The sequence below is a fragment of the Ascaphus truei genome, chromosome 5 (assembly GCF_040206685.1).
Source record: "Ascaphus truei isolate aAscTru1 chromosome 5, aAscTru1.hap1, whole genome shotgun sequence".
Taxonomy (NCBI): Eukaryota; Metazoa; Chordata; class Amphibia; order Anura; family Ascaphidae; genus Ascaphus; species Ascaphus truei.
Window position 1 is genome coordinate 279626171 of NC_134487.1, and position 71120 is coordinate 279697290.

Sequence of the window (71120 nt, forward strand, 5' to 3'; positions counted from 1 at the left end):
CGGCAATACGGAAGGAGAAGGAGGGCGGCAGCAAGGGGGCGGCACGCCACATGTAAAAGTGCCAAGGGGTGGCGGATCTTAAAATCCGCCGCTGCACCCAGGTCATGGTTTTTTTTTAGCAAGTCAAAGATATTTCAGATTTCTCTTCACATGTAAAGAACGTATATGAGACTGTTGCAGGGTACATGCAACTACACACGCGGGTTTCTTGACAAGGCTTATTTATTTAGCCTTAAAAGATATACAACACACAAAAACAAAAATAGCTTTTCATCAGCAAACAAAAGAAAAATGTTTTTTTCTTCAGCAGACAAGACAAAACAGTTTCTCTTTAGCAGACAGTGTAAAAATAAGGCAGCTACCCTTTTCTATGCAGGAGACAGACAGTTCATATTCATGTACTTTGCTAACAGACCTTGTATCAGTAATCTCTTCAGTAGCTTACTCCTCTCTCCTCAACAGCCTGCACCATGTGTCTACAGCCTGGGGTTTTAACACACCTTGATTAGGCAGCTGGGATCCAACTAATTGTCCTGAGGTTCCCAGCTGAAGTTAACCTAGTCAGTACTGCACTGCAGACTAGACATAGGACTGCCAGGCATATAGCTGGTGGCTTTTATTTACCCTGTCACAGAGACATACAGTGGTTGAGGAATAAAGCAGAGACATACTTAAAAAAAAAAAACAATGTATATTTGTCTTCGACTGTTGCTCTATTGGATTGTACATTGTATTCATTCTGCATCCCCCTCCCCTTTTTCTTTTTTTTCTGTACCCCCATAATTCAGGGTAAAATTTTATGAATGCACATCAAGTGGAAAAACCGCTCAACTTAATTACCGTACAAATAAATTGTGTGAAGCTGGGGCATGTAGGAATAACATATATCAAATATGTGAAAAAGGAGGGTTCAAACCCAGGCAACTCCCCAAGTACCCTACTTACTGCACTCCGTATATAACCACCTTATTGGTGCGGTGTAAATACCCAAATTGTAGGTGACCATATGGCATCAATCACGATTAGCAACTGCTCCCATCACTGTGGAAGGACAGATGCTACTAAAAGATATATTGGGCTAGAAAATAATAAATCTTTATATAAAGCTACCAATGAGTGGAACTACAGATCAGAACCAACTCTAACACCACTCTAGCCCCTGTCACTAGTTTTAAATATCTGGGCATATGGTTTGACTCCCATTTAACATTTGAGTTGCACATTGATACCCTGACATCCAAAACCTATGCCAAAGTGGGTGTACTTTATAGAAACAAATCCTCCCTTAGGCTCGTAATATACTGTGTGCGGCCGCGCGCGCGCCTGTGCGAATGCACGTGCCGCACACTTTTTGTGTGTATAGAGTCCGTGCTGCCGGGAGCAACATGCTGGGAAGGTAGTGTGTATGTGTGTGTATAGATTGTGTGAGAGAATAATTAACTACAAATATGATTTACCTGTGGGCCCCTCACGCCCCAGTTCAACACTGCCAGCTGCTGCCAGTCTGCATATGTGATGGTGTATTTGCGTTCTATATGTATTTTGTCAGATTTATATGAGGGATTTCCAACTAATTTGGGTAGGGAGTTATATTTATCCAAAGTAAAGAAGAAGAAAAAAAACTGTGAAACTGTTGCCAATGATGTATCCTAAGGTAACATCCCTGTATACCTTTCCTTCCTAAAAATATACTTGTCTAACTTTTCATAAAGATATGAACGTGCCATCATAGTCTCCATGGGACATGCATTCCACTTTTACTGCCCACTGCTGCTGGTAAAGTCTCCTTTCCTGTAATCTCTTAGGTTTCCTCTGTTATTTGTACATGCCATTCCCACTTGGTTTGCAACTAAAACGGTATGCATTTGACTACCCCTCCCCCCTTTCTATTTTTAGATCACATAATATTGTATAAACATTTCTAAAACAAAGTAAAAATAGATATTTCTCCAATACTTCTAAAAGACAGGGATATATTGGAAATAACCACAGTGCCACTACTACTTAGGGCTATTTGGACTTCTGCCAACAACTACATATCTAAGTAGTGCACCAAGGGGGGATATTTGCAATAACAAAAGGGTGTATGTATCAAGGCAAAAGGGGTGCATTTCTGTTGCAAACAGATCTGCACCATATGTATGGCAGAAAGATGTCCTGGTGAAATCAATAGCAATGATTCATCTTTACAGTACATCTGGTGAAGTTTGAATTCCCCCAGAAATGCACACTTTTGCCTGTATACATATGCCCCTAAGCGTCTCTGAAACTTGAAATCACAGCGATACAGATAGACATACATACACATAGATATGCATACATACATAGACATAGACAACGTATAGACAGACATAGATATATGCCCAGGATATACTTGAAAACGAGAGGTAACTCTCAATGTATTACTTTCTGGTTAAGATACATAATAATAATATCTTTATTTCATATAGCACTTTTCTCCCAATGGGACTCAAAGCACTTCACAATTACAGTATAGTGCTTGGTACTTTTGCACACACACACACACACACACACACACACACACACATACATATATATATATATATATAAATAAAAGATCTTCAGTATTAGGTGATACCTTTTTTATTTGGACTAACAATGTATGTCATAGAACAAGCTTTCGAGAGTTCTCCTCACTTCGTCAGGTCGCCAATACTGATTAATAAAGGAATATATAGCTAAAACAGTGTTTGGGTGAGCAGGGGAAAAAAAAAACAGAGATACAGAGATGTACTGTAGATAAGATATGGTAATAAAACAGTGACAAGGAACAGCATAGAGGGGGAAGGGGATGCTGGGGGGGGGGGGGGGGGTGGATAAGAGAGGCAAGCACGATAATTCCAAACAATTGTGATAGTGTGTGAGAAACCCCATATCCGCATTTAGGGCCTCATGCAGTAAGCGACGATTATGTGAAATCGGCAAGCTTATCGATTAGTCATGTTATTGGCGTTTTTCCCTCTCCGTATGCAGTAAGTGCCGAATACATTCAAAATCAACCAGAAAACAAATCCGCCCACTCTCACGATGATGAGCCGATCACACACAGGTGTATCGGCGTGCGTGGCGGGGTGCTGTTAGGTTGCACAATCACAAATCTTGCTGAATCAGGCGAAACAAGCATGTTTTTGATTGCGCGCCATATTTAAAGGCAACGTGTACTGCTAATCATTCTCTGTGTTGTTGGGAGTGAGAGAGAGAGAGAGACGCACAGAGCTGGACGATTGAAGATTTGCATATTGACTGAGAGACTTGTTGTGTATTGGGTGAGCTTTGTCCTTTGTTGTTTTGTTTACATCTTTGTCTTGTTTTATATGTGGAAGTGGGTCGTGTGATTGCCTGTACATTTCTTGTCTGTTTTTTGTGAGTGCTGGAAGTATGCCCGCAAAGCGTGGGAAGAGTGATGCTGGTGGGAGTGGGAGTGCTACTCGTGGGAGTACGCGTCGGAGTGAACGTACTGTTCAGGGGAGTGATGTTGCTGGTGCACCGAGTGGTGTTGCTGGGAGTGGGAGTGCTGTTGCTGGGAGTGGGAGTGCTGTTGCTGGGAGTGGGAGTGCTGTTGCTGGGAGTGGGAGTGCTGTTGCTGGGAGTGGGAGTGCTGTTGCTGGGAGTGTGAGTGCTGGTGCTGGGAGTGGGAGTGCTGTTGCTGTGAGTGGGAGTGCTGGTGCTGGGAGTGCTGGTGCTAGGAGTGTGAGTGCTGGTGCTAGGAGTGTGAGTGCTGGTGCTAGGAGTGGGAGTGCTGGTGCTAGGAGTGGGAGTGCTGGTGCTGGGAGTGCTGCTGGTGGCGCAGTTGCTGATGGGGTGTCTGGTGGTGGCGTGCTTGCTGGTGGCCAGCTTTTGGAGGCTCTTCCATTGGAAGAAGGAGAGTCCAGTCAGCACCAGCCAAGCTCTGACCCTAAACCTGCTCGGAAAAAACGTGTGGAGAAGCCACGTAATCCTCGCTTCAATGACCAGGAAAATAGGGCTCTTGTCACTGGCATTCTGGAGCACTATGACAGTCTCTATGGACATTTAGTAGGTAAGTGTAACTTTACATTTATTATTCAAATACATGTGATCCTAGGTCATCTGAGTTTTGTTCATATGCAAATATGGGTACACAATATCTTTCTATGTTCATTAGTGTGGAAACACAGCTTTTTATCATGCCTTACAAGGACAAATAAACACAGCCGGTCAATTTGCCAGAACTGCATACAATATGAATGCAACCTTGCTTACATGTATAGGTTTAGTAGTGAATGCTCATGTGCTGCACATATTACACATAAAACAGCATGTTTGCTATCTCTTGGAACAGCTAGCAGTGTAGGAAACTGGTGCTTATATTATTATTAATTTACCTCATATCTTTTATATGTTTTTCAAGGGCGGACAAGTGCAGCAAGCAAAAAAGAAATGTGGGACACAATAGTCATTGGTGTCAATGCCTGTGGGAATAGTGTCAGGGACAAGTATCATTGTCGGAAAAGATTTGATGATATTAGGTCCAAATTGAAAAAGAAAATACAAGACCAACGCGTGCATGCTACTGGCACTGGAGGTGGGCCCACACCACAACGTCTCATATTGACTCCATTGGAGGAGCTGCTTCGGCCAAAATTACTTACCGTCGTCGTGGAAGGCTTGGCTGGTGACCGTGACATTGGAATTTATCCGTCACAATTTCCAGCAGGTGATAAATATTACTGTACTAGGCGTGTCGTTGCTTACAGTTATTTTGCATATTTACACTGCTTTTTATACTGTCTTCACAATATAAGCATACCTGCATCTATATATGTATATGTCTGATTCTGTATATATATATCTCAAAATAGACATATATGTAGTAGTCCTACTAAAAGCAGTAACTAATATAGCACGTGCCATTGCGTGCTCATTTACATGTGAATTCCCAAAATGCATAGCTGCAGTGGAAGCAATTGATGGTGGGCGAAGATGGGGAACAACAGGGTAGTACACGTGTAACACATGTTCATGAGAAATTATTAGTAGCTACAGGTACAGAACAGAAATATGTATCATATTATTGTGTATTTTATTGATTTTACTCCGACAAACATGACATTACTGCCTATTTTAAGCATGCATCAAAGAAATTGCATGTAACGGCCTACAAACATCACTGGCACTAACACATCTATAGTTGCTTATGAAAAGGTCCATTTTTGCTTTATGTCATATACAGACAGCATAATGAGGCACACGTATCATATGTTATGTCATTGTTTTCATAACTTAAACACTGCAGATGACTACTTAGCTCATCTACCATTGTGTTAAAGCAGCTGCAATTAATATCTCATCACAGCATACACTTCAACAGAGGGGGTGGGGTTCAGCACACACACTAATTACAGCCTCATTTCACGGTCAACTTAGTTCACACCATTTGCACCTGTTTCAAGTCATTGAAAGGTGTGGCTGATTAGGCTTTTTGGGGAAGGGAATACCTTTCTTACAACCTGAATAGCACAACTGAAGTTAATCACACTCATTTGAAAGCTTAACTCTAGCTACTAAATGCCCCAACAACTCATTACTTATCAAAGCGTACGTCACACATTAGTTCACTCATATCTATAGTTGAACTACTATGAAAGACACATTATCACACACTGCATGTGTTGTCTTGTTGAGTCACAGCCACATTCAGGTGTGCCACATCTTCGATTAATGTACCACACATATCCTCTACCAAAAACAACACTTTTTGCAATATGACCACCTTCATGATAACCATTGTGAATGGTCATCTCATGATAGTTATGTACATTATGATACTGATATCACTACACAACATATGATTTTTATGTACTCATTTAATCTATTTATCCTCACGCATTACTGCAGAAACATAGTATGTTGTATGTTAGGGAACTCAAAAATTCTAAGTACACAGGCATGTACAGTGTTATTACAACTATTTATGTTCACTTTCACACACATTTTCGGTTAAGGAACTGATGTTGTTAGTTAATCATAAATACAGAACATACAATAAGTGTTTGTTCAATATTTACACATGTAAATGTAAAACTTATGTTATTGTTATATATAGTTGCCCCTGGAGGACATGTGTCACCTGAGATGGAACAAGTGTCTTCACCTGGGTCAGCCAGCTCAACACTACTAGAAGGTGAGTGTATCATTTGCTGGCCATATAATATGTGCTCTTCTATATGTTATGTTGTCATGTGCATTATTTGTTTTGCACATCTTCTTTAAATAGGATTACTTAGTGTCAGTGAAAATTAAGTGTAAGGCAACATGTATTGTGTTAGTGATGTTAATTATCATGTAGGACTTCTGAGTTTAGAGCAACTTTTCATTCATTCATATTTCATACTGAGTCCAAACATTATTCGTAAGTCAAGGTAGTTTTTAATGAGGTTATAAAACGTATGCTAACATGTTAGGTGTTACTTAGGACACAGTACAATTACATAGTAACACAGCATACATTAACATGCCATTTAATAATGTGTACATTTCTTTTTAGAACATCATGGTGATGAGGATGATGAGTATGATGAGGATGACGCCACAGAAGAGACTGAAATACAATCATGTGACCATGAAGAGGTGCCAATAGAAACTGTTGTACCGCCAAATCGTCCATCAACTTCCACATACGATGCAATTGTAGCTTCAGAGGGAAAAATAGTGGACGCAGAAAATCGTCGCCATTCAGACATGATGACAGTGCTGGAAAGGATGATTGGACTGCAGGAAGAAACAGTATCACAATTGGCACATCTCCACAGAGTCTTCATTGAAGTGCCTAAACAGTTGCAAAAAATCAACACCTCATTCGAAGCATTAGTTGTTCAGCAAACACAAGCTAATTACTGGAGAATGACTAATGTACCACAATTCAACACCTCCCAGCCAGGATCTGTTCATGCAGGTCAGTTTTCACCACATTCATCTGATATTCATTCACCAGGCCCAAATGTTACCGGTCAAGTAGCAGACATTGCTGTGCAGGTTCCTGATGACATCCTACCGCTGCCATCTGTACAAATTCAGCAGCAGACACCTACAAAGGAGGCGACAAAAACAAAACAAGACACACATGAAACAGACCAACCATCACTTGTGCAGTGTCTACCAACTTGCTCACATGTGTCACTGGGCACAAGCCCTCTCCGTGAACAGTCACTACCCAAAAGCCCTGTAGGTGAGTCGCTGCCCAAAAGCCCTGTAGGTGAGTCGCTGCCCAAAAGCCCTGTAGGTGAATCGCTGCCCAAAAGCCCTGTAGGTGAATCGCTGCCCAAAAGCCCTGTAGGTGAATCACTGCCCAAAAGCCCTGTAGGTGAGTCACTGGCCACAAGCCCCGTAGGTGAACAGTCACTGGCCACAAGCCCTGCCCGTGAAGTGCCAGAGGCCACTCAAAGTGGCTCTGTTGTGCCTAAAGTTGGTGGCAAAAGAAAAAGGAAAATTCAAGAGACAACAAGCAGGCCTGTTACTCGCTCGCAAAAGGAACAAAAAAAATAAATGTTATAATTCAGAAAATATGTCTTTGGCCTTGTTTTGTTGACTTCAGATTATCTAATTACTATTGTATGTATGCTGAAGACTGTGTTGTTTCCAAACTTTCAACTATGTTCTTGTACACGTGAAGTTTTGGAAATGTTAACACTCATAATTAATTGTGTTATAAATATTTATGTTGTAATCGTCTGTTCAGTAATGGTCCACCAGGAGCCAGTTGCTAAGTTTAGAGAAGCTGCCATTGACTTTGCAGCAAAACATTGCATTTGGGTGTGTTAATTGATGTAAGAATTGCATATGCATATTAGTCACATGCAATTATTAAAACACCTAAGTAAGTGCAAACATCTTTCTTGTACGTGTACAGCAGGATTATGTGTAAATTATTACTTACCTTTGCCTTGCTTGGCCATTGTAATTTTGTCCTTTAATCAGTTGTGTGTTCGTTTCTATAACATCTCAGAATGTATAATAATATATATACACACACACACACACACACACACACTGAGTGAGTGTGAGTGTGAGTGTGTGAGTGTGTATATATATATGTATATGTGTATATATATATGTATATATGTGTATATATATATGTATATATGTGTATATATATATATATATATATATATATATATATATATATATATATATAGTACTATATAAACTGGTATACACAAACTAATACACTTCATGCTTCCTTGTGAAAACACTATTTTAATAATACAGGCCTAATGTTTGAGAAATATCCTAAGTATGAGACTCTAACAGTATTGTGCTTAAACAAATGTTTATTACTTAATTCAATTTAATTCTCACCATTTAAATAGGTTTCATACAAGGTATACTTAATGCCATCAATGTTGTGTGTACTCCTGCAATATAAAAAAAAATTAAATATAATATATAAATATATATATATTTTTATAAGAGATATATTTATATATATATATATATATATATATATATATATACACACGTATTTAAACTCATGCAGACAGGGAGTTAACCAGACTTTCACATACACACAGAAATGTAAGCGGGGAAAAAACATTTCTTTTTGCAGGTGTGTTTTTACTGATATGCCTGGCTAAGAAATATTTTCACACACTGGTCTTTGTTAGTTTTCAAAAAAACACTATGTGAACGCATTCAAAGTGTAGGGATGTTTTTCACAAACGAGATAAAAGAAGGAGAAATGTTTCTCCCACAGTCCCATATCACGAACCACAACTGTTAACCCAATTAGACAAACAAATCCAATTGGCGTTTGAAATAAGGAGTCAAAGTAGTTAGTTTTGTTGACCTTGACAAGGAAAAACAGGAGTTTGTTAGCCATTCAGCACATTCATTTTGATGAGCAAATAACACAGACCTGCACACAGCTTTTGTGCTACTCAGACATGGCTGATGAATTCGTTAACAATATTAATCCCCTTTTAGGGTATAAGTACATGATCTGTGAAGCCATCTTGAACAGTCGCGGACAGAAAGCAAGCACACGCCAAATCGATGATTTCATTCGAGCAAAATATCCTTATTACCAAGACCGTAAGCATGCACGGAATTTTAATTCCTCAATAAGATTCACTTTATCAAGTAATGACTTTTTTGAACGTGACCAGGATAAGCTACAACACACCTATGGTTTCTGGAAGATTGCCCCGGAAAAACAATTTCTCCTGAAAGACGGCACTTATATTGTCGTGAAAGGCATATTTATTCCTAATGGCAATAGCAATGTATCCGCTACTACTGATCCGTTTGAATCGATACGTGCTGCAATATCTGCAGCCTCCATTCCTGAAACCCACATTGTACAAGAACAAAAGTACTATGATTATGTACCAAGCCTTTCAGCTGAAATTGCATTGGAATGGGAACCGGAAGAAATGAACCTACCTCCCGACCAATTATTTGAAGAAAGCAGTGGCGATTCCTATGAGCGCATCCTGGAGGAGATATGTGCCATACTGGATTCAGCGGTTGGGTTAAGCGTGGATGAAAATGGCTTGCATTTCTGGAGCGACCAGTTGCAGCCAGGCGAAGAGTTAATTCTAGAAGAATGGTAAATATAACAATCGTTATGCGTTGACTCTGCGTTTAAATTTTTTTTTTTTTTGTAACCACCATTTTCACTTTCAATGCGTGGATACAGCGTAACATTGCAGACTGCATAACATGTAGCGATCACAAACAAATTGTTTCCTAATACAATATAGTAGGACCTGAAAGAGTAGTACACATTGCTGACGGAATAAATATACGTACTTTCCTATCCCTTTAAACATATTAGCAACATTTTACCATTACTCTAACACATACCTGTTTTGTTATCATGCAACATCTACAACATTGAAAACCGGGTCCACCACGTATGACGTGGGACCCTTGTCATGGGCCAAGGCGTCCTTAAAAAGGATTAGTGATGTAAGTCCCGCCCCCAAGCGACGTGCGCGCCTCAAAGCCTATTGGCTGTCATGTTTTGTTATAGTAACGGTAACTGCAGTGTGTGATGCGTGCGGCTCAGTGTTTGTAGGCGTACCCTGGGCGTTAGCCGAATGTTAATTGAGTGGGAGGAGTGTTAGCGTGCGTTTCACGCTGGCTTAACATGACGTCACACGTATTGCATTTGCGCATTGTGTTATCGGCCGTGCTTTCTGTTCAAACACGTCTGTTTAAAAAGAATACAGATGTACTCGTTTAGAACGAATGTAGTTTCGTCTTCATTGTATTTGAAATAAAGATGTTATGTTTACTGGTATTTTCAACATGTATTGAACGCACAACGTACGCTTTGTTTTGCGCATGCGCTAACAGTTAGTGGAGCCAAGCGTGAAGTGCGTGCGCACACAAAGATGTGCGCGCACATCTTTCAGTATACAGGCAACGTTCACTTCTTATACATAGTTATGCCTGCTACAAATTTAAAGAAACATTACATACTGATGAACAGTTTTACTTCTAACATATAAGTGAGTGACGTGTGTATCTACACAATCATATAGAGCTGCGTAACGCGTTGTCACGGATGCATATCTAGTAAGGTGCCATCTTTGACCATCATGTGTTTGCTGTATTTCAGAGATGTCGGGGAAGATACAATCGGATCAATGTATGATTTCAGAAGAGTCTACCTTTATATGAGATGATTGTGAGGAGGAGCCACCGACTACTATACTACATATGGAACTAATTTTATATTGCTTGCAGCGCTTATTAACAAACAATTAAAAATGTGATACCCTTATGCCTATATTGCATAAGCACTTAATTAACATAATGATGTTGCAAAAGAGTGCCTCATGAATTTTTATTGAGTGTTCTTTAATGACTACTAACATTTTATGACATGGTGTGTTTTATATATAACAACCATTCCCACTCTGCTAACACATTTGTGTATTCTAATATGTAATGGAACGTATGACTGTCGAAACTATGTAACAATAATAATAATAATATGAGCATGTTCATGTATAGGGCTGCTAGTTGTACGCAGCGATTTACAGACACATGTTTCAGCCTGAGGTCCCTGGCCCGTGGAACGTACAAATGTTTTTTTGCCGCATGAGGCACAGGGAGATAAAGTGACTTGGCCAAGGTCACAAGGAGCCCACACCGGGAATTGAACCAGACTCCCCTGCTTCAAACTATCAGTGCCAGTGTGTGTCTTTACTCAGTGAGCCACTCCTTCTCCCAATGTAAAGGACACTTACAACCAAGTAGCCATTTATTTTTAAAATCTCTTATTACATGGGTATGTAGATAAAATGGTTTGGGACTGTAGCAAATAATGTTAGTGGCCAGATGTTATGGTCCCCTCCAATGCATGATGTTCTGAATATGACATCACCATCATGTTATGAAGTACGTTTCTGTGTATATTTCATTAACCTAACTAACTATAGTTTACTGTGTTTATTAATCGTTTAGAAATACATAGTATAGTCAATATGATGATATAAGCTACCATAATAAAGCTGGTGTTATCATTTGTCGGTGTTATACATGGATCCTACACCAATTGATAGAGACACAAACAGTTGTCTTAAAAAGTGTGTCTATGCTAGTGATGAATGTGCTCCCGTAAGTAAACAAATAAGTACAGTTATCCCCTTTTCTCCAACCACCTCTATATTACATTAATGGAAATTATAAGGAAACCTACATAAAATGTGATGAAATGTGAGTAATCATTTTGTAATACAATGCACATGAAAGCTCAAGAGTAGCTAAATGCATATACATGATACAGAAAGTACATATATGTAACATTTGTGTTTAAACCAATATGTTGGGTTTTTAGTTCCAATAATTATAGGAAGATTGAGGTAGCCACATCTTATGAGAGATGTCAGCAAATATACATACCATGATCAGTCATACTGGAGATATACCTATAATGCAAAGGAACAATATATAAATTGCAAACATTGACATGCCATCTTCAGTACCGTAAACAACACAGCAAAGTGTGTATTTGGTGTTAAATGTACAACACCATGTATATTTCATGACATTCAAAATGTAAATCAGCCTGGTGTACACATCATATGGATGTACATGTTACACTGCACCAATAACATTGTATGTAAGCATACTAGAAGCATGAATGATTATGGGCATAATATGTGTTTTGTCTTAGCATAAGGAATAACACAATGCTAAAATATTATTGCTTTGTTACCCAATTTGTATTCACATACACACAACTAAAGTACAATTGAAGAGGGATTATATAACCTGTGCAACAATAACATACCGGTGCCACATCCCTTTGTGCACACAGCAGAGAAAAGAAAGGTGTGCAACCCATATTCATCTGTGTCCTAACAGAAGGTTATATAAAGAAACATTATTGTTAATATAACATAATTAAACTATAAAAGTAGTACTAGGAACATATGAGTTTGTACTTACAAGAAAAAAATGAATTGATGAGATTCTGTCGTGTCTGGCCACCACTGGCTGTTTGTTCATTTTCAGCAGCTACATGGGTGGGATGCTCGTCTACCAAAGCCTCAGCTAGGTCTGACTGTACATTGTGCCTGAGTGCAACATTGTGCAAAATGCAACAGGCAAGGATAATATCAGACACTTTTTGAGGCTTGTATAGAAGAGCCCCACCAGTTCTGTCCAGACACCTAAACCTGGTCTTGAGTAGGCCAAATGTCCTCTCTATAACAGATCTTGTAGATATATGGGCTGCATTGTACCTGTCCTCTGCTTCAGTTTGAGGGTTTAGCACCGGAGTCAAGAGCCACGGCCTAATTCCGTATCCTGAGTCACCTATAATGAATGGAGCACACATAAGCTGACATTAGTGATCAAATTGTACAATGCCAACATTCCTAAATCAACATGTGTTTTGTGTTAGAACATGTAAATATGTACTCACCCAGCAGCCAACCAGGTTCAAAATGTCCCTCTTCGAACGCATGGAAGACTGAAGAGTTCCTCAGGATAGAGGAATCGTGACTGGAACCAGGGAACTTGGGTACCACATGCATTATCCTCATCGTGGCATCACATACCACCTGTACATTGAGTGAATGGTAGTGCTTCCGATTGCGGTACACATGCTCACTCTGACTAGGTGCAATCAAAGCAACATGTGTGCAATCGATTGCACCCAGCACAGATGGTATCCCTGCTATATTATAAAAGCCAGTCCTGACTTCCAGCCACTCTGTTGCCTCTGTAGGAAAATGAATATAATTCCTAGCGCGTCTATTGAGTGCATAGAGAAACTGGGTCAAGGCCCGCGAGAATGTAGATTGCGAGACCCCGCCCACTATGCCCACAGTTGTCTGGTATGACGCGGAAGCAAGATAATGTAATGAGCACAGCATTTTAACAAGCCCAGGGACTGCACGACCTCTGGCTGTGAAAAAATCTAAATCCCCCCTTATCTCCTCATAAAGAGCTAAGATTGCTGCTGAACTCAAACGATAGCGACTTACAATCTCCTCCTCACTCATCCCATCTAACAGGGTTCTCTCCCTGTACAGACGCGGACGAGGCACAAGTTGTCTCCTCTGTCTTCTCCTCTGATCTCCTGTCCCTCTACCTGTCCCTCGGCCTGTCCCTCTCCCTGTCCCTGTCGTATCCGCGTCACTGTCACTGTCCCTCGGTGTGTCCCTACCTTGCCCTATATCATTCTCTTGATCAGCAAGCATGTCATAGAAAAGAATGTTCCTGCGTCTCCTAAACATTCGCAACATTTTGAAATGAGTAGCTGTGAATGAGCAGGTAATGTGCGTCCTTTAAATAGGTATGTGATGATGTCAGGTGACATAGTAAAATGCAAGGTGTTACATTAACATAATAAAGTACTTCTGTGGCAAGCTGTGTGCACTTGTTGTTCTAAGTATTTGTTGTGTGTATTCTGCAGGGAATGATGATATTTGGCAATGATGTGACGTGAAGCTTTGTACAAAGATTGCTTGCAAATAAATAGTTGCATGTGCAATGCATGTAACACTTGTGAACGCAAGAGTCAGTCATGTAATGAGACAAAAAGGCTGAGATTGACGTGGGAAAAGTTTTGTGTAACATGTGTAATTATCCATGTTATTGTGACATGTTGGCAACAATGAATAGTCGTGTGCATATGCATGCATTTGTGTAAGGAGGATAGTTGGTATAGAATGAGTTTACAAGGTGTCCCAATGATGAATTACTGTACATGTGTGTATAAGTTAGGTTGAAGTGCTTGTAATGCAACGGTTACAATGTAAACATGCAATGTGATTGAGCGTCCAATAAGTGACGTCATGAAAATAGGGAGGACCCAAAAGTATATGTAAACATGAGAAGACAGATGTACATGAACGTTTAAAGATGCGTGTCACATTACAAGCATTGTGTAATGTAAAGGAAGATGAATATACTGTGTATGTGTGACATGTGTGACATGTGTAACATCATGTAAATAATTGTCGCTGAGTTGAGTAAAATGTGTGATATGATGTGAGGTTCTCCTTTAAGAGTGTAGTATAGTATTTTCCCTTGCCACATCATCACATGATGAGTAATGTGACCCGCAAATGCTGAAAACATGTAAAAGTCGAATGTTATGCAAATAAGACACATCAGCTGTGACACAATGCAGGGAATGCCCCCACACTGTTATGCAAATCCCCCTTGTATTGTGAGCAATGAAACGTAAACAGTACTATACTGTTATACGTCCCCGCTCCATTGACTTCCATTGATGTACAGAAGATTTTTTTTTTCTAAGTGCCGTTCCGGCAGCCTTAGCGATCGTTCTCCCGTCCAAAATGCCAACTTTAGTTGGCGGGAGAAATCGGCCATAACATCTCAATTTCGTAGTGCCGATCAGCCCCGATAAGCTGTTTTTTTTTGTTGAATCCAGCCGATTTAAAAAAGTGGCGATCAGTGTCGAAAACAGGCTTATCGGCAGGCGACTGGCCATAACCAAATTATCGGCTCCGAAACCTGGCGATATGAAGCACTTATCGGCGCTTACTGAATCTCAAACCCAATTTTGGCTATAACATGGCCATATTTCCCTTATCAACGCTTACTGCATGAGGCCCTAAGTCCTCTTGTTTTGGTGTCAAAGAGTCTTATCATTCTGAGTTCAAATGTTTTCCGTTCTTGGGTGCGTTTAAACATTCCATTGAGGATTTTAATTTTGAAATAATTTATGGAATGATCTGGTTGTGAGAAATTATGTCCCACAGGTGGGCAGTATCTTCCTTCTTCGTGGTGGGGTATAGAGTGTCTGTGCATATTCATTCTGCCTTGCAGTTTTTGCCTGGTTTCCCCAATGTAGCATCCTTGGTCACATTTGTTGAATTGAATTATATACACCCCATTCCTGGATCTGCAGCAGTATGATCCTTTAGCATTGAGTGTTCCATGGTTGTGACTGGCTGGTGGATCTTGGCATACATGTTTGCAGAGTTTGTAACGTGTGTTGTTGAACTCAGAATGATAAGACTCTTTGACACCAAAACAAGAGGACTTAATGCGGATATGGGGTTTCTCACACACTATCACAATTGTTTGTAATTATCCTGCTTTCTACCCCCTTTGTATCTAAAGCCCTCTCCCGCCTTAAACCCTTTTCACTGACTGCCCCACACCTCTGGAATGCCCTTCCCCTCAGTACCCGACTAGCACCCTCTCTATCCACCTTTAAGACCCACCTTAAGACACACTTACTTAAAGAAGCATATGAATAGCACTGTGGATATTCTGAACACATAATACATAAAGCTTGGCCCCCTGCAGACGCACTTACCAGAACTCCCCCCTACTGTCTCTGTACGTTCTCCCTACCTACTAATTAGACTGTAAGCTCCTCGGGGCAGGGACTCCTCTTCCTTAATGTTACTTTTATGTCTAAAGCACTTATTCCCATGCTCTGTTTATTTATTATTTATTTATAAAATATTTTACCAGGAAGTAATACATTGAGAGTTACCTCTCGTTTTCAAGTATGTCCTGGGTACAGAGTAAAACAAAATAATACATGGTTACAAATACAGTTACATAAATGAACAAGGTATACATTATATACAAGACATTGCATGCACAGTTAAAGAAAATATATATTATGAGCGTATGAAACAGTTACAGACCAGATTAAAGTGTGAGACAGCCTTAGATTTGAAAGAACTTAAGCTGGTGGTGGATATGAGAGTCTCTGGTAGGTTGTTCCAGTTTTGGGGTGCACGGAAGGAGAAGGAGGAACGTCCGGATACTTTGTTGAGTCTTGGGACCATGAATAGTCTTTTGGAGTCTGATCTCAGGTGATAGGTACTGCATGTGGTAGGGGTGAGGAGCTTGTTCAGGTAGCTGGGTAGCTTGCCCAGAAAGTATTTGAGGGTGAGACATGAAAGGTGAACTTTGCGCCTAGACTCTAGTGATGACCAATCTAGTTCTTTGAGCATTTCGCAGTGATGTGTGTTGTAGTTGCATTGGAGAACGAAACGACAAATTGAATTGTAGAGGGTGTCAAGTTTGCTAAGGTGGTTTTGAGGAGCCGAGCCATATACTATGTCTCCATAGTCAATAATTGGCATTAGCATCTGCTGTGCAATACGCTTTCTGACCAGGAGACTTAGGGAGGATTTGTTCCTGTAAAGTACCCCTAGTTTACGGTGGAGTGTTTGGGACGAAACCCAGACTGGAATTGGCTAGGGAAATTTGTCTTGGTGTAGAAATCGCTTAATTGGGAGTGGACACATTTTTCCATAACTGTGGATAGAATTGGGAGAAGTGAGATTGGCCTGTAGTTTGAGACAGTGTTTTTGTCCCCACTTTTGAAGATTGGGACAACTCTGGCAGTTTTCCAGGTCTTAGGGATATGGCCTGCAGACAGGATAGAGTTGACTATGGACGCAATTGGTTTGGCAATGGCTGGGGCACCAAGTCGTAGGAACCTAGATTGTAGTAAGTCGGGTCCACATTGGCTGCTTAGTTTTAGTTTGAGGAGCGCTTGTGTAATCTCCTCTTCAGATACTGGGCTAAATTGAAAATTGTGGGCAGTGTTGGGAGGGGGTGAGACTATAGGGGTACTCCCAGGATGAGGTTTGGGGTTTGTGCTGCGTTTCGCTAATAAGTTAGTGGCACACCCCACAAAGTAATCATTGAATGCATTTGCAATGTCAGTGGGGTTTGTCAGAGTAATATCCCCCTTAGTGATATTACTTGGTTGTTGATGATTAGGAGCCTGGAATATATTGTTGATAACCTTCCAGAAGTTAGCTGGGTTTGATGTATTTTGGTGGAGATTGTCAGAGTAATATTGTGCTTTTGCATACCTTGTTTGCCTTGTTCACACGTTCCGCAGGCATCTGTAGTGATTGAGATCCTTGGTAGTGCCAGTTACTTTGTAGCTTTTCCATAAGGCATCCCTGAACTGGTAGAGTGCTATAAGGTCAGGTGTAACCCATGGAAGGTGGGCCCCCCGTACCCTTATTTTGCGTAGTGGAGCATGGGTATCGCAGAGTTTTAAGAACTCGGATTGGAAATAGTCGAGCGCAATCAGGGTCGGGAATTAAATCGATTCTGTGCCATGGGCAGTTGGTAAGGTCATCCAGAAACGGTTGTGGGTTAAAGTTTTTAAATGTTCTAGTGAGGAGAACTTTAGGGCTCGAATGGGGCGGTTTAATTTTCCTTACACAGTACACTATTGCATGGTCACTGAAAATATCCGGAAGGATGCCAGAGGATTGGATTCTGCTGGGGTTTGAGGAGAGAATCCAGTCTAGCAAGGAATGGTTATGCGACTTCAGGTTATTTATTTGATTACCACATGTATTACTACTGTGAAGTGCTATGTACATTAATGGCGCTATATAAAGACATACAATACAATCCTGCCCGCCTCTCTTCTTAGGCTTGTTATGTAGTACGCACTGTTGTGCATGCGGTTGTGCGCCCGGGTTTGCGCGTGCGTTTAGTTTCTATAGCGCAAGCGGTGATGACATGGCTAGGGGGCGTGGCTATGATGTGACAGCATTAGGCCACGCTGTGATTGGTTCATAGCGTCACGTGGCAACAGCGCAAAAATACAATTTTCTTGTATTTTCTCTGATCTGCTGCGCCACCACTCACGGCCGTGTGCGCGTCTCATGTATACAAACGTCAGGAATACACTGCCAATTATCATTGACATGCGCGCCCACACTATATCACAGCCCTTATCCACACCTTCCCCCCCACCCCCCCTGCTCTCCCCCCCCCCCCTGCTCTCCCACCCCCCCCTGCTCTCCCACCCCCCTCCCCCTGCTCTCCCACCCCCCCCCCTGTTCTCCCACCCCCCCCCCCGTTCTCCCACCCCCCCCCCCCTGTTCTCCCACCCCCCCCCCCTGTTCTCCCCCCCCCCCCCCCCCCCCTGTTCTCCCCCCCCCCCCCCCCTGTTCTCCCCCCCCCCCTGTTCTCCCCCCCCCCCCCCCCCTGTTCTCCCACCCCCCCCCCCCCTGTTCTCCCACCCCCCCCCCCCCCTGTTCTCCCACCCCCCCCCCCTGTTCTCCCACCCCCCCCCCCCCCTGTTCTCCCACCCCCTGCACTATCGCAACGAGAGAGAGAGAGAGAGAGAGAGAGAGAGAGAGAGGGGGGAGAGAGAGGAGAGAGAGAGGGGAGAGAGAGGAGAGAGAGAGGAGAGAGAGGAGAGAGAGAGCTGTACCGTGTTAGCTGAGCTTAATAATCAAAAATGAATATATATATATATATATATATATATACATGCACACACATTAATGCAGACATATATACATTAATGCCCACACATATATATAGATAATAATGCACGCATATGCATACATATGGACATTAATACACACATTCATATCTATGCATGCATAAATCTCTCTTGTCTCCAAAGCGTGCTAAACTTTAAATCCCACAATGGGCGTTATGGTGCATCAAAGCCTAGCTTTAGACACAACACACACAACACACACAACACACACAACACACACAACATACAACACACACACACACACACACACAACACACACACAACACACACACACAACACACACACAGCTATAAATAGGCCAGGCAGCTGCCACACACATAACGGTGCTCCTGCAACATCTGGGGAGGGGGAGGAGACACTGCCACCAGCACGCGCGAGAGACTGAAACGCGCGCGCCTTCCACGTCACTTCCCCTGCGGGAGCGCCCATTGGCTGAGCAGAGTGGATGCGTCAGGCGCCACGTCTGCAGCAGTGAGATTTGCGCGAAGAGGCAGCGGGAGGAGGCCGCCGCTCCGGGGACGCGCTTTCATCACTGGAGGTTGCTGGATGTGAGACCGCTCTGAGCCGAAGCAGCCAGCCCCCGCTCCCAACCGGGAGATCTCATTCTCTCCTCCATCCCTCCTGTGTGCCTGGTGAGTATCTGCCAGGTTGGTGTTTTTGGGGGGAAGGGAAGAGAGAGAGAATCCAACTGCGGGGTCTCAGATGGGCAGCACTGGTGAGGGGTGCGGGGTGAGCAGGTCAAACACATCACCAGACCCGAACTCTAACTTATGTTGCATGGGTTTGGGCTGCTGGTCTCTGCCATGAATCTCCTCATTGCTGCTTTTTGTCATTATTTTGTGTGTTTCTTTCCCCCTTTCTGTCTCAGCCATCATTGCAGGTGTATGGGGAGGTAGAGGGGGTGGGGAAATGTGCCCCGTGTAAATGTGCCCCGTGTAAATGTGCCCCGTGTAATGCCGCAGCATGTCTATTGCACGGTCTCTATGTTCTCTCCCCCCTCCCCCATTAGTGGGGTTTGAAGTTGGTAAACTAGTTGGGCCAGCGAAGGGTTAAATGCTCTAACTTGCAAGGTGAGTTAGTGGGTAGAATTTCTCATTGGGAAGATCCTGATTATTGCATTGATGAAGAACCCCCCCCCCCCTTTTTTTATTTTTTACATTTTGGCATGTATCCCAATACTGGACTTGGTTTTATATCGCTCTCTCCCCCCCTCCCTTTTATCCTCACCCAGCAACATATATATATTTATTTTTTATTTTTACTTTGGGTTATCCCTTGGGAAACTTGATACTTGTAACCACCAACTTTATTTTTTTTTATTTTATTTTTTTACAAAGATGGGGCAAGGGGATTTGGGGGGGCTGCTGCTTTTTAGTAGAGGACGTTATGTATGTTGGGTGCAGATCTGCATGCATGTCCTTGGGGTGAGATGGAAGTGTTGTTATAAAAAGCGTGGCAGAGGCTCAGCAGGTTCAGCCTCCTCTCTGCCCTGCCACGTCACTGCTGCAGCTGAAGACAGTCTCCCCTGTGTCTGCGCTGCAGAAGGTGCTGTGCACGGGGACAGGCACCTCCCTATAACAGGCCCTTTTGTTCACTACTTGCAGTTCTCCAAACTCTCTTTGGGAAGCAATAGCTTATCGATCGGTAGGAGCCTTGTTGGAAACAAATATATCCCTCTATATGCTGGCAAAACAAGCCAACAAATGCACATTGACAGATTTTAAATAAGCTAAATCTAGTTATATAGTCGGGTTTTTTTTAACTTTAATATTTTTTTGTGTGATACAAATAGATTGTATTAGATTATTATCCCTTTGTGGTTTCTATCTTGAACTGCATATAAATGTGTTTGGTTGTGTGTAGCTCATCTGTTGCTGCCCCATGTTTGTGAATTGGGTGTATATATGTTCAGCAGTTGCACCCTAACCTCTGCAGTCTCATCAATGCTTTGCTGGCATTGCCAGCACCACAGTGGTTGCTACATGTCTGGCCACAATATCCGTTTTTTAATGACCTATCAAGTCTTTATCTGACCATCTTAGAGATCGAAGGCCCTGGTTTATTATTTTACACCTATTACATGTAATGACTGGATACAGGCAGCTTGTGTAGATATCATTTTTATTGCTGTATCTTTCCCTACTCCTTGCCTATTGTGTGTCACTAACTTTTCTGATAATGTAAAAGGGGCAAAGTGGGTAATCCTGGGGTATTTCAAGGGGCTCAATATTTGATCTATAACTTCTGATATTCTATTTTGAAAAACTGTTTCCCAAACTTAATTGTTGTAACAGCTCTCCATAGAAATCTGCCTGAAGGTTTTTTTAATTTTTCTTTTTTAGATTTTATTGGCAAGAAGACTAATTTCTTAGGAAGTAGGTAAATAACTTTGCTGGTATTGGTGCTTTAAAATATATCCTATATGATTTACAACATAGAATAACTTTTTAGTCATGACATAAGAAATATAACTATACATCTTATGGTCTGTTTTTTTTTTTTCTTTCTCCAATAGACCTCTAAACATAAGGGAACACAGATTGAAAACAACTGGTCTAGAGCACTATTGGTTCATAAATACTGCACGTATTCTTTTATATTTGTGCAGTGAGAAGATTGTGTTTCAGCCCTATTTGCAAATGTTTATATTTACTTAGCAATGTTTTGTGCTCTGATCTTTAAAGCTGCAGTTCAAGATGCTGTTAACATTTTTTTTAATCCCCCCCCCCCCCATTCATTATGTGCATCAGTACAATCGGCACATTGACAAGTGAATCGCTAAGTTGCAGATCGGTCCGTTCTCCTGTAATCGATTGCTTGCTCCGGGTTATTCTGTTCTTGCACAGCATTGTGGGCAATGTAGTCCTGGAATATGATTGACTGGGCAGTTACTAGATACAATTGGTGCACTGCTAGAGAGAGGGTGGGGCTCGAGCCTATCAGGGGCTGTGACTTTGGAAATGCTTTTTGCATTAGGCTGGGGACATATTCCCTTCTCCCGTGCAGAGGCTGAGGGAAAGCAGGTGCGTTCCGTGGCCATGGTGGGGGGCGTTCCTAGTGACGTCACGGATCTGGTTCGCCCTCATTGGTCGAACCGCTCACGTGACCTGTCTGTCGCGCAGAAAAATCAGTTTATCTGCTTTCTCATTCGCGCCCCTCCTGCTTCTGCGCAGAAGCGCCTGCACACCGCGTGGACGCGGACACTGCCTTAAGGCTGAGTCCCCGCTGGCGCTGAGCGCGCTCATGCTTGGAGAGCACTCCAAGCATGAGCGGCGGGTGTCCTCCGATTTTCGCAAGCTCGGGGGGGAGCGACATTGCGGGCCAGCTGAGCGCGCGGGGGCGTGTAGTGTGTTTTTTTGTTTGTGAGCGCGGGTCAGCGTGTGCGTGTGTGTTAACGCGGCAAGCGCTGCCTGCTCAGCGCTGGCGGGGACGCAGCCTTAGGCTGAGTCCATGGTGACTTCAGCCGTGCGTAGGCGCGCTGAGGGAAAGCGGGTGCTTTCCCTGGCCTTATTTTGCGCGCCATCGGGGGGCGGGCCAGTCACGTCACGGAGCTCACGTGACCGGCCCTGCGCTCCTGTGAGCGCTCAAACTAAAAAATTAATGTCGGCTACGCTTCCGCACGCGTGCGTGCGTGCCCCCCTGCTAAAGCCACTCTCTTTGCGGCTGCAGGGACTCACTGCTGAGCGTGAGCACGGCGCTGACCATGCCCGTGGCCTAAGGCAGTCTCTTCGCTCAGCGGTCTGCAGTACCATGGCCCCAGCCTTAGAAACATTAAAAATGTCTTTAAAACATTTTTTTTTTAAATGCTACAAGTATTTTCTCATAGTTTAGAACTGATTTATAAAAAAAAAAAGCACATGTAGGATATTGCTTGAACTGCTGCTTTAAATGACCTTTGATACTTTTTACAGTATGTAGACTACATGATAGACGAAAATAGACTGCACTGTGATTCCCCAGGGTCGCTCCTTTCTGAATGTCTTTGTAATATCTCTGCAATTTTTTTGCATTGTTTATGCTGCTTCGTAGATTTAGCCTGTCTGTTCCAAAATGTATTTGCTCCTATTTGTGTTCACCTCTTTAGATCTGACAGTGATATATCTATATTACCCACACTGAAATGGTTAGTGTAATAGACATTTTTATATTTGTGTCTTAGGCATCATGAATCAGCCTGACCAAAATGAAGAGGAGGTCCCGTCATACCTACGTGAGGAGCCACCAGAGGGTAATATTCTTTTTATGCTAGGAAACGCCTTTCCCCCCTCTGTTTTTACACCTCGGTTATGCTGTCTGACCTAGAACACCACATAGTGTGTAACTTGATGAAGGTGTTTCATTGGTAATATACAAAAAAGTAACTTTAAGGGTCAGTTCCTTCCCCCTCTCCCCCCTCAATATGACCTATGTTGAAAGTGAGCTCAGTATGTTGCCCTTTACAACAGATTACAATCTCCTTTTTATTTTAATTATTTAGAAAGGCCCAAAGCCTGCAGTAGAGTATTCACATGGCAACTCTTGCTGTTATTTTTTTCCCTTTCTCCGCTGGGCAGCTCAAATCACATTAGGGAGGATTCACTAAAAGTCGACAAATAGAAAATTGGCATTATCAGCATTTAATGTCAATTTTATGGATTGTCTTATTTATTAAAGCCATTTAAAAAAAGTATGCTACTGTATATAAATATGGATTAACGGCTATTAAGAATAATCTATCCACATGCTATTCATTAAACTCTTATCGGGCTTTCAGCACAAAATGTTTACAGTTTTCTATGACCTAACCCAGGTGTACCCAAACTGGGGTGTGACATTTTCTGGGGGGGGGGGGGGAGGGGAAGGGGGGTGCGCCTACAGAGGCCCGTGTTCTTCCACAAAGTATTTACATTAGATGCTGGGTGGAGCGCGCAAGCGCGCGCGTAAGTATGTCACTTACCTTGTCTCCCGTGGCTTCTGGCAACGCGGCGTTACATGATGTCAGAAAAAGCTGGTAGAGGGGGGGGGGGCGCAGCTGCTGTTGTTAATCCTATCTTGCCTGTGTAAATTTACCACTATTTTAAGATGTGACTAGCCAACCTAGAATATGTGATCGATGCATAATATTACAGAACATATGTAGGTTAACCTGTTAGTAGCTCAAGTTGTCCGCTTGTCTGATTTCAACACTTGACCAATTGGCCAGTATGGCTACCAAAGGCTTAAAGGAGCAGTCCCTCGTACCCAAAGGAGTCCATAAAATATACAAAATTGTGTTTTGCATGGTTTTTGTGATATTTGTAAGGGGTTTGTTTGATGTTAACCCCTTTGGTGCCTGAAAGCATTCATTGGCAGCTTCAGCCATCAGTGTATGTATTGCCATTAATGTACATAGCATACAATCATATAAATAACACATAATGGGAAGAAGTGCTTCAGACATGAAAGTAACATTTAGGTAAACGGAGCCTACCCCACAGAGCTTTCAATCTAACTGGTAGGTTGGGAGAACGTACAGAGACAGTAGGAGAGTGTTCTGGGAAGTGCGTCTGCAAGGGGCCAAGGTTTATGCATGAGGTGTAAAATACCAGCCACGGAGCTACTCGTATGCTTCGTTAAGCTCTATGTGCCCTATGTCTCTATGCCAAGGACCTACTCGAAAACGAGAGGTAACTCTCAATGTATTACTTCCTGGTAAAACATTTTATAAATAAATAAGCAGATGGGTCTTAAAGGTGAATAGTTAGGGTGCTAGTTGGATATTGAGGTGTGGGTCCGTCAGTGAGGAGGTCTAAGGCGGGAGAAGGCTTTAGAAACAAAAGGGGTAGAGAGAAGACATCCTTGAGCAGAACGCAAGAGTCTGGATGGTGTATAGCGAGAAATTAGGGCTGAGATGATGTAATTCGGAAAGAAAGGGGTTCAATCATATTCCTTTCTTGTAAGAATTCCTATTACAAAATCTAATAGTAGAAGAGTGATCCTCCCCACAATTGCATTGCAAGCGTAGATTTTACAACTTGCCTCTTGGTTGATGCTATGTTTATGTATGTGAATGAATATTGCAACCCATTTTATAAAATAATTCTTGGTAAATACGACCGTAATAAAAAAAATTACAATTAACGCCAAATTCCTTATTAATCTTCCCATTGAGGTCTGCTAATGTTACAAAGTAAGAAGGGCTTAGGAGGCATGTTAATTTTAGTTATTATACAACCACTAGTAAGCAGGAAAAAGGTAAAAACGAACCTCCAACTGTATTGTGAAGGAAACCTGAAAAATATATATTAAAAAAAATATGCATGTGAAGTGGTTCTTTAATAATGGGTGTGGAGCCTTGGGGTATTGTGCACTCTTATGTACATATAAACTTGATAAATCAAAATGGATTACAAAGAGCCCTCTAGCCCATTCAATGTATATGCAGATAAGTGTTAACTTATTTTATGGCTATCTGTTGTTCCACATTGAGCCTGGGAGTGGTTGAATTTGTAAACTAAAAACATCCCCTGTTTAAAAGATTTGGTTCTGGCTATGGTAGATATGTAAACATCTATATAGTTATACAGCTGCGGGTTTCTGTAACTGATAGCATTTATTTCAGCTTCAGGTACCCCTGCTTTCCGAGATGCATACCTCCCATAGGTCATACAGCTCCGGCCGGGTGAAGAGTATGGAGGGTTAAATGTCCCCAGGCACGGGAGCCAATAGGAAGCTGTGACATCTGTTGCGGCTTCCTATTGGCACACAGGAGCTTTAAACCCCCATGAGATATCGGCAGCATCTTCGTAGGTATGTACGTCAGTAATTCATAACCAAAAAAAAAAAGGTTTCACTGGCTGTGTGGGACGAGTAGCCTCCTGCGCTAGACTGGAGATTCGATCTGCGCTAAAGATTCGATCGTTCGAATCCCACGTAATAAAGCATTTCATGGCATGACATCACTTCCTACCGCCTCCACTTGTTCTGCTTAGTATCCAGGCACAGAACATCCACACTGTTAATGGTGGAATTTGATTTCCAGTGGGTACAAAGAGGGATGCTCTGCTTTGTATCCCCTCACATCGATTTGATTTACACTCTGTCTCCTATTATGTAGTGCTACATCTTTCTAATTGGACCATAACCACTAGATCCGAGGTGGGCGACCCTATCGCCATTCGCCACTTGTGGCGAATTGGCAGGCTAAGTGTGGCGAATTTAATATTGGCCTAGCCCTACCTTCCCCCTCCAATAACTCTGTTCTGTGTCCTGCACAGCCTAGCTGTGCAGACCCCATGCGGAGAAGCACTCCGCTGTCAATCTGCCTCTCACCTTCACGGCGCTGCATTGGGGGGGGAGGGGGGGGATTTATGGAAGCCGATTGACCAGTTGCGCAAGCGCTGTGGAGGGGAACCCAGGTATCATTCCATTTTAAAAAAACTTGCCTGCTGCTGCTCTGTTCCCCCGACTGACTGAAGCGCTGGTTCCCTCTGTCCTGTCTCCCCTCCTTGCTCGCTCTGCTAAACTGCCCCCCCCCCCGCCTCCCCTGATTTTGGTAGCGCTGGTTCCCTCTGTCCTGTCTCCCCTCCTTTCTCGCTCTGCTAAACTGACCCCCCTCCTCCACTAGCTGATTTTGGGTGCGTGTGTGCGTGTGTGTCTCAATTTTTGCATGGTGTGGCTATTTTCACTTCTAATTCGCCCCACCTGTGGTTACATTGAAAAATAGGTTGCCCACCCCTGCACTAGATGTTGCTATTGGTTGACTGGTCTACATAAAAGCTAAAACAAAAATGGTATACTGTTGTGAGCAGAGACCTAAAACAGTATTGGTTTGTACAAAAAAATCTGCCATACTCACTCTTATTGACGCATCCTGTTCTATACACCAGTGGTGTCATCTATTCTCCACAAATGGGTGTTTGCCATTAAAAATCAGAGTCATTTGTAACTTGCCTCTCAGTCAGCATAGGAAGTTAATTTACACGACTTCTGCTTTTATGTCACCTGAAACCGATTTTTATTTTGATGCACATATTGTACACTAAATGTCTTACATTTTTGCCAAGAAAGCAACAGTACTTTTATTTTCACTGACCTGCTCGGTTTTAGCCAGACTGATTCACAGACTCAAACACACAGAAGTGATTCTTATTTTTCAAGTGCCTTGGTTACATGATTCACACTACCACAGTATAGGATCCCTTAATTCTTCCTCCCAAATGACCTGAGATTATTTTCCATGTGCAGTACAGCTACAACATTCAGAAAACAATTTTGCAATTATTTTCGTGCTCTTTGTATTTCAACACTCTTTGTGTCTCAATCTACATCTCAAATGTAACTTCTGTTGCAGTAATCCACATTCCACTGTTCCCGCTAATTCTTAATCTTCTCTATATTCCACCCAGACAGTGTAATTTGAGACCTTTAAAATTGAGAAACCTGACAATTACTCGCTAGGAACAGAAGATACAGTAACCTTGTTTTGGAGCACTGTGTAAGCCTTGGACAAAGCCCCTTTTAGACCCAGATATCATTGTTTGCACAATCATTAGGAATAACGTTACTATGTAAATGTCAAGGTTTTAGTTAACCTCGATTTTTAGCAAATTACAGTTGAAATGGTCTTTAACCAATGTGCTTTTGATTTCAATTGCACCTTCCGCCTAGTAATTTTGGCAAGAATTGGTCTATGGCAACTTTTAGTTTTTTTTTTTAAGTGACTCTAGCGCTCTTTATTCATTTCTCAGATCTTGGGAGCATTCGTTTTCTGTAAACGAACATATAGATGCTGGTCAACTTGTTGTTTGATATTTATATAGAGAACACAAACCTTGATATAACCTACCTACACAGGACATATGGAAAATGCTTGCATTTTATGGGATTTTGCTTCAGCACTCAAGTAAAACAATTCACCCACATCAGTAAACAGGCGTGTGCTTTGTTTACGTGAAAATGAAATCTCCAATCCTTGCACTTGAAGCAGCAGCACTGATTTTTAAGGAAGAAAAGTGGTCTGGGTCCCGTGAGCTGAAGCACACTATTTTCCCCTTGTTTCCTGAGATACTTGCCGCTGAAGGTAGTGCGGTCAAGGGAAGTATTTAAATAACAAGACTTGCTGGCACTACCTTCACTGGTAAGTATTTTGGGAACAAGGAGGTCCCCCGAGATTACATTAGCGCATGTCTCGTCCTGCTAATAAAAGTGACGAGGGGAGGGCTGCTTTTTAAATATACATTACAGATTTAATATGTAGATGTACGTGTAACAATTTAACTTTGTGTCTTCCTCTAGTTTCCGTAAAAGACCACCCCCAGCAACAGCCTGGCATGTTTTCCCGAGTAACAGGTGGCATCTTCAGCGTGACAAAAGGAGCTGTTGGTGCTACCATAGGAGGTGTAGCCTGGATTGGCGGAAAAGGTCTGGAAGTGACCAAAACGGCAGTCGGTGCTGTGCCTAGTATAGGAGTTGGCATTGTCCGAGGCGGAGTGTCTGTTGTCACTGGAGGTGTTTCAGCTGTTGGATCCGCTGTCTCGAGCAAAGTAACAGGCAAAAAGAAAGACAAATCTGACTGAGCCAAAACTAGTTTTGGGAGAACTATTCCAGCTGTGGTTCAGCATCTGCTGAGGGATTGAGTGACAGTCACACGATACGAGACATTTATCTTGGTAGCTTTGTTGTGGCTTTTTGAGTAACAGAAAACTGCACCGCAGACACAACGCGTTCCGAGTATGATGGTTCATTAAAACTGCAATTCAAATGTTACATTTTATTACTATATATACCAAATCATGTGTATTAAAGTAGAAATACGTTTGAATTTTCAGTTGCCGGTAACCTCGAGGTTGAAATTCACAAAGCTAATGGTTAGCTGACAATGGTGTATGTTGTGGGGTTTTTTTTTGTGTAAGCTTTTGTAGAAAACATCACAGTAAGTAGTGCAACATTTCTCATGGGACATGTTTGTTGGGTTCATTTAATGGCATAGTTTTTTTTTTTTTTTTTCTTCTCCCTCTCCCCTTGTAATGAAGAGATCTGGGCTACGCCAGTGTACGTTGATACAGTAGATTGACAATATTTGTTAATGGCAAGATCATAACAGGAGGAAACTAAGCGCATTTCAATCGGCTTCAATGTTCAAAACTTGTTTTTTTTTGTTTGTTTTTTATATATATATATATATATATGTCCAAAATTTCAACTTTATTTACCCTCTACCCCATCCACTAAATGTTCATATTTATGTTTGTTACACAATAAAAGTTGGTTGATTCTTGCATTTGGTAAAAATATTGTGTGAACATTTTTCTTTGTTAGCCAGCTTTTTATTTTATTTACTGCTTTAGGGACCATCATCCACTGCCTTGATGTACAGGTCCTTCCAGCACAATGTTGATGGTTAGCTAGAACAGCAGTGGCAAACTGGGGAGCGCGGGCTGTTAGAGGCCCCGCGCTCTTCCCACAGGCATTTAATTTAATGCCGGGTGAGGCCTCTGTAACCTCGCTTACCCACTGGCAGCTGGGTCTTCAACGACGCGTCGCCATGACAACGTGGCGTCAAATGACGAAGCGGGGTCATGTGATGTCGCCATGGCAACACGCGTCAAATGACACAGTGGGGTGACCCGCAACGTCATTTGAAGCCGTGCCTTCGGGAAGGGTGGGCGCGAATGCGGCGGCTCCCAGGAAGGGGGCCGTAGCTGAAAAAGTTTGCGCTGAGCTAGAGCATAAAAACAAAGTTCAAGCTATAATCCTTTTTACACATTAGAGTGCCTTATAGAAAAATAACTTGCTGTTCTGAGGATAGCATCTCCTGTTCTTTACACTAAACTCCACAGCTGCCCATGGATATGCAGTGTCTTTGTATGTTACACTAAGTTTAAAAAAAAAAAAAGTCTAACATGACGACATCTATATAATCTCTCTATTTTTAACACTCCTTTTACAATTTAGCATGTAAGGGTGACAGTCATTTTCAATCTTGCGTTCTGCAAATATATGAAGTCTTTTTATTCTTACAAAGGATCATCAATGTGGTATTTTGAATATGCTTATACTTTATTACAGTATATGCAAAATGCTTATTTAAAAAAAAAAATTCATAGGTTTAACTAGAACATGATGAATAAGAACTGGTCATAACATGCATGGTACCTATTTTTTTTTTTTTGTGCTAATTTTAGTCTAGTAATTATCTTAAGTAAGGTTTTTCTTTGAAGGGAGTAGGTGGTATGATACACTTTTTTTTTTTTTTTTTTTTAATTGGACCAACAATAGTTGATACAAGCTTTTGAACCTCTTGGGGTCCTTGATCAGTGCACCTGATGAAGGATCACCCGATTTTTGAAGGACCCTGAAAGGTGCAAAAGCTTGTAACATCAACTACTTGTTGGTCCAATAAAAAGGTATCATACCACCTACGCCCCCTCCCTCCTTTTGTTACTTCATGGAAGAGAGGACCAATACTGCTACCGACCCATTGCTTTGAAGCGTGTATTAGAAATATAAAGGTGTACTGAGTTAGTTGACCACTTGACCTGTGAATTGCGAAGTGCAAACCAACATTGAGCCCGAGTTAGAGTTGCCTCTTGCTGTGCATCCAAAGGAACTTTTCTCCTGTGACTATTATGTACAATGAGGCGTTTATTTGAACTTCTTCAGTCCCAGGCGGACCTGTGAGCAAATCGAAATTGCTGAGGGTTTTAGAAACTTGCAGTCCATATCCTGGGCTTGCCAAGTTTTTTGCTTGATCCTGGTTCAATTACCCTAAAATAATTTGTTGCTTACAACTTTTTTTTATCCCTATTGTAATTTTAGTAAACCTACCAGTCGGTCACTATCTGTCAATCAAGATGTTAAAGTGGCTGCCATTCTGCTACATGAGTTAATGCAGTGGTGCGCAAACTGGGGGCGAGTGTTTTTTGGGGGGGAGGAGAGGGGACGCGCGCTGTTGTAAAGGTCAATTAAATGCCGGGGTACCGCGCGAGGCCTCTGCAACCTGTACTTACCGAGATTTAGCCGGCTTCAGGACGCGTGACCATGGCAACGCAGCGTCATGGTAACGCGACGTCAAATGATGCTGTGGGTAATGTGACACGACACTGATGCCACACGAAGTAGAGGGCGCGTGCACTCAACAACGGAGGATAGCAGGGGGGGGGGGGGCGCAGCAAAAAAAGTTGACGCACCCCTGAGTTAATGTACTTTTTTTTTTACATTTTTTATTTAGATGGGGCATTTACTGGAGAAAACAAATCTGTTATGGCTATTTAACAACTTTTCTTAACAGATTTTCCTCACAGAATGAAGGAAATGATTGCTGGATGAAAGGTGTCCGGTAAACCTTCAATTGATTTTAGTGTTGAATAAAATGGTACTAATGCATTATTTTCTTCTCATTAAAAAGTAAAAATTGCCTGTGTAGATATTAATGTACATGCTGCGTTTCTTAAACCAAAAAGGTAATATCCCCATGAATGTTAGTGATTTAATTTTCTAAATGTGTGTGTATACGTTGCTTTAATAAAAAAAAAAGTCTGTATTTTCCTTTCTTTTAGTATGTGACTTAGATCAGTTAATTTTTATACTTTCGAAATTTGTATTTTGAAATTTGAACTAACTCCTGCATGAGAATTAATGTAGTCTGGAAACCCCCAACAATACATGCGACCGGATTAAATACTTCTACCATGTTTATTAAAAATTATTTAAAGAACAAAATAATTGAACATGGATAACATAAGGGAGATGGTGTTTTCTAAGATTACATATGCGCAAAGGGATTTTCAAGATTTTTATTTTATAGCAGAAATGTCATTTTGGTTAGGGCTGTCTGACACTATTTGCATATTGTAATATGATTTTTGTACATGATTAAATGTTGTGAGATTGCTCTGTCCACGTGTTTTGTACTGTACCTGTTTTATTATGTCAATATTTTCACTACAAAAGATATTTTAAGTTGCATTTAAGATGTTTTATAAAACATTAAAATGTTTGTGATGTAATGATTTTGTCAATATTGTTTCATTGTGAATATCAGAGTATGTATTACTGGCTATGTTTTATGTCCTATGTTAAGGAGAAGGGTCCCCCCTCCCCCCCCCCCCTTTTTTTCTTTCTCTCCTTTCCTCCTTCATGGTTCCTCTTCAATAGGGGCGGCCAACTCCAGTACACAAGGGCCTGATCCGTTGGTGGCCATTGAGGACTGGAATTGGCCACGCGCACGCACCCCCACACACCCACACGTAACTATTCCCTCACTAGTGTATTTAGGGAAATCCTCTATATTGTATCCCATATTTTTGCCCATTCCTGTATTTCTAACTGTTCTCCAAGCTCTTCCTCCCATTGCCTAATATTTAGTCTTTTGTAATCCCCTGTAGTGGGCAGGAGATCCTGATATAAAAATATCAGGAGGAGGCAAAAGCAACATAAGTATTTAGCTTTATCTGACTTGCTTTTCTTTTTGTTACATTTGTGTTATCAGTTGATCGCCAACATATGCAAGTAATATGTGACATTGACACCATTTCTGCTCATTCGGTTAACCTGTGTTCCAGTAAAGAATGTTTCCACTTTTTTTTTTTTTTTTTTTTTTTTGCTGGTATCGCTAACTTGCTTGACCTGTTTCGATTTGTGGGCCGGGAACTCCACGTGTTTCTGCTTGACATTTTGAGAGAATTGGGATCTATAGATGGTACCTCACCCTAACCAAGCTACATGTAACGTACCAGGTCTGCTCGCATTTCTGCTGGCTGGTGGTCAAACAACCACCATGACACGTATGGTGGTCCAGTCCTAAACTCTCCAGACTATGGAACCAAATATTCCACATGTTGGCCTGTTTGGCAGGAGAGCGATTGCCACGAGACCCATGGATGGTTGCTAGGTAAACCAAACAAATAAATACAGCCAAAAAAAATCATGTTTTTATAGCAGGTAATTGGAAATCCCATAATCCTCCAACGCTATCCCATGGTAAGAATACAATCTGGGAAGTACAGTCCATGGAAATATATGAACAAAGAAAGTGACGAGAAGGTCACAGCAGTCCTTTTTAAATGCACTCAGAGACAAAAATGAGGGGAAGATAATGTAGTAGGATGCAAATATCCCCCAGAGAAACCGAGGCGGTCGCCTTGGTGCAGCGCCTCCACCTGAGAGGGATCCCAGTGTAGCGGGATAGCCCCTGACAGGAGCAATGTACCCAGTAATTACACACAGGTTATGGTATAGCAGTATTTACTAGACACCTAATCAGCATGACAAATACAATGCAAAGCATACACTATGTAGATGGATATATTTATATCCCTGCAGGGTATTTCCCTAGTACTTGGGGTGCAGGGGCACCAGAGCCCTAGTCTCCTTCCCACAATGTCACTCCCACCCAAGTATGAGGCGTAGCGCTAGCCTGTGGACTGTTGGTGCACTTGTTAGTATACCTGCCTGGGGCTCCAGCACCTGGGTGTAGCTGAACAACAGTCAACTGTCAGTCTACTCCAACAACGCCTTCCGCCTCCGCGTGGCGTGGTCTTCAGCTGGAGCGTCCCACCATAGATAGTCTCTGAACGTAGGTGGTCTGGTCCCAGACCACATGTTACGCATCACCGCGTGGTGTAGACACTGTGTCCCTGATACTGCACAACACAGGGAAAGGGTCCCTACCTATGGGATTCCTTATACAGCTGCAGGTTCTTACTGTGAGTCGGGGCCTTCATGGGAAAGCTGGCCTAGTCCCAGGGCTACTGGCACCTGGGACCCTACCTCCCTCTTCTGTACCCTGCTCCCGACTAGCTACCTCATGCGCTGAGCACGCCAAATGTATCTAACTGTTTGCCGAGATCCTGGCAGCCCTATTGGCTGGGCTGGCCCATTTGTTGTGCAGCCCCTGGGGCAGCTGGGAATCGTAGTTGCCCAGCGGAGCTTCGGAGTGTAATGGTCGCCATTCCTAATGTACTGCGCATGTGCAGAGTGTAGTAAGATGGCCGCCTAACTACATATTTTCTGCGCATACGCAATCCGCTACTGTGCATGCGTGGCATAAATAAAAATGGCGGCGCCCTCAGCTGAGCGTCGGCCATCCGCTCCCTGCTACCAGCTGTCGCGGTAGCTAGTGATAGGTTTATAAAACACACCAAAATATCTGGGTTGAATTGAACACGACTTAGATATAATAAATATAGTTTATTCCTTAAAGAAGGTGAACACACAAGATATACAAACAAGCAAAATATAGACACTTGGGGTGATGAAGTAATCAAGAACAGGATTAGCAATTCATCAGGCATCAAATAGTTGGTAAACTTGAAGACATGAAGACAATGAGCATAGGACTGACACTGGTTTATTGTAATTCCAGTCCTACACCTTATCATTGAGTGCAGGGCATTGGAGAACAATTACCTGCACCCAATCTCTCCTTGCCACCTCACCTGAGGGGTACCGTAATACCTGCCCACTGGGTGGATATTATTCTAATCGGGCTTATTTCCCTAGCGCCCCGCCCACAAGCCTGGCGCCTGAATGTCTACTTGGGCCAGGAAACCCTTTGTCCTAGGGTGTGAATTATAACACTTATCAAGTACCCCCATCCTGCTTTTCACTCTCCCATTGAGTTCAACGGGCTCCGCCGCTATAAGCTTTCAATGGAGCAACTCCACCGTTGAAGTCAATGGGCTCCGCCGCTATAGGCTTTCAATGGAGCAACTCCGCCATTGAAGTCTATAGGAAACCCACAATTCTTTACATTTGCACATACTCTGTCTGGTTGATCGGAGAGGGCTGGAAATGGCCATGCAGTCATGCCGGCCCAGTGACTACATTCGACCCAAATCCCAAACCTCTGGTACTCACAGAACCGGAGATATGGGCTTACACTTTTTACCCGTTCTGACTTAGCCGTTTTAATGCCACGCGGCTCTTCCCCCATTGGAATCAATATGGCCGGCGCCGCCATAGGAAATGCATTGGCCTTGCGCCGCCATTGGATTCAATGGGACCTCAGCTCCGCCATTAGAGTCAATGGCGCGACCCTCGTGGCGAGCTCGACCCTTTACGGGGGTCTCTCAGACTCGGTGGTGGTCGTGTGTGGGGGTTCCTAGGGTCTAGGGGCTAAAAGAATTTTATTTCTGTATGCCCTAGAACCTAAGTTTCCCACGCCAATTGTATTTGAACTTGAACTCAGTGTGATCAAAGCTCTCTTTCAGACAATGTTTCCGCTCTTGCGGTCTGCGGTTTGGATGGCTGCCAACCCATTCCTGGAGGTCGGCGTTGAGGGATCCCCATTGAAATGAATGGCTCTATTGACTTACAATGGGGAACCGCCGCTCCTCCTCTCGGGCGCCACCTGCAGGTCTTCTACCGAAACGGGCCCAAATCGCCGGAATCTCCATAAGGTTGCATTGGGCTGCAATGGCGACCTATGGAGAGCTGCAAAATGGAGCCTGAAAAGGCGGAAAAATGGAACAAAGGGCTATAAACACTGACTTAACATTAACCCTTTCCCTCCCGCATCAATCCCAGTTTCTGTGTTGGTGCAAACACTGGAATGGGAACAATACACATTTACAGGGGAATATACATTTGGTTGCTGAAGCAGGGTAAAAACACATTACTGGACCACAGTCCAGTTAACCCCTTGCTTCCCAAGTGAGAGCAGGGGGTGGCCAAATGGGGTGTAACCCCTTTAATACCGGGCCAAACCCCCTCTCCCATGACACCAGCCCCCACCGGAGCCTTCCTTCAGCCGTCCCCCTAACGCAGACCAGAGGTAAGAGGGGGACCCAGCTACATACTTTTACTTGCCTCTAGTGCTCACATTCCCTACTTTCTGTCCCCTGGTATAAATATCCCTTAAGATAGATCTCTGGAAGAAGACTGTTTGACCTCTGAATCATCTTCCAACCTAACTTCTGAGTTGCTCTGTACACTTACATTTTATGTTGAACAATGAACTTCTCATTCTCTAAATATTTGTTGCTGAGACTAGCAGTACACACGTAGTTTTTTTTAGATACTGCTAATACCACGTAATTGATATTTAGATAGTCACCTCAGATCCTGACCTGATGTGGTCATCCAAATGTTGACAATAACTAGTCAAGTGACCAACCTTAGTACTAACAAAGGATGAGAAGATCAAACCGCGCTCAGGCTTCCTAAAAGAGATCTTGAAGTAGATCAACTCTCCCCTCTTGCTGCTGCTGTGATGTGAAGGCACCCCTCCTCCACCGATGACTTTCGTAGGAAGACTCCAACGTCAGAAGATAGTAGAAAATAAACACAGAAGCGCACCAAGGGTTAAGATAAATATATTACACATAGGGTATAATAACACATAAAAACTTACATATAGGGATATATAAGTCCAGTAGCGGCCAGTGCATAGATGATAGGTCCAAACGAGTTGGTAGGCACAGGAGGTAGAAGCTGGAACTCGCAGGTCAGTCCCGCGCGCTGGGGCTGACTTGCTTGGAAGACCTCAGATGTTACTTCCGGGTTGCGGCTTGTCGCAGGACCCGTGTTTGAGTTGTCCTCCAATTGCCTGTGTAGTTCCTTCCCAGCACACGTTCCACTCGAGCGAGCAGGTGGAAACAGCTCAAAGCTCCGTGGGAGATCTGGGACTGGTACAGCCAAGCGTCTGGACGTCAACATGCACTGTGTGAACTCCGCAACGCGTTTCACACTATTCAGTGCTTCATCAGGCTGTGTTTAGGACACCTACAAGGGGGCCTTTTATGCAGTCACTCCAATAAAACTTTATTAAATAATTAAATAATTGATTAAAAAGGAGGATATGGAGTTAATGTACTGCTAAAGGCTATCCATGTAAGTGATATAAACATACTTAGTCATGTACAAATATATTAATTCCACATGGCCACAATCAATCTCTAATACACAAAATAAAATAAGAATAAAATAAAACATGATAAACCATAACACTTAATGGAGGGGAAAAAAGACATAGGCTCCAAAAGGAGAGGGGAGGGGAGGGGGGAAGGGGTGAGAGGGGAATGTACATAGGAGAAATTGGGATAAAGCTAAGAGTAGTGGAATAGTGACAAGGGGAAGGGGGGGGGAGGGAGGGGAGGGGAAGAAAAAAACTAATTTGCAGGGGGTGGGGGGGAGGGAGGGAAAGAAAAATGGAGAGGAAAAGGATAAATGAAATAATCACAATGTAACCCAATTCCCATCTATCTCAAAAAAGGTTTAAGTTCAACATAATCGTTAAGACCTCCGGGATACTTGGACTGCAGTGTAAAGATCCAAAATTGCTCTCTTTTGGCAATTTGTAGATCTCTATCTCCTGCTCTGACACCACCCATGATTTTTTCAATTCCCATATATTGCACACCTACAGTACTGCAATTATGTGCATCTTTAAAATGAGTCAGGAGATGTGTAAGGGGTTTTGAGGTAGCTTCTAATTTGGGAATATTGGAAATATTGCGAAGGTGTTCCATGATGCATATCTTCAAGTTACGTTTAGTTCTGCCCACGTACTGCAGACCGCAACTGCATTGCAGTATATACACTACATACGTGGACAGACAATCAACGTAACTTGAAATGTCATAGTCAAGCCCTTTAACATATGATTTAAAGGTTTTTTGGGTCAGCATTTTTGGGCAAATCTTGCATCTGGTGCATCTATGATTGCCTACCACTCCCAAAGTATCCCTTAAATCTATTTTCTTAGGTTTTTCAGTGCCCTTTAGCAAACTAGGCGCAAGGATTGTTTTGAGGGTAGGTGCCCTTTTAAAAACAATAGGTGGTTTTTTAGCCAGGAATTCTTTTAAAATGGGATCCATTAATAAAATGTGCCAATGTTTTGACAAAATTCTTTTTATAAAACGGTGTGATTTATTAAATTGGGTGACAAAGAAGGGTGTTTCTTGTTTAGCCCTAACGCAGTCTACAATAGTGGATTCAATCATTTGTGTATTGTCGGCTTGTTGATCATTAACTGAACATTGTCTGTTTTTAGTAATCCTATTTTGTTTATTTTTCTTTTTTAATAAGGATTCTCTATTTTTGTTTAAAGCTTTAAGATAGGCTTCAGAAATGAGCTCCTCTTGATAGCCCTTTTGTCTAAAGCGCTCAATGAGAACCTTAGACTGTTCTTTATAGGTTTCAATGTTTGCACAATTTCTTCTGATACGAAGAAATTGCCTATAGGGAATGTTTGCAATACATTTCTTTTCATGTCCACTCTCAGGATGCAAATAAGAGTTTACATTAGTTTTTTTTTAAAAGGTTTTGGTCAGGAGTGAATCCCCCTGAGTATAAATGATTAGATCCAAAAAGGTGATTTGATCCTTCTGGACATCACTGGTGAAGGTGAGGTTAAAATCATTGACATTGATTCTATCAACAAAGCTATCAAACGATGCTCTGTCACCATCCCAGATGACCAGAATGTCATCGATGTATCTCCTCCACAGTTTTAGTTGTGGAGGAGAAACACCGGAACCCCAAATATTCAATGACTCCCACCATCCCATGTAGAGATTAGCAAAAGATGGTGCAAAGCATGTCCCCATTGCAGTACCACAGTGTTGTAAATAAAATTTGTGTCGGAATAAAAAAGAATTGTGTTGGAGAATAAATTCAATGGAATCGTGAATAAAGTGACGTTGAGTGAGTGGAAGTGTGTCGTGAAGTGCTAAATAAAAATCTATAGCTTCTAGTCCAACACGATGTAGTATAGATGTACAGAGTGCCTGGACATCTAAAGTGGCCAATAAATAAGTATTCACGCAAGGAAAATCAGAAAGTAAAGTGGTTGTAAAAATGTGTCCACATATTGTGAAAGGTTGGCTGTGAGAGAATTAATACCAGAAATAATGGGACGCCCAGGTGGATCAGTAAGTGACTTGTGAATTTTGGGTAAGTGATAAAGAATAGGGATGGTGGGAGCAGTACAAAAGAGATAATCATATTCTCCCTTAGTCAGAACACCCGACTTTTGTGCCCCATCCAGCAACAATTTTAAATCTACTTGATATTGTGTAGTTGGATCTTTAAGTAATTTGCAATATGAGTTGCTGTCAGATAGCAATCTCATAGCTTCCTTACAATAATCAGTCCTATTCTGAAGGACGATGGCCCCACCTTTATCTGCCTCTCGTAAAATAACATCCTGGTTAGTATTTAATTGTCGTAATGCCTGTTTTTCTTGAGCAGTTAGATTGTCAGTATATCTGTAGCTCCCTTCCTGTGACAAACATAATTCCCCAAAATCCTTCTCTACCAATTTATTAAAAATCTCGACAAAATGACCCCTAGAGTGGTATGGGTAAAAAACTGATCGGGGCTTAAAACTGGTGTGATTCATAGGAAAAACAATATGGGCATCCAAATGACCTTCATCAGCTAAGTTAGTAAGGTCAACTAATACAGCTTGTTCTTCAATAGTAAATTCTCCAATATTGGAGCATAGATTAAAAAGTGCTGATTCTGTTGTACTTGGTACGGTGGAGAAGTGTCTGCCCAGTGTTAGTTTCCTAACGAATTTTTGAACATATAAATCAAAGTTTTTTGCATTACATGTGGGGGCGAATGAAAAACCCTTACTCAGTAACATCATGAGAGTGTCATCTATAGTGATTGAGGATAGATTAAAAATGCCATGATTAATTAGTGTAGTATTATCTGGGTTTGTTTTTTGGATGGGTGTGGTGATTCCTCCTCTCCCCCTTGTTCCTCTTCGGAATCCTCTCTTTTCCTGGATACCTTCTTTTTGGTCTCTGGTGGGTGATTTGGATCCCAAGTTGGTATTGATTGTCTCGCTTGGCTCAATTGGTTTAAAAAATCCTCATTATGTGTTTCAGTCAGAGTATTTAAAACCTCATATTTTTTTTAGAGGGATTTGTGTATCTTTTTTATCTTTACTTGTTTGTTGGGCCATAGTGCCCCTTGAATCCCTCTGTGGTTCTGTTCTCGTGTGTAGTGGTGTTTCTGGTAATTTTTATTATTTTTTTATTTTTGATATTTCCAATGGGTAGGGGGTCCAGTAGAATAGCCCCATGATGGTCTATATGAGGTATTATCCCTATGGTGTGGAGGTATATACCTATATTGTTGATCATTTGGGGGGGGGGGGAAGTGGATTGGTATGATGATAATTAGGATCTCTAGGTGTTCTAGACAAGTGTCTTAATGATTATGTTGAACTTAAACCTTTTTTGAGATAGATGGGAATTGGGTTACATTGTGATTATTTCATTTATCCTTTTCCTCTCCATTTTCCTTTCCCTCCCTCCCCCCCCCCCCCTGCAAATTAGTTTTTTCCTTCCCCTCCCCCCTCTTCCCCTTGTCCCTATTCCACTACTCTTAGGTTTATCCCAATTTCTCCTATGTACATTCCCCTCTCCCCCCTTCCCCCCTCCCCTCTCCTTTTGGAGCCTATGTCTTTTTTCCCCTCCATTAAGTGTTATGGTTTGTCATGTTTTATTTTATTCTTATTTTATTTTGTGTATTAGAGATTGATTGTGGCCATGTGGAATTAATATATTTGTACATGACTAAGTATGTTTATATCACTTACATGGATAGCCTTTAGCAGTACATTAACTCCATATCCTCCTTTTTTATCAATTATTTAATTATTTAATAAAGTTTTATTGGAGTGACTGCATAAAAGGCCCCCTTGTAGGTGTCCTAAACACCGCCTGATGAAGCACTGAATAGTGTGAAACGCGTTGCGGAGTTCACACAGTGCATGTTGACGTCCAGACGCTTGGCTGTACCAGTCCCAGATCTCCCACGGAGCTTTGAGCTGTTTCCACCTGCTCGCTCGAGTGGAACGTGTGCTGGGAAGGAACTACACAGGCAATTGGAGGACAACTCAAACACGGGTCCTGCGACAAGCCGCAACCCGGAAGTAACATCTGAGGTCTTCCAAGCAAGTCAGCCCCAGCGCGCGGGACTGACCTGCGAGTTCCAGCTTCTACCTCCTGTGCCTACCAACTCGTTTGGACCTATCATCTATGCACTGGCCGCTACTGGACTTATATATCCCTATATGTAAGTTTTTATGTGTTATTATACCCTATGTGTAATATATTTATCTTAACCCTTGGTGCGCTTCTGTGTTTATTTTCTACTATCTTAGTACTAACAAAGTCCCCATAAAAAGTGTCTGTTTTTTCACCCGCAATTGTAGCTTCTTAAAGCTGCAGTTCAAGCTGCCGTTTAAAAAAAAATAATATATATTGTTTTCTCCCATTCAATATGTGCATCAATACAATCTGCACACTGACAAGTGATTAGCTAAGCTGCAGATCGATCCGTTCTCCTGTAATCAATCGCTTGCTCAGTGTTATTTAATTCAGTTCTTGCACAGCATTATGGGCAATGTAGTCCTGGAATATGATTGACTGAGCAGTTACTAGATACAATTGGTTCACTGCTGGAAAGAGGGCGGGGCTCAAGAGCCAGAAGGGGAAGGGGCTGTTACTTTGGAAATGCTTCCTACATTAGAAACATTAAAAATCTCTTTAAAACCTTTTTTTTAAATTAAATGCTACAAGTATTTTCTCATAGTACAGAACTGATTTATTAAAAAAAAAAATGTAGGATATTGCTTGAATGCTGCTTTAATATCACTGATTATCTGTGTGCACCTATATTGAATAGTTTTGTTGTTAACATGATATCATCTCTACTTCCATGGCCCTATCCTACCATAAAGATGTCCCCTTGCATCAACTAAAACCCTGGAGCTCACTACCAATTTGTATCTATGGTATATTTCTCTTCATAACTGGACACAAAATAAGTTATGTCGATTACGAAAGTGACAAAGACCCTCCACGGTACATTAAACAAAAATACCAATTATGAGCACATTCACGTATGTAGAACTGTCTGATGTGAATGCGCTCACAAGTGGTGTTTTTATTTGCTCTTCATAACTGAAAGTTCAGTCAGCAAGGAAGCCTTTTTATTGGTACTTCACCCTCATATGTTGCACTCATATTTTTTCTATCTTATTTAGGAATCTACAATAAGCAGCCTCTTGCACTGTTACACACAGTTACATGTATTCCTAAAGTATTAATCTCGCACATATTGTAAACTGTTTGGGACACAATATTCCGGTTATATTGAACCATATTTAAAATGCTTTCAATCTGTATTCTCTATGTTGGAGAAGTTGGTGGAGCTGAACTCTTCTCCAACTCGGGGGAAGATGGCTTCTCAACTTTCTTTACTAGGATAAGTTTTATCCTTTGCCCCCTGTAAGGCGCCAATGCAGGTGGGCTGAATAACAGGGAGTGGATACCGATGGCTGGTAGAGGTGTGTCTGAATGGAGCCCATAGCGGGGCCATAGAGATGGGCGGTGTGTCACAGAGTTGGTGATCGACAGGCAAGCACAGTACAATGGACAAAGGCAAAATCAAAGGGCAGGCAGGCAGGATAAAGGTTCAAACAGGCTGAGGTAAGGGCAGGCGGAAAGTAAAAGCGTATTGAGGTAGGTCTGGGTCATGGCAGGCAGAGGTCATAAGTGTAGTCAGGCAGGCAGATAATCAGCCAGCAAGAAAATCCTATCCCCACAAGAATCCCTCACAATTGCACTCATGTGATGTACTTATTGCTAGGATAACAGTGATCCAGGATAGTATCCTATATAACCAGTCATAGTGAGTAGAACCTTGTCAAGAACTATCCCAATAAGACATTATGTGTTAACTTATGGGGATTCAATACTGAATAGCTGTATCTCCATAATATATCATTCACTTCAAATCTTTTGTGACTAATATCCAGTGTTGTCATTCAATTGTGTTGGCAAGTTTCATACTGGGAGACACTAGTTCAGTCTCTAATTGTGTCCTTACTGAAGGGATATAGTGACAGATTATTTGCTGTTTCACTACCTCTCTTAGGACTGCGTATCTAAGACATATTGGAGGAATATATAGGGTTACACTTTTGATATTTACATCTCCCCAATATATCATATAGAGTACAAGTGTCTCTCTCAATTATCTACATTTAGTGGGTATTAACCCTCACTTATCATCCAGTAGATAAACTTGCACAGTCTAGCTCCCTGTACTGTGATTAATTGTGGTGGAGTTTCTTTACTCAGGGAGTATTAACCCCTATGTAGGGAATAAGATTATCTCCTCACATATATGAGTACTCCCCTATTTTTAGAAACACTCCACTGCCAATATTTTAATTCCCTTGTTTATATTCCACACCCAGTGTTATTTTGCAGATATTAATAAATTATTTTTTGTTTTTTCTACTCACTATGACTTATATAGGATACTATCCTGGATCACTGTTATCTTAGCAATAATTACATCACATGAGTGCAATTGTGAGGGATTCTTGTGGGGATAGGATTTTCTACAATCCTACCTCCTATGTGTGTATATCGAAATCTATTTCCTCCCTGAAATGAAAATGGCGGGGAATATTAAATATTTTAATCAATCTGGTGCTAATGTGGTTACCGTTTGTCTTAAAAAATACTAGATATTGTGTTTATGACAGGTCAAGACCCTTCCTGTGTCACTGACGGCCCACTAAAAGTGAAATATATATACAGTATAGGGTAGAAGGCTGTGGACAATCGCCAGATCCTGATCAAACAGGTCACCCCTTAGTTGGAGGACTTTATTAAAAATGAGGATATCGTGTGACAACATCACTTCTGTGTACTAATAGGTAGATATATTTGGCATCTTGGCAATAAGACAAATCAAATCATGTCACACACTGCACGGTAAGAGGTGCCTAAGACTTGATAAAGTGCTCTGTGTAGCACGAAACATGTTGGTAGGGTAATGCCTTGCCTTTTTTCCTTCCATGACTATTAAATCTTTTTATGGATAACGCACTTTCTTCCTAATTTTTCTTGTTTGGATGATTCCGGTTGTGCTCTGCCATTTCTCTCTTCTATCTGCATCCATTTCCAAGGACGGAGGCGCACCCAGAGGTCTGGTGGGATCAACATGGACGCTGCAGCGAACTTGTGAGTTTTTCCTGCTTGCTACATGCTTGTATCATTATTCCACAAAGGGATTAGGGTACTGTTTATTGGGGTGGTCTTCAGCCTTTGAGTTCCTGGACAATTTGAGTGCCATCTATGGTGGTTTACCAACTAGGATACCACACCCAGTACACCCCCCCCCCCCCCTACAATCAAGAATATATCCCAGACCTCATACAGGATTCATCATATTCATAATATTATCACTATAGCTGTATAAAGTCCTTAGCACCACGCATTATACTTCTGTAAATGCTGTTAATGAATATTATACAATGTTTCATCCAGACATCTTCTAAAACCCAACCTTAATATTATATCTAATTCCTCACGAAGTAGCTACTGTTACAAGCAGCCATGAGCACGTCGCTGAGTGACACTGACTATGGTTGTGCTCGTGACGTCATAATGTGTGACATCAGCAGTACCCGACGTGCGTTTCGCTCCTCGGAGCTTCTTCAGGGCTGAGTGCATCCTGGGTGCCGGTGGCCTTATATGTTTCAAGGTGATTCCATTTCGCTGGTTACTTGTTTCAACTGCCTCCTATTCAATTCAGTGGGCCCGATGGTAGTCTTATGACAGTGTTCAATTCTTCACAATACACCATCCTCCATTTTGTATGTATTAGACCAAATTATTGTCCCCTTTTCTCTTTTATTTCGATTTAGAATGCGTAGGATTCAATCCCTATTGGATCAAGAAACCTTTACTACAGGGAAAAAAAACCACTTTGTTTAGATGTCATACTTCCAGAGTATTCCTATTCCATCCAGGATTGCCTAAGTTAATATAACGTAAAAAATAGTTTTTAAAGCAGGAGTATTTGTCTTTTATTCCTACCTTTATGTTAATAAAGGTAGATACATATATATTATTTTGGATTCCTATAGCTTAATTTATTTTATTTTGATTCTGAACTTGCTATTATTTACTCTTCTTTATGGTGGTTTATAACAGGGCTCAATGAGCCTCTGATTGAGTCACCTGTGCTGAAGCAGGGACATCCTGGAAACCTGACCTGTTGGAGGGGCTTGAGGACTGGAGTTGAGCCCCTTGACTTATAAAATTATCTGTATCTACTTCATAATCCAGATATTATTTTATTTAACTTAAACCTCTTTATTGCTGTTATTTATGATTGATTCGATGAATAATATTAGTATTAGTTTTGGTTTATCAACTTTAACTTAATATCAGTAGTTTCTCCCAATTCATGTTTTTGTTGTTAATAAAATGCTGTATACAGGAATCCCTCATTAATGCCCTTTGGTGTTAATGTCCGCAGGGTATAAATCCATTTAGCTTCAGTTCTTAACAGGGCATTGTCCCAATTACCTTTCCTTATTCCTAGTGGCACTTGATCAATCACCTGAAATGTTAGAAGGATCATATCACCAGTGTGTTCTTCATTGATATGTCTAAACAGTGGGGTGTCTATTCTGTTTCTAATTGTCCCAATGTGTTCAAGGACATGTCTGTGTAGTTCTCGGCTTGTTTTTTCTATGTGCATCAGTCTGCATCTGCATCTTGCCATATAGATGACACCTACTGTCTTACAGTTTCGGAATCAACAGATAAAAAAAGTTCTACTGTCCTCCCAATTTGGAATGTCTTTGTCACATTCATAAATTTCCATGCCTTACTGCTTCCACATCAGCAAGACCCTTTTATTTTTACATTCAACCATGTGCTCTCTTTCTTCTGTACATAGTAGCTATTGACCAGGTAGTCTTTTCAATTCCTGGAATGTTGTTAACATTGAGGTATAATGTAATACCTCTTTCAGTTCTTTATCCTCCGTCAGTACATGCCAGTGTTTGTTCAAAGTTGGTTTTATCTTATCCCACTCATTATTGGTGCCTAATATTCTTATTTTGTTGTCATTATTCCATTCCTAGTCTCTATCATACAGAAGAGTTTGTCTTTTTATGGATTTTACTTTGTTATATGCTTTTATCATGCAGGTGCGGCCATAACCTCTATGGAGGACTCTTTCTGTCATTATCACTGCCTGCTTTTTTTTTAATCTTCCTTGGTGGAATAATAATATTTCGCTCTTAAAAATTTGGCCACTAGGAATCCTCTGATCAGGGATTTTGGATGCTGGCTATTTTCCCTTTGTAGGTTCTTTGTTGCCAAAATACTATCTTTGTTGGGTGTATTTCTGACATTAATTTGAGGCTATGATTGTTTGTGTTTTGTATATTTACGAACTCATGAAAAAGCTCAGTAGGGCTGTTCCATAGAATGAGCACATCGTCTATGTAACGTGTCTACAGTTCTATATGTTGTGTATACCTTTTCATTTCTTGACTGAACGTTTATCTCCTCCCATCGTCCCAAGTAAATGTTGGCATACGTTGGAGCACAGGTTGTGCCTACGGCTGTGCCCCAGATTTGGTGATAAAATATATTGTTAACTAGCAAGAAATGATGTGTCGGTATTTCTTTTTGTAGTTGACAGATTAATTTATTGTACTCTGTGTATTCTGTGCCTCTCTCTTTTTTTAGAAATGTGTTACTGCTTCCATCCCTCTTTCATGTTGTATTCAAGTGTAGACATCGAGACTAGTTAGCCAAGTTTCCTGGAGGTAGTATGATTCCCTCTATTTTCTCAAGGACATCTTTCATGTCCTTTTTTATTGGAGGGAAGTGCAGTCACAATGGGTCTTAGTACTTCATCAAGGTATGCACTTGCCTTCTCACTTAGTCACCCGCAACAAATTATGAAAAATGCACACTGTACAACTGAGTGTGCACTCCCTCTCTCACCCTCCTCCTTCTCCTCTTCCTCTCTCACTCTCGTGGCCAGGTAGGAGCTGCGCTGTAGCAGCGGCAGACACCGGAAGTCAGTAAAGACTTCTGGGTCAGACCGTTGGGGCACACTCCTACCTGGCCGTCCTCCTGTGCTGCTCACAAGGTGTCAATGCTCTTCTCCTGCTTCCACCGCTTACCATCTAACACCTCTGTTGGTCTGGCATGGTGGTGCTCGGTCCTCTTCTCCCGCCGCCAGCTGTTTTCCTCCTGTGCCGCTCCACTCCCATTGTCTTCAGCCCTACTAATTTTTTTTTTAACCAAAATCAGACTTGGAAGGAGACTTATGTTCTATGTGTAATATCACTGTGTGTTCAACAAGACTTTTCACAGGCAATACTCCCCCTGTTTCCCCTTTCTCTTATCTTTATTGGCTGTCTGATAAGGACAGGGTGAGATACGGCTAGAAATGGACAAACACTCCCCCATTCTGAGGCCCCAAATCAAACAAGTACTTTCTTGATTTTCCAAGCCAAATACAATAAGTTCTTTACAAATGGTTGATTTCTGTCACTTACTAAAGGATTGCCTCTTTAAAATGGCGTGCAAGGCTTTGCAATGCATTGTGGGCCTGGTATCGAAGGGGTGAAAAAGAACCAAATAAACCACTGTGATGTAAAACATTTCAACAGCACTAGCAAAAAAACAGTCACATTAACAAAGGAAGTCACCTTATTTTCCATACACAAATGATTCAAATTTAATTATGACTTGAAATATTCAACATCATTCGAAAATACATTTTCGTGAGATTAATTAAATGAATCATGGTTCATCTTGTCATTAGCCGTCACAAGCTGCCTCAGATTTGCAGTGTCATTTCACAGTCATCTCTGTTCATTTGAAATTGTAGCTCAGACAATGATTTCCCCTCCACCTCCCCCCCCCCCCCTCCCTCTATATAAATGGCAAAAATGTCCTTGGTTCAACAAGGCTATGAGAGATATTTTTCAGTTGCAGTACTGAGTCTACCACCTGATAACCAAGTTGCGATAAAGTCATGTTGCATACGTCTTGCAGGGTCCGAACTATATCATAGCACAGGTGCAATCTCCAGTTTTCTGCCGTTTCCGCAGAGTTTCGACATGTAGTAAATTTGAAATTCCCAAATGGGGCAACACTTCCATTTGTATTTTGTACTATCCATCTGTGAACATCAGCTTTCCACTCCAGTCCTGCAAAGTGATACATCTCTTTGGCCTTTTTCACTGGATCCTTAGCTATATCTTCGTATCTTACCAGCATGTATTTTCCTTTTAACCAAGAAGGCTTGCTGAAGCCACTGTTTACTGAGTTGCTGAGGTCAGTACATATGCTAGTTATCTGTGAGAGATCAATAGTGTGCGGCTTTCTTCCAGTAGAATTCCAAATCTTCCATGCCCGATACTGATCTATGAAGGTGCTAATCCTTGATGCGAGAATTCCTCTGGGGTCCCGCACCAAATGAATTATTTTTAGATTCAGCCTGGGATCTTCTGCAAGAGTCCTTATGTCATTTATTTCAGGAATTCGGACCGTTTTAATGGCCATGTGCTTGTACGTATGGCAGGACTTTGACGCCAATGTTAAATTTACAGTCCGGCATTTGGTTGAACACAGATATTCGTCTATAATCTGTAATTGCTCACACAGAGGAGGTGAACATAAAGCGTTACTTGCTCCTCTCCTGAAAAATGACGTCGTTTTATGATCCTTAGGTGCCGGTTTGATATAATTTTCCAGGAAGTAAAAATCACAGTCATAGAGATTACGGAGGAGATCTCTGTAGGCCCCAAGTAGAGATCTCCTGTCTATTTGTTTTTGAATCCTGCCACTGGAATTGGTGAAGGCCTGTTGGACATGATAAAGAGGCTCAAATAGGTAGAAGATGTCAGGGTTCTGGTTAAATAGCTGACCCAGAAATGAGGATCCACTTCTAGTTGTGGCAAAAATGATGATGTGCTTTCTGCTTTGTTGCTGCAGTGGAGCATGCAGATTACTGGGGTCTTCACACACAAATCTTGTAGTATTATCTACAATAATAAAAATAATAGAGTTTACGAAGTATATGATACAATGAATGAGATGATATATAAAATGTGTTCTAATTAGGTTTGCCAGATGCTCCTCCAAAAATAGTGGACAGAATGGTGAAAGGTGTAACACGCTCAATACACACACACACACACACACACACACACACACACACACACACACACACACACACACACACACACACACACACACACACACACACACACACACACACACACACACACACACACACACACACACACACACAACTCTCTGCTATTTCCTCCTCTCCTTGACCGCACCCCCAGGGTCCTGACACCTCCTCCTGATTGGCTGCATTACCCACCAGCCATTCAGGATGGAGGAAGCTGGCCATCCCCCTAGCAGCAGCCCTGTTCTGGGAAATCCCTTGGCCCCCTAAAGCCGGTCAGGTCACTATGTCCAGAGAGGTAATACTGGAAACATATATGTTCAGTATTACCTCTCATTTTTTACTGGACAGAGGGTCCAGATACAGGACAGTCCGGATCAATACTGGACACCTGGCAACCCTAGTTCTAATTACAGACAGATGCCTACTTGTGGTAACCATAGACAGTGATGTGGTTGTCAATTATTGATAAAAAGTGGGGGGTTGGGGGTGAAGTAATGGTACAGAGCAGTACTACAAATAAAGCCACTAAGCAATAATTAAATACCCCAACAAGCCATCATTGTAAGCCCCCCCCTTTTAATCATCACATACATTAAAAATGTACGTTGACTATTCCATCCCATTACAACAAGCACGTTTGTAAGAAGGTGGAACTTGTAATGTAGAAAATAATCAAACATAATGAAGCTGACAAAGTGCTTTTCACTAATCTGAATGCTAATTTTTCAGAGCCGTGTTGAAAAAAAACCACAGCAACTAAAACCCCCAATCTCTGCATTTACTGCAGAACGTATCTGTGCAATAATGTTTAGAAATAAAGACATTGTGAATTTTAAGAGGCCTACGTTACTCCTTGTGAAGCAGCGTCGCCTACCGTAGGGGGCGACTATGTCAAGAGGTGATTAGTGAGTAGCCCCATTTGAGGTGACAAAATACTGATACAGATTGAATGTGTAAAAATGTCATATTACAGGGGGTCCTTTGAAAGCACTAAAGCCCCATTAAATGTAACCTGTAGAGATTTTTTTTGTTGCATGATTTACAAACGGTTTGCAATTTTCTGAACATTTTGCAGCAGTTTGTAATAAAGAAGGGAGCACAAGTTTGCCGCAAAATGTACTAACATTTCATGAAAATTGGGCACTTTTGGCATTTTTATGAAGTTTTTAATTACACCTCCGTAAAAAAAATAAAAATAAAAATAAAAGGTCATGTGACCTTGCACATATTACGCTGCAAATGTTTGTCGCAAATATTGTTGTAGCAAACAAACACACTCCGTTAAATCAGTGCTCCTAATGTCACATTACATAAATCAGTAACGGGTGTTATTTTCCCTGAGGTTAACGCATTTCCACAGACCTAATTATAAGTCAAAACAATGGCTGGCTGTTTCTTATTTGTGTAGCACAGGGCCGGCAGGGACATGTGCAGGGCAACGGCTCTTACATTCTCCGGCGGCATCTCCTCAGTGTCCCGCCATTCTGGCTCCGCAACGTCAAATTGTGTTGCCGTGACAACGGGAAGTCACATGACGTTGCGGCGCCACGTTGTCATGGCAACACGGCACCCAGTTGTCATAGCGACGCAACGTGGCGTCCCGTTGTCATGGCAATGCGGCTCCATTTGACGTCGCGGAAGCCATGATGACAAAACCCTGCATTAGGAGATGCCGCTGGAGAAGGTAAGGGAGTTGCAGAGGTCTCGCGCTCTCCCCCCCGGCAGCCAGTTCAATTGTTGTGGAGGAGAGCGCGGGAACTCTGTAAGCGTGGGGCTTGGTGCACAAGCACCGACGACACCGCCATCATGTCGGCCCTGTTAACATTATTGTAGTGAAATGTGACTTTAAGTATACCTTAATTTTACTCCCATCCAGTGAAATCGCCATTTAACCAATGGGAAATAATGGCAGAAATAATGCTGTGCTGGTAAAATGCTACCGACCTAACTGCGATCTTACACCCACGTATGACCCCTGCTCCCTGATTTGAAGCTCGCTCAGCCCACTTTTAAATAGCAGATCTTGTGGTGCACCTGTCAATTACCAGTCTATTAAGACTTCTTCCCCCATCAGAGAGGTCAAGACAACGCTTGCAGGTAGTGTTAGCACCTGTAGAAAGGGCGTACCTTGGCGTGGTTACGGGCTTAAAAATACTTTGCAACAAAAGACAGGGGTGCACAATGCTACATCCAATTGACAAAACATATATGGTAATAAGTATAAAGTTTAAATACTTCAATAATAATAATAATTACTTGGTTATTTAGTTAAACCCTTTGGCCAAAGCGTCATAAGCCTGCAGACCAAACGTCAAGGTATAACCAAATTAATGCAGGTCCTACACTACACTGTGAACCCTTCCCTCTACCTCTGTATGAGGGGAAAGAACCATAGTAGGTCCTGTTCTTGCAGCAAAGTGAAAGACCTCCCAAGTTAAAAAGGTGAGGAGTTTCAGCTAGCTGGGAATGTGTGTGTTAATCAATTTATGACTGGCAACAGTTGTATGGAGGTAGGTGGCACCTCCCCCCAGAGCTCACTCCTCCTCACCTTTTTAACTTGTGAGGTCTTTTCACTTTGTTTCAAGAACAGGATCTACTATGGTTCTTTCCCATATTGAATACTTATTTAAGTATTTAAACTTTATACTTATTACCATATATGTTTTGTCAATTGGATGTAGCATTGGGCTGTCTTTTGTTGTATACATTTGCCACGCTCAGTAACACTCTTTCTGACATAAATATTTAATCATGATGTGGTGGGTGTAGGAGTTTGAGCTAGCTGGGAATGTGTATGTTAAAAATACTTTGGCCAAAGAATTTGACTAAGTTACCATTACTTATGAAAAGACAGATAAGTATTTAACTATAGAATTTGCCATATTGAAAGTAGTAGTGGGGATTTTTTTGTTGTTGTCTACATTAGGGCACAAACCCTGTATCACTTCTTTTGGCACAAATATATATATATGTTGTAGTGGGTTTGGATTCTGAGCTTGCAGAGCTTCTGTGTGTTTACACCCATTTGTGTATTTGTTTGGAATTGTTTTTTTCCCCCCTTCAGTTGAGTAACCAAGAAATTGTGGCTCATGTTTATTTCACAAAATAGTCGACCTGTGGCCATTAAATATTGTACTTCTAATAATCATTCATTTAAACATGATATATATGTAGTTAAACTTCTTACCTTTGGTTTCTCTTTGTAGACAAGGGATTTCGTGGCACGAACCCTTAAAAACAGTTCTCAAGGACTTAATGGCAGTATACTGGATTCCTAGGGAGGCAAATGCTAATAACAGAACGGCTTTCCAAGAACACTCCATCATTCAGTCTTTACATTGCTTCAACTATATGTCCTGTCTTCTTCCTGTGCTTTAAATGGACATTGAGTAACAATTAGTTCAAATGAATATGATGTAGTTGTCTACTGTTACAAATGTTGCCATAGACCAGTGAGGTTATATACTGTATATTGGTAGTTTTTACTCGTTGTGAAGATTGGTCCTTATTAATAACGAAAACACACATATAAAGGGGGGTTTCAGCACTCCTCTTGTATAATGTGTGTGTTCCTATCCCTAACGCCATAAAAGAAAAATATATATACAAATGCTGTGGTGCTGCCAGGATCCAAAACAGAACATGGAAGCAAAGTGTAACCTCACAGACAAGGAAACAAAGTGGTCCCATAAAACGGAGCACTCACGGATAAACTGAAGTGTAAAACTCATTTATTATTGGACACAACCAGTGAATGAATAAAAAATATGGGAAGACAGGGGATAAATACTCTAAACAAAAACCAACCTACACTACCCACATAAAGTGTATATACAAAGTCACATACAAAAGCCATCTAAATAACAAATATCAATGTACAAAATGACGTTGAAAAATTCATCACTATGGCTCTTGGCTAGTCGGGAAATAGTAGAACATATCTGAACACATCAAACATCATGTACCGGAGGGAAAAGTGTATCTGTAGTCTGATAGGGAGCTGACAGAGCCAATAAAGCATTAGTGTAAATGACAAGATACTAAGCTGTATAGAAATACTACACGAAAAAGGCTCATAAGGATAATTATTGACTGAAATATTAATTCGAATGGAACGCGCGTCGGGCGCGCATCTGTGCGGTGGTGGTATGAGGCTTGACTTATGTTATCTATGTCAGATCCGGCTCTGCAGCAAGATGGTGGATCCATGCATCCAAACACACACCTCTGATACACAGACTTTAGCTTTCATTGAACTTTCCAATACTTTTCATGAGACACGCCCCTGAAATGAACTGGAATCTTCATCTTCTGTTCCTGACTATGGGGAGACATCCAGCTCTTTCTATATACACTGTACTGCCTGGCTTCAATAATTATCCTTATGAGCCTTTTTCATGTAGTATTTCTATACCGCTTAGTATCTTGTTATTTGCACTAATGCTTTATTGGCTCTGCAAGCTCCCTATGAGACTATAGATACTTTTCCCTCCGGTATATGATGTTTGGTGTGTTCAGATATGCGCTACAATTTCTCGATTAGCAACTGGCTATAGTGATGAATTTTTAAACATGTCATTTTGTATATTGATATTTATTATTTAGATGGCTTTTATACATGACTTTGTCTATACAAACATTATCTGGGTAGTGTCCATATTTTTTCAATATATTTTATGTATGTTTCCTGATTTGTGTTAGGTTGTTTTTTGTTTAGAGTTTTTACCTCCCGGTCTTCCCATATTTTATTATTCATTCACTGGTTGTGTCCAATAATAAATGACTTTATTACTTCAGTTTATCCGTCAGTGCTCTGTTCTACGGGATCGTTTTGTTTCCTTGTCTATGAGGTTACACTTTGCTTTCTCCATCTTAATAACAACATATATAATGATTGCAGTTTGTCAAATTTGAAAGTAAGCACACGATCAAATCCCAAATAACGGTAATCACGAAAAAAATTAATCCGGATACAGTATTATCCTATTTGAAGCCATCTAAGACATACATCATGGGAAAACGTCCTTATGCAAGTACAGTATTGACTTTAATAATTCTGGAAATATTACTGAAGGAAAAACATATTATGTTGACTCTAAATGGATAAAAGAAACCCTCTCTTCATGAAATACATTTTTCATGTACTTGTATATAGTAGGTACACTTCTTTGGTTATTACGTGCTGCAAAGAAAGGCTCGGGAAATTCAAATAATAGAGGTCTCAACTTGATTGCCTTCAATTCGGAATTCCATTGCTCTCTGAGTCTAGCTATACATTTCACATCAAAAGTAAGCAATCAAGTTGCAGGTGATAGATAAGACCTTTCTTATTGCATGAACTATGATCCACTGAAGGAATCCTTTTGAGTATTCTGGGCCTTTTGTGAGAGCAGTAGAGACTGAATCAAAATAGTTTTTTGAGTGTATATTCCTTTTGGCATTTCCCAGACAAATTGATAGAAGCGACCAAGTGGACATTGTTGTTTATTGTGTTTAACATAGTTTCTATAAAAAGGGTTGATGACGATTAAAACTTTAGTATAACTTATATATTGAATTATTTTATAAAATAGTTTTTGACACGCCAAATATGCTGTTTTTCTAAAATGTAAATCTTTGCTCCGCCTTGTAAGATGTCAGGAAAAAAATCAAAGAAGAGCAGGGGATTGCATTTTGCGTCACATTACAAGCATACGGAAATATGTATATATATATATATACACAGTAGAAACAGCATTAAAGCCCAGATCCACAAAAGTCCATTAACTCAGTTCTATTAACGGGACATTATCAAAATAATTAACAGCCATTATTTTCCTGGAGGTTAATGCCTATCCTCAAAGCTAATTATATGCAAAAACAATAGCCACTGTACATCTCGTCGGTATAGGCTTAACCTCATGTTAAGTTAGCATTACCTTGTGTTAGCTTGACTCATGTTAAGTATCTCTTACTTGGCGTTTCTCCCATCCAGACTCTGACAGAGGTTTTGCGAGGCCTGTAGAGCCTATGCTTTGCTTTAGACTCCCAAGTAACTTATATACCTCCCCAAACACACCCTTATACAACACGTGGAGAGATACCTGTGCACAAAAAGGACTCCAGAGATACCTGGGAACAATGTTTATTCCGTCACTTAAATATATGTTGTCTATGCATAGTCGTCTCTCTCTCTCTCCTATATTTCATGGTTCTGGATGGTGGATATGCATTGTTGTATTATTTTTTGCACATTATTAACACTGATGACCATTGTTATAATGTTAGCACTTAACGAGGCATTAACTTAAGCCCAGATTCACACAGCTCTGTTATTGCCTTAACAAGGCATTAATCTAAGAGCCAAACCCACAGGGCTTATAACGTCACAATACCAAAATCAGTAATGAACGTTGTTTTCCCTGAGGTTAACGCACATCAACAAAGCTAATTATAGGTAAAAAGAACGGTCGTTGTAGATATCATTAGCAAAGTCTTAACGTCAAGTTATTATAGTGCAATATTGCATTAGCTTCCTTAAGTATGTCTTAGACTTACTTCTATCCAAACCCTGAAATTGGTGTTTAAGTGTAACCCCCCTCCTAAAGGCTTACTTGCAGGTTGGTGTATGCTGGTCCCCATCCTGTCTTACCATAGGGATGTTGACATCATGGGAGAGGATTTAGGAGAGGGAGAAGGTTCTAGAGAGTAGGTTCCTGGAGGATATGAGGAGAGGAGCCTCGGGGGGAGGTGATAGAGATAGACCCATAAAATAGTAGAACAGACCAGGCCCCTCTTTATTTATTATGCTGTAGAGAGTGGCGGTGCCCTTTAAGTTAGGAACCCAGAAGAAGGCTAATGGAGTCTAGCAGGTCCCAAAGATGGGACAGTGTCACAGTACAGAGGGCCTCAGAAAAGAGGGCTCAGCGGATCGGTTCTAACCGTGGATGCACAGTAATACTCATCTCAGTCTGTATGGAAGTGGCAGTTCCCAAACAGGCTGAAGGTACTATTGTCAATTATAAAGGACCAGCCAGGATCCCCATAATGGGCCTAGTGTAACCGGGGTAATACAGATGATTATTCCAAAGCAAGTCAACACCATTAGAGAAAATAAGTCAATACACCTCCATTTGAGTGTTGAGTGTATGCATGTATGTATGTCTTTATTTGTATAGCGCCATAAAATGTACATAGCGCTTCACAGTAGTAATACATGTCATATAAATAACAAATATAAATAACAGATCATGGGAATAAGTGCTTCAGACATACTGTAAAAGTAACATTAAGGAAGGAGTCCCTGCTCCGAGGAGCTTACAATCTAATTGGTAGGTAGGGAGAACGTACAGAGACAGTAGGAGGGAATACTAGTAAGTGCGTCTGCAGGGGGCCAAGCTTTGTGTCATGTGTCCATGATTATCCAGTGCTACTCATATGCTTCTTTAAGCAGATGTGTCTTAAGGTGGGTCTTAAAGGTGGATAGCGAGGGGGCTAGTCGGGTATTGAGGGGAAGGGCATTCCAGAGGTGTGGGGCAGAAAGTGAGAAAGGTTTAAGGCGGGAGAGAGCTTTAGATACAAAGGGGGTAGAAAGAAGACATCCTTGAGAAGAACGCAAGAGTCGTGATGGTGCATAGCGAGAAATTAGGGCTGAGATGTAATGAGGGGCAGAAGAATGTAAAGCTTTAAAAGTGAGCAGTAGAATTGAGTGTGAGATACGCGATTTAATCGGAAGCCAGGAGAGGGATTTCAGCAGGTGAGACGCTGAGACAGATTTAGGAAAGAGTAGAGTGATTCTGGCAGCAGTGTTTAGGATAGATTGTAGGGGAGACAGGTGAGAGGTAGGAAGGCCGGACAGCAGGAGGTTGCAGTAATCGAGACGTGAGAGAATGAGGGCCTGAGTCAGAGTTTTGGCAGTTGAGTAACAGAGGAAAGGGCGTATCTTTGTGATATTGCGGAGGAAAAAGCGACAAGTTTTAGAAACGTTTTGAATATGAGAGGAGAATGAGAGAGAGGAATCAAGTGTGACCCCTAGGCAGCGTGCTTGGGCTACTGGGTGAATGATCGTATTTCCAATAGCAATGTGGAAGGATGTAGTAGGGCCAGGTTTGGGAGGTAGTATAAGGAGCTCTGTTTTTGCCATGTTAAGTTTCAGTCGGCGGATGGCCATCCAGGATGATATTCCAGAGAGGCATTCAGAAACTTTGGTCTGTATAGCAGGTGTATGGTCAGGGGTTGAAAGGTAAATTTGTGTGTCGTCGGCATAGAGATGATATTTAAACCCAAAAGATGTGATTAGGTCACCTAGATAGTGTGTAAAGAGAAAAGAGAAGGGGTCCCAGCACAGAACCCTGGGGTACCCCCACAGAGAGATCAATAGAGGAGGAGGAGGTGTTAGCAAAAGAGACACTGAAGGTACGATGGGAGAGGTAAGAGGAGATCCAGGATAAAGCTTTGTTCCGAATACCAAGAGTATGGAGAATGTGAAGGAGAAGAGGGTGGTCCACGGTGTCAAATGCTGCAGAGAGGTCGAGTAATATGAGCAGAGTGTAATGACCTCTGTCTTTGGCAGTGTGGAGGTCGTCAGTTATTTTAGTGAGGGCTGTTTCAGTAGAGTGAGCAGTGCGGAAGCCAGATTGTAGAGGGTCTAGTACAGAATAGGTGTTGAGAAAGTGTAGCAATCGAGAGAATACAAGACGTTCAAGGAGTTTGGAGGCAAAAGGCAGGAGGGAGACAGGTCGATAGTTAGAAGGACAGGTAGGGTCAAGCTTGCTGTTTTTGAGTAATGGTATAACGGTTGCATGCTTGAAGGATGAAGGAAAGGTACCAGAGTAGAGGGAAGAGTTAAAGATCTGTGTGAGCATAGGGATTATAGAAGGAGCAAGAGGTTTTAGGAGATGGGAGGGAATGGGATCAAGAGGGCAAGTGGTAGAGGGAGAAGAGGAGATCAGCAGTGATACATCCTCCTCCGAGATAGCAGAAAAAGAGTCAAGAAAGACAGGAGGAGAGTTGGGAAGCATTGTGGGATGGGAGGAGGCAACAGATGGGATGTTCTGCCGTATGGACTCCACCTTTTTCTTAAAAAAGTCAGCAAAGTCCTGAGGTGAGATGGAGGAAGAAGAGGAGGCAGCTGAGGGTGGTCTGAGTAGAGAGTCAAAGACAGAAAAGAGACGGCGTGGGTTAGACTTGTGTGTGTTTATTAGTGATGAAAAGTAGGTTTGTTTAGCCTGAAAGAGGGCAGAGTTGAAACAGGATAGCATAAATTTGTAGTGAATGAAGTCTGCGAGCGTATGAGATTTCCGCCAGAGGCGTTCAGAGGAACGAGTGGAGGAACGCAGCATGCGTGTGTGGGAGTTTAGCCAGGGTCTGGGGTTAGAAGGGCGAGGACGGCAGAGAGAAAGTGGGGCATGAAGATCAAGAGAGGAAGATAAGGCAGAGTTGTAGTTCCTGACCAGGTTGTCAGGGTCTGAAGCAGAACTGAGAGAGGAGAGGGAGGAGCGTAAAGTGGAATCAAGAGCTGGGAGGTTAATAGAGCGCAGGTTTCTGCAAAAACGAGGGCGAGATGGAGATGGAGATGGAGAGAAGCAAGAGAGAGAAAATGAGATGAGGTGATGGTCAGAGAGAGGAAAAGGGGAAATGGAGAAATCAGAGAGAGAGAAGTTTTTAGTGAAAACCAGGTCTAAGTAGTGGCCATCCTTGTGGGTGCTGGCTGCAGTCCACTGTTGAAGGCCAAAAGAAGAGGTTAGAGAAAGAAAGCGGGAAGCCCAAGGGAGAGAGGGGTCATCAATGTGGCAGTTGAAGTCCCCAAGGAGAAGAACAGGGGAGTCTGAGGAGAGAAAGAAAGAGAGCCAGGATTCAAAGTGAGAGAGAAAGGCAGAAGGGGGATGAGTAGAGGAAGGTGGGCGATAGATGACCGCCACATGGACCGGGAGAGGAGAGAAGATCTGGACTGTGTGAGCCTCGAAGGAGGGAAAAGCAAGAGAGGGGGGAATAGAAACTGTTCTGTAACGGCAGAGAGAGGAGAGCAGGAGCCCCACGCCTCCACCCCTGCCACCAGGGCGTGGAGTGTGGGAGAAGGAAAGGCCACCATAGGAGAGGGCAGCTTCCAGAGCAGAGTCAGACTGAGTGAGCCAGGTCTCAGTTATAGCAAAGAGAAGCAGGGAGTGAGAGAGAAAGAAGTCATGCACAGAGAGGAACTTGTTAGAGAGGGAGCGAGCATTCCAAAGGGCACAGGAGAAAGGGAGAGAGGAGGGAGGGTGGCAGGGGATGGGTATAAGGTTGGAGGGGTTTACACCAGAAGGAGTAGAAGTTGCATGTGGAAGGCGAGGACGAGAGCAAGTAGAAATAAGACAGGGACCAGGATTGGGAGAGATATCCCCAGAAGCAAGGAGGAGAAGCATGGATAGAAAGAGGTTGTGTGAGGATGATTTGTAGGGGTGTGTTTTAGTGCAGGCGGCATAACTGTGTAGTGACAGAGGGCGCAGGTAAGAGAGGAGTTCATGTGAACTGAGAAGTGGGGAAGTAAGGAGAGATGGCGAAATATGAATAGAGTTAGAGACATGATGAGGCTGGTGGAAGGAAGTGCATAATTTGAAAATAAGTGAGGTAACAGTAAATATAAAAAGTAAAGGTGGCATCACAGCAATAGCAATGTGTTGAGATGTGCAATGTGGGATGATAACCTCCTTTCCAGCGTAGTTCAAATGCAGGAATCAGAAGCAGTAGATTGTGTCCACTTTTTCCACTTCTTTTTGAACTTCCTTTTTAAACTTCCATATTACTTTAAAGATTTCTACTTAAAAGCATTTCTGCTTAAGAGCAAAGGCTGCAAGTGGGCACTTATGGAAGCACAGTATTCGTGTATAACTACTAGAAAAACGGTACAATGTTGGCGCATGGACATGAATAAAAGACCGATGTTGTACTATAAAATTTCCTGGCGCCCATTATTTTCCGTTAGTTTCCATCCTTGCTACCTCATCGACAAGCCGCCAGAATCCAGCACCCTGAGTCAGGGTAACCCATGCTGAGTAGATAACACTGTACACAATGTAATCTCCCTATAAGCCGGGCAGGGAGGGTTACATAATGTTAAAGGAGAGGGAAATAACGCTGGTAATAACGCTATGCGAGTTAACTCCATCCAATGTAAGCGCCCTGTTTCAGGGTCTGGATGTGAGAAACGATACCGGCGCAAAACGATTTCACCAAGCAATATGAATTCTTCCACCTACTGTGAAACAATATATCCTCATTGTAAAAGTCATTAACTATATTCTAAGAGTGAGGAAAAGGCGATTACATTTTATTTTTGACAGGAAATATTCTGTATTTAAAAAGGAAGGTATTTTGATACAAGTTCTGAAGATTAGGCGTCATTAATGAGATTTTCAATAGAAATATCAAGAAATTCCAAGACAGGAAGTGCATTTAGTGAGTTTTTGCCAAAAATGCACTTAATGAGTTTTACCTCAACAACGACAAGATAGTAAATCAGGGGTGCACAAAGTTTCTTTCATGCGCCCCCCTTTCTCCTCTCCATCTCACCCCGCACCCCCCCTCCGACCCCCCGCACGGCTCCGGCGTCAAATGACGTCACGGGGTTGCCATGGAGACGCTTCGCTGGAAGGCAAGGTAAGTAAAAAGTTACAGAGGCCTCGCGCATTTCCCGGCATTTATTTTAAATACCTTCGGGGAAGCGCGGGGCCTCTGTAACAGCCGCGCCCCGACCCGAAAATCTCACGCCCCTCCTGGGGAGTGCGCCCCCCACTTTGCGCATATAGAATGATTTTAGTAACAGGCTTAGACGATAACATTTTCATCGCAGTGTTTACCATCTCATGCATTTTACATTTATATTAACTCCATAAAGAGTTTACGTTGCATCATTGGTAATTGCAAATGTTTATTGCACAGCTCTGAGAACACCATCAAACATTATTAATAAACAAAAATAGAAATCTCGGTATGAACAGTTTTAATCATCTCACACATTTCCTAGGATATTCAAGATGTACATCTCGTTCCGAGTGAAATAATAATTACAGACAAGATGTATATCTTCTCAATTCTAGCTGCAAAATACTCAAATTCTTACATTTCCAGTTCACATCCTTCATATGCATCACTGGTGATTCTTCATGTTTTCAATGGGTACCGTATAGGCAGAAAAAGATATAAAATCTCCATAAACTGCAAAATGACAATATATATTAATATATATATATATATATATATATATATATAAGAAAAGAGAAGCGCGTGCCCCATAGTATAAATCTGTATAACCATTATTGCCAGTATAAAAAAGATCTGAGGTAGCACACTCACAAAAGGAGCTAGAATATGCGCATTTAGAGTGATTATTTCTCTGATGTTTAGTACTCATCTGCAGGGGGTCTACACCCAGTAATCAGACTTCCAGCATGTCCATAGGAGAATAGAGTCCAGCAAACAACTGTAGTCCGTATTTCAATGCCCAACTCAGCCATCATATAGCAGTATAAGGCGTGGTCCCCGTTGGCTGCTGCGGCGCCCGCCACGGGGACAAGAGCCGCCCCTCAATGGGGCTGGGCCCGCTGTGATGGGGGGGCCGCTGTGCGGCGAGTTTTTCAGGCAGACCTGAAAATTGAGATTACAATTAGCGACCTAGCGCTAGGTCACGCCCCCGGCCATTCAGCCAATGAGGGCGAACCTGCCGGGTGACGTCATCACGCCCCCCGTCATTTCCCCTGCATCTCACTGCAGAACGGGGGAACTCTGCTGCATGCGCCGCCCGCCTCGCAGTGGCGCATGCAGCGCAGGCACTGGGTCCGTAGCCTAAGGCTGCGGACATGGTGCCTTCTCCTGTGCGGAGGCGTGCGGAGGCTGAGGGAAAGCGGGTGCTTTCCCTGGCCATGGTTCACACGCCATCCGTGGGCCTGTCTAGGGCCGTGCCAGTGACGTCACGGAGCTGGTTCACCCTCATTGGGGGAAACGCTCAAGTGACCGGCCTGTCGCACCAAGAAATCAGTTTGAAATGATTTATTGCGCATCGCGCGCCCACTAACGCTTCTGCGCACACGTGCCCACATGCCACATGGACATGCCTTAAGGCAGTCTGTTTGCTCAGTGTGCGGACGCGTCCGAACGGTCTGCGGCCCCCTGTCCGAGGCCTAAGAGTAGCAGGAGCACAATATACAACTGTTCCTCGGCTTGCAGGCACTCACGAGCGTGGTGACGTCAGACGTCTGTACCATCCAGGTCCCTACGCGTTTCGTCAACACGTGACTTCGTCAGGGGGGTCACACACTGAGTGTGACGGACACCAGTTTGGATCTCCAACCATTTTTTTTAATAGGGAAATCTTTTGTGCTGAAGCATGTGTTTGCGGACTGTATACGGATTTGCAGCTTCTTTTTCCGGATGCATGAAGGACTGTTACTCAGCAGAGGTCATACTCCATCATGGTTTTCCATCATCATACTCCATCATGCTTTTCAATCTCAGCTGAGTATTATCTGCATTATTAGTGGCTAGTATACCACTTTTATGGGTTGATCTATTTGCACTCTGCACAAGTTTGAGACTGCCTAGCTCACCTTGGGAGCTAGACTAATGGCAATTCACTGTGCAGTGCATGTATATTACCTTTGGCACCATTGATTTATTTGTTTACCTGTGATTGTTTTCTTTGGATATGATTTTTTACGATTTTTTTTCTACCCATTTCCCCCTTCTGATATGTTTAGATACTCTGCATTCTAATATACATAAAAGCAGGCGGGAGTCCACGTAAGAGGATACTCTTTGAAAAAGCGCTATTCCAGCGCGAAACGCGTCAGAGATATATCCCTGTGCCACCATGCTGTGCACCCACAATAATTTTTTTTTAATTGCAACTGCTTAGCCCCGGATCATTTATTTCTGGACCAGCTGTGCTCCGCTTTCCCCCTACCCCCCCGTGGACTCCCGCCTGCATTTAAATTTCAGCTGGACGCACGCCTCTGAGACACTCTCCAACAGCGCTTATGTGAGTAACAAACTTTATTGTTATACTATTAGAGGATCAAGTTATGCTCTAGGGTTGCTGCCAGTCATATTGGGACACGCTGAATTTACTGATGCTCACTTACACCGACCGGTCAGTTCAGGCAGTGTTCCTTTTGATATACATCTGACAGCAGGTAACCTTCCAATGAGCTCTACAATCAAGATTACTCAGCTGTTTGTAACCACTTATTCACTTCAGTGTCTATTTTAAGATTTCTTATTCATCCTTTCCTCAAGATCCCACACTCAGATGCACTGAAACTGGAGGACACTCCCCCATAGCTTCTAATATACATAAAAGCTTATTTAGCTATATTTCTATTATTTACTTTGAGTTGTGGCACTGTTTTTATTTATTAGGCAGTCATTTTAGAGTTAGCAGGTTTCATATTCATGATGGGTGTATTTTTTGATTCCACTTATACAGTATCATTTTATTACTGGTTTTCAATTATCAGTCTATATTTCATAGGTCTGGAAAGATTATTTTCCACCTTTTTGTTACTTTAGACATAGTTAGTGTAGCAAAATTTATTTTGTTACTTTATCACAGGTTTAGTTATAATTTTTCTTTTCCCTTTACTTTATTTTTGGAGCTCTGGTTGTCAGTTTTTTGTATGTTTTTTTTTTTTAACTTTGTTAGTGTTGTCTACTGTGTGTTTAATTAAAATAATTTGTATTTTGCTACTATGTCTTAAGATACTTATTTCATATATTTTGTATCACGGTTTATATTTGAGTGCTACTAAAGGGATTCTGTTTGTCTTTTGTGTGATTATATAATTGTTTTATCTCTTAGCACCATCAGTTCCTAGATTAATCCCATTTTGAGGTGTTAATTTATTTTTAAGTTCTGGGTTGAATACCGTTTATTATTTGTAGTGTGAGCGACACCATCCAGTGTGTGTTATATATTTTATATATATACACATACACACACACATACACACACACACACACACATATATATGTACACATACACACACACACACACACACACACACACACACACACACGGTACGTGAAACCCAAAATAATGTCTGATGAATTTCCTTACAAATTACCTGGATTGTATGCTTTTGTGTAGTTACGCAGCAATGAATGAGGCCTACAAAAGGCTTATAATGTAATTTTGAGTGACATAAAAAATGGCAAACAGGTTGAGGCTATGAAAGTATAAAAGGAACCCTTAAGCTCCATTTAACTCTTACACGATTCAGATTCTTTTGGAAATGAGGGAACTTAATTTTGTTATTTTATCTGTGACTTTCAATTTCATTTACTAGAAGGCACTTGAGTAGTTATGGAAGCTATTCTCTCTCTTGTAACGTATACTGGCCAACTAACACCAGCTCAACAGTGTGCTATTGATCCTGGTTTTGTGTTTTCATTGTCTGGCCTGTTAGCAACTGTGGTATATTAGAGTGCAATTAAAAGACAGAACAGTCTAGATCAGGGGATCTGAAACTTTTAGTGCTGCGCCCCCCTGTCTCTCTCCCCCCCCGGCTCTCGCGCCCCCCCCCCAGCCTACCTTCATCCGCGTCTGATGATGCTGCGGGGGCATGTGACGTCGCGTGACCCTCAACGTCATTTGACACGTGTGACGTCACATGGCGCCGCCGCGTTGCCATGGCGACGCAACACCGCCGGCTGAATCCCGGTAAGTTAACAGTTGCAGAGGCCTCATGAGATCCCCCTGCATTTAATTTAAATACCTGGGGGAAGAGCGCAGAGCCTCTGCAACTGCCCGTGCCCCCCACAGAGGATCTCTGTTCTCCGGACACAGTACTCCGCCCTGCCCCATCCACTTAGCACCCTGACACCTCTCAACATCCCGTCTCCTCTTTCATCTACGGATTCTATGCAGACTAGCTGGCACCTTAAACATATGCCCAGGCTGACAGCATAGAGTCTTATAGTAAACGCAAAACACGATATAAAGTACACTTTATTAGAGAATATACTTTGGGGAACCTTATACTTATAAGGGAAATAACTTGGTGATGTTTGGGCTTGAAATCCAGGAGTCTGGGGGACACTGGGAAGCCCCGGTGTAATTCACCCTGCGTACCGGCAAATAGTGCACACACGCCGGGGAGAATCAGGGGACCACCAGTAGCTGGGCCCCCGAACTCCTGCAAACAAAATGAATACATTATTGCCCAAATATTCCACCAACAACTTACACTCCCAAAATCTGGAGTCTCTACGACACAGGGAACCCCAAAAGCCCCTAAACAGGTCAGGTTTTTCTATAGTTTACAGGGGAATTCCATAGCCCACAAACCCAATACAGGTTCTGGGACACCATGGCACTAACTGGGGTACCCCTACATTACCTAGGGATCCCCGCAGCTACAGGAACACTTTTCATCCCTGTGCCTCATTTTACTTTTTTGGCTGTGCTAAAACAGGGTACCCTAGTAGTGAGTCGCGCAAGCGTTTTCAAGGGAAGATATTGCCGGGACAATGTGCCTACATGTATCCGAGAATCAGGCATGATTCCCGGGTACATTTTTGGGGTATCCATCAACTCTGGACCCCGACTACCTAGGCACATTCTGGCAACAATTCCTCTGCAAAATCCCACTTGAAACTCATGCCCTAGCAATCCCTGCTCTCTGACATGCCCGGAAAGATAATAACACAAAAAATATCTTTATTACATTTCATGCATTGCAAAGATACATCATTACTGGGCTCAAGAGCTAACCCCTCAACCCATATATACGGATCAGGGTTAACCATTCATGGGCTTGAACTTCATTGAGAGCCTGGTTAACCCGTTACCGTCACAGCCAGTGAGGGTATCACATTACTACACAAACATCTGTTTTCTTTCTACATACAAAAAAAAAAAAAAAAAAGGCAATTGTAGGTGCCCTGGTGAGATTGAAAATCACATAGTATTAAAAAGATCCTTAAAAAAAAAAAACTTAAAATGCTCATTGTGCTAAACGTCTTGCAAAGTGTTGAATTTCATACCTAAGATTAAAATATGCATTTTATACAGAACAATGTAATGTGATGTTAGAGCTAGTTCAACACTGACTCGTTTTTTCTCACCGCGTGTTGCACCTGCGTTGTTTCGGAAGACTTGTGACGTGGAGGGAATAAAAACCCAGCTCATCCTGTGGCTACTGCTCGCAGTGCTGGCAGGAATGGGGGGGCTCCAGTGGGATGAGCCTCGGAAATCTTTGTGGAACTTCTATAAAGTACATTTAAGAAGAAGTGGTGTTGGGACCTAGTGCAGTAAGTCATATAGAGATTCCGATTTTATGTTGTAACTGAAAAACACAGAAAAAAATACCAACCATCCTGCCCCAGTGTAAAACCCAGAAACGAACCATCATATTGAATTAGAGCTTTTGTAGCAATTCAGCCACAGATAGGATACAAAGGCAATCCAGCAGGAAGTATGGACATAATGCACTTATTTTAAACCCCAAACTCAAATATACAATATACAGTGACAGAAAGCACCGCACAATAAAGAAAAACTTCACAAAACAAGAAGTGAGTGCTCGAGGGCAAAAAGGAACCCCCAATTCCTAAAGACTATAGCATATAATCAGAGAAGTCGTCAGCACTCGGACACAATGGGGCTTCGTCACTGACTTCACGCTGGTTAAGTGCACTTTTCAAGCAATTTTGCGTGTGTAGCTATTCACGAAGCTTCGATAACATGGCAAAATCGCTTGAAAACTACTTTATAAGGAGCGTTGGCACTCTTGTTATTACAAGCTGTGCAGTAGCACAAAAAAGTCCCAAACGCGCATTTTTTGCCAGCAACTGCTATTCACAAAGCTCTGATATGCACATTGCGGGTTATACACTCGCATTTCTTTCTTGCTACCTAATGGGTGGCGAGATCGGAATTGCGATTTGCATATGACTGCGTTTATTTTATTTTGACAAGGGTTGAATCCGGGGGTCTCTGGAGCTGACCCGCATTAATTTCAGCTTCGGAGACATACCTCCTTCAATCCTATGTTGTTCAAATGTAAATTTAAACAGTGTGATGTCCTGTAAGAGCTGTGCAGAGAGATGCAGCTGAGCTGTGCAGAGAGATGCAGCTGAGCTGTGCAGGGAGATCGCCTGTAAGAGCTGTGCAGGGAGATGCAGCTTCTCTCTGTGCAGGGAGATCGCCGGTAAGAGCTGTGCAGGGAGATGCAGCTTCTCTCTGTGCAGGGAGATGCAGCTTCTCTCTGTGCAGGGAGATCGCCTGTAAGAGCTGTGCAGGGAGATCGCCTGTAACAGCTGTGCAGGGAGATGCAGCTTCTCTCTGTGCAGGGAGATCGCCTGTAAGAGCTGTGCAGGGAGATGCAGTTTCTCTCTGTGCAGGGAGATCGCCTGTAAGAGCTGTGCAGGGAGATGCAGCTTCTCTCTGTGCAGGGAGATCGCCTGTAAGAGCTGTGCAGGGAGATGCAGCTTCTCTCTGTGCAGGGAGATCGCCTGTAAGAGCTGTGCAGTGAGATGCAGCTTCTCTCTGTGCAGGGAGATCGCCTGTAAGAGCTGTGCAGTGAGATGCAGCTTCTCTCTGTTCAGCTCATCCAGACGGCATGAGCAAAATGGAACTATATGAGACAGACAAAAAAAATGCTAATCCACATACTAATCACTATAACTGAGGGGGATGGGGGGCTATGCACAAACAAACTGGGGGTAGGGGGGAAGCTATGTACTAACTCTAACTTAAAGCTATATACTAACTATGTAACAGTGGGCAAATCTTTAAAAAAATAAAATTCTAACAGGATTGAAACAGGGGGGCTCCGGAGCTGAACCCCATTAACTGCAGCTTTGGGGACACCCTGCTTCTGGAGATATTTACCTCCCGTAAGGGGAGCCGCGTGGGTGGCTGAAGTAACTGCTAAGGTAATGAAGGGGTTAACTCCTCCCGCAAACCTAACCACCCACCCTGGGGCAACTACAAGCTTCACCCACCCCTTTACCCCCAACAAACCGGGCACTGCTAATCAACCCCTTCACTATCGAATCGGTTAGGCACTAACATAGTGAAGCTGCGTGTAAATGTATTTTACTACATAGTATCGAAGCACGGGGGTCCTCGGAGGTGATATTAACGCGGGTCAGCGCTGGAGACCCCCAGGTTCAATCCTATGTAAATAACAATGCATTGTTCTACTTGATATGCACATCGCAAATCTAATTAGATCTGAATCTGCGGGTTTAAGCCACGATGTGCATATCAAAGCTAGCAGTTACTGGCAAAAAAATGCAAGTTTGGGCATGGCTTGTCCCAACGCTCATTAAAAAGCCATTTCCAAGCGATTTTGCCATGTTATGTTATCAAAGCTTTCTAATTAGCTACACATGCAATATCGCTTGGAAAGTGCACTTATCAAGCGTTAAGTCACTTTTCGAAGCTACCTGAATAGACCCCTAACCTGTTAACCCAAACCCTAAAACCCCTTACTGTAACCCCTAAATCTAAAACACCTAATCTTAAGCCCTTACCCTAACCTCTAATTGGACCCCTTACCCTAAAACTCCTAACCATAACCCTAAATACTAACACTAGTCCATCCAACCACTTACTTACCATTGCGGTGAAACGGCCGGCGGCTAGCTGTCCCCACTGGCTGGCATTTAGCCGCCACCGATCGGCTGCGGCGAGATGGCCGTGCCGAAACGTCCCATTCCGATGCCTATCACATCTCTACAGGAAAGTGTTACTATTTTGGAGTCGTAACAAGGTGCAGATATGTCTAGAGTTCTCCGGTATTAAGAGCAGAAAGCACACAAAGGCGGGGGGGATTCCAAGGTCAAATGGACAGGACCGCCCATTTCGACGGGTCTAAATTACATAACACAATAATCACTCTACACCCCTGCAGTTAAAGTAATGACCCAGTCATTCAAAGCAGGCTGCAGGAGAGTGGAGGGCGTATTCTAAGTGACTGGTAACATCAGGCTTAATATAGATCTACATGAGTATTTAATAGTGAATTACTCATACTGTACCCGGCAATGGAAGATGGTTCTACAAACAAAATGTGATTTGCAGGAATCCTGGCACTTCTGCAATAACATGTTCTCACCCACACATACAGCGGAGTCAAAAAAATATTTTTTTCTTGCTTCAAAACACAATACAGGCTCTGCTTGTTAACTATTAATAATAAAGTATTTAGTGCATAATTTATCATTGGAATTGACGTTGTGCTTGCAGTATTCTCGTCTGATTTCCAGCATTCATCAATAGGAACATTAGCTGCATCGTTTAGAAACCCAATCGATAAATGACTGGAGTCCACAGCACAGTGTCTACTTGTTGCGGCATTTACAACATTAAAAAAAAGAAGCAGGGCGAGATTGCTGGCCGTGTTGTCCAGATGTAGCTCCATATTAATATTAAAAGATGATACAAAAAATGCAAATAGAAACAGTCTATATAAAATGACATGTAGGGGAGGTACAGTGATGTATGCATTTTTTGTATCAACTTTTTATATTAATATGGAGCTCATCTGGACAACACGGCCAGCAACAATGGTGACACAGTGTTATGCTATGTCCTGGAACAGGATTGTTTATTTCTGTTCCCCCACCCTTTTGCAGCTCTGACTGCTAGCCCTTTATTTTAGTTGCATGTTTTCCCTGCTCTGACAACACACAGTGCCTGTGTAATCGATACATTTGTTACATATTCCTTTCTTTACAATGCCAGTAGCTGGTTGCCTTGCCAACCTCTTTCATTCCCCCTGGCTAAGTGGACCTTTCCATAATCCCCTGTCTGTATTCACATGTAGCATAGTCCTGTCACTATTCCTGTGTGACAAATATTACTCACTTCCTTTTCCATCCTAAGCAAGGCCATTCCATTTTTACCTTCCTCTAACTACAAAGCACCTTCATCCTAGAGAAGCACTCTCTCACCACACCATACCATCTACAAGTGTCTTTATATGTCTGGTGCTTTCCCAATAAAGTTAAGAACATATAACAGGACTTGGTGTGCTTACAAAAGGGGACAAGTTAAGCTATCTGACCTCATCCACATCCTACACGTGGCCCTGGTTCCAGAATATGCTATGTTTATGCTATATTTGTTCATATTTGGTATGTATTTTCATATATGTAGCCCTCTTTCCCCTACCCTCTGGGAAATGTTCTTGCCACCGGTGTATTCTGTGGCTGTTGTGATCATACCTGTGAGGCAAACAGAAGGCCGGAGATCTCCGTGGTGGTGTGGGGAGTGTCAGAACAGGTTTGCGGTGAATTCCTCAGTGGTCAGCGCCTCCAGTCCAAGAGTATCCTGAGGTTTTCAGGATGCACCTCATGGACAAATCTTCTTCTTTTAGCCATTACCATGCTTCAGCGACTACACCAGTTGTGGCTTTGACTGAAGTTTATTGGCAGTAGTAGTTGTAGTACATTCACTGGATCATTATCACTGTACCCTATCCGATCTTGGACTAAGCCCCAGTCACTTCTTTAGCAGAAGACTAATGATTCCCCTGTTTCGTCTCGAGGTACACACCAACATTTTCAAGGAAGGGTTACCACGTTCCCCGGTGTTGCCTCGAGGTATGCCCCAACCAGACTCTTTTCTTTTTCTAATGAAGGGTTACCACATTCACCGGTGTCGCCATAGTATTTTTAAGGAAGGGTGACCACGTTCCCCGGTGGAGCCTAGGGGTATGCCCCAACAATTTGTAGCAGTAGATGGGTATCCACGTTCCCCGGTGAAGCCTCGAGGTAAGCCCGAACACTTTGCGGTAGTATAAGGGATGTGGGTGACCCCCTTCCTGGTGTCGCCTCAGGAAGCTGTCCCCAAAATCACCCAGAGAAGTGCAGTGCATAGCTGCCAATTTTAAACCCCAGTCCAGGTAGTGCACAAGTCCATAAAGCAGAAGCATGGCCCTGATTCCTGCTGCAAAGCCTGTCCTGATGCCTATCTCAGCAGCGCCTCCAAATGTAGCCCTCTTTCTCCTACCCTTTGGGAAATGTTCTTGCTACCGGTGTATTATGTGGCTGCTGTGGTCATATCTGTGAGGCAAACAGAAGGCCGGAGATCTCCGCGGTGGTGTGGGGAGTGTCAGGACAGGTTTGCGGTGAATTCCTCAGTGGTCAGCGCCTCCAGTCCAAGAGGATCCTGAGGTTTCAGGTTGCACCTCATGGACACTTCTTTCCTTTAGTCATTACCATGCTTCAGGGACTACACCAGTTGTGGCTTTGACTGAAGTTTATTGGCAGTAGTATTTGTAGTACATTCACTGGATCATTATCCCTGTACCCTATCCCATCTTGGACTAGGCCTCAGTCACTTCTCTAGCAGAAGACTTATCTTCATATCTGTATACTCTGGCATCTCTTCCGGAAGAACATCCTTCTCTCTGAAGTCTCGATCAGAACTAACTCA

At 42.3% G+C, this 71120-nt stretch overlaps 3 protein-coding genes and 1 long non-coding RNA gene across 5 annotated transcripts in view; 2 read left to right on the forward strand and 2 right to left on the reverse strand.

The window, feature by feature from the left end:
* Positions 1-4323: 4323 nt before the first annotated feature.
* On the forward strand, positions 4324-7704 carry LOC142494587 (uncharacterized). The gene is made up of 3 exons (XM_075599036.1): positions 4324-4696; positions 6086-6163; positions 6527-7704. Exons 1-3 carry the CDS (start codon positions 4420-4422, stop codon positions 7522-7524), a joined length of 1353 nt encoding a protein of 450 aa, XP_075455151.1. The 5' UTR covers positions 4324-4419; the 3' UTR covers positions 7525-7704.
* A 630-nt stretch (positions 7705-8334) lies between these two features.
* Positions 8335-11994, reverse strand: LOC142494588 (uncharacterized). The gene is made up of 3 exons (XR_012801550.1): positions 11893-11994; positions 9421-9575; positions 8335-8393 (listed from the first exon to the last, which is right to left on the reverse strand). It is a non-coding gene; the product is annotated as an uncharacterized LOC142494588 (long non-coding RNA).
* A 7188-nt stretch (positions 11995-19182) lies between these two features.
* TMEM263 (transmembrane protein 263) lies at positions 19183-29673 on the forward strand. Of its 2 annotated transcripts, XM_075602241.1 has the most exons (4): positions 19183-19392; positions 21103-21139; positions 22920-22988; positions 28016-29673. In XM_075602241.1, exons 3-4 carry the CDS (start codon positions 22925-22927, stop codon positions 28294-28296), a joined length of 345 nt encoding a protein of 114 aa, XP_075458356.1. In that variant the 5' UTR covers positions 19183-19392; positions 21103-21139; positions 22920-22924; the 3' UTR covers positions 28297-29673. The 2 variants fall into 2 exon arrangements, with proteins under 2 accessions (XP_075458356.1, XP_075458355.1); XM_075602240.1 differs by lacking the exon at positions 21103-21139 and having other exon boundaries at positions 19185-19392.
* A 17778-nt stretch (positions 29674-47451) lies between these two features.
* Positions 47452-71120, reverse strand: part of LOC142494589 (carbohydrate sulfotransferase 1-like) — a 46966-nt gene continuing 23297 nt past the window's right edge. Inside the window, exons 2-3 of the mRNA XM_075599037.1 lie at positions 51909-52093; positions 47452-48566 (exon numbers count right to left, since the gene is read on the reverse strand). Coding sequence (XP_075455152.1) covers positions 47452-48566; positions 51909-52047 — 1254 coding nt within the window. The 5' untranslated portion in view covers positions 52048-52093. The remainder of the gene's footprint in view (positions 48567-51908; positions 52094-71120) is intronic.

Coding starts and splice junctions, on each gene's coding strand:
- LOC142494587 (XM_075599036.1), top strand. CDS start 4,420: ATGTGGGACACAATAGTCATTGGTGTCAATGCCTGTGGGAATAGTGTC. Junction 4,697..6,085: donor TCCGTCACAATTTCCAGCAG/GTGATAAATATT, acceptor TGTTATATATAG/TTGCCCCTGGAGGACATGTG. Junction 6,164..6,526: donor CAGCTCAACACTACTAGAAG/GTGAGTGTATCA, acceptor ATTTCTTTTTAG/AACATCATGGTGATGAGGAT.
- TMEM263 (XM_075602241.1), top strand. CDS start 22,925: ATGAATCAGCCTGACCAAAATGAAGAGGAGGTCCCGTCATACCTACGT. Junction 22,989..28,015: donor ACGTGAGGAGCCACCAGAGG/GTAATATTCTTT, acceptor GTCTTCCTCTAG/TTTCCGTAAAAGACCACCCC.